Genomic DNA, 72089 nt, shown 5'->3' with positions numbered 1-72089 from the left:
CTTAGGAATTCTATGGTTTATACCAGACTCTTCCATCCTAGTAGCAGAACTTGCTCTGTGAGTTATATGTGCACAATTTTATCATTCTAGAAGAAACTCAATGGAATCCTTAACTCTATTTAGGGGATATATATATATATGAGGGATTTGATGTATTAGATTCATAATGAAGCTAATTATGATAGACAATTGAATAATTATAGAGATGAGGAAAGAACAGAGCCCCTGTCATTAAGAGCTGAGAGCAGTAAACTAGAGGAATTATTTTAGGGATTAGTTTAGATTGACTTATGGGGATAACAACAAGGGAGTAAGGGACATAATATTTGTTGCTAGAACCAAGGTCTATGCAAACTATGAGAACCTACCTTACTTTTCTTTTTAGAAAGCCACTGTTGGTGTTAAAAGTAGGTGGGCTAGATTACCTAAGACACTTAAAAGTTTAGAGCCATACAATCCTATCAATTTAGAGGCCGCCCTTCATTGAGTTCCAAAGTATATAGAGTTGGGGAAATAGGCTAGGCTAGAACTATGGTGCTTGCCCCTAGTTTACATTTTTTTTTTATTACCAAACTCTTTTAGGCCAATTTTATGCTTGATGACTAATAGCATTAGTTTTGAGATTATCAGACATTGTTTCACATTTAGTTGATTATATGATGAGATTACTTGGTACTTTATACTTCATGTATGCATGATGATTATTACAATATTTTTAGTTATTGATGATGATTAGCTAGATGGATTGTCATATTTGTTTTCTTATTGATACTTACCCCATAATGCATGTGTATGGTGTGTGTGTGTATATGTTTTCTTTATGTATGGCATTTCTAATTTGGTTAAGGAAGGGAGTCCTAGTCACCTACTAGTTAGGATTTACACAATGCACCACTTCCTGCCATTGCCTATTTAGCTTAGTATATATGTGTTTGTACATGTGTGGATTTATGCAAATTGCAAGTACCAGGTACCGACTTCCCTAAATTTCCAAGATGAGCATACCCTATCACATTATCTCAATGGTAAGAGAGAGGATATAAATTTTTAGGTCCAAATCCTAAACCTTTGAACCCATTTGTCCTAGAAAATTAGGACAAGTATCTTAGTTGATTACCTTCTGAATGTGTCGAATGACATTAATTTGTGATTATAACCATTTAGTTGATCTTGTATGTGTTTTTCTATGATGGGTTTTTCATATGTTATTTTATAAGTCTTTAGTGATTTTTGATGAGGCTAATTATTGCCTCTATTTTATGATAATTTAAAACACTTTATTTTACTTCCACCAAGACATTTGCGAACTTATGTTTATTTGAATTTATAATTAACCTATGGGTAGATAGTATGTCATATTTTGCCAATATTAAATATAACTATCAAAATGTGTGTTTTAATATTTGAATTTAATTTGATAATGCTTATTTGCTAATATCTTTGCATAATAACTAACTTGTTAGCAAAGGAAGCTGAAGATGGTCTGAAGTATTCAAAGGGAAACATTGAAGATAGCCAACAACATTCAAGGAGAAAATATGTTAAGGTTTAGTCGCGGTGGAAAGAGTCATAATGGTGCTAAGGGACATGGCTACTAATATGGAGGAGTTATGAAGAATTATTATATTTTCTTTGCATTCATTATTGTGTCAAAGTGGTTGTCCAGACTTTATTATTCATTCAGTGAGTTGTTATCATTCCTTCCTTTTTCCTGATGGATTTGTAGTTAGTTATTTTTGCTTTTCTATTTTAGAATAATTGTTGATCTTCTATTTATAAGGATTAGACCAATAGTGTTAGAAGTTAGAAGAAATTTTATGACAATAAATTGTTGACTCTTGCAATGAGTTATTTTTATAGTTTGATGTATCGTTCTCATGTAAGGAATTTTTGGAACATAATAAAATAGCTCTTAGTTTACATTTTTTGTTAGTCGATTAGCACAAGCCAACCAAGGGGGCCCACTTGGGAGGTGGATTAGATTAGAGTAGTGTAGATTTATTTTCAAGCATCTTTAGTATTGTAGATAGAAGTTGTAAGTTCCTTCATGTAGCATCATACTTTGTGAGTGTTCCAGCAGCATCTGTAAGAACAGTTATAGTAGATGAATTGAGTTGGAATATATATTTGTATTTAATTGTATTTCTAGTATTCATTTCAGCAAAGAGTTAAGTGTGTTAGTTTCTTATAGCACTAGTGTAGGTTCTTTTCTTACATTTTACTTTCCTACAAAATAAGCATAATGACTCATTAAGAAACCTAGTGCACATACTATACCGACCATTTCAAGTATACATCCCTAGGTTGAAAAAATTAAATGCACCTCATGGTGGGGAAATATAGTCCTTAGAATGAATACACTATTCCTAAATATCTTTGTATAATAACTAACCGGTTAGCAAAGGAAGCTGAAGATGGTTAGAAGTATTCAAAGGAAAACGTTGAAGATAGCCAACAACATTCAAGGAGAAGAGATGTTAAGGTTTAGCTGCATGTAAAGATTCATAACGGTACCAAGGGACATGGCCGCTAATATGGAGGAGCTATGAAGAATTGCTATATTTTCTCTGCATTCATTATTGTGTCAAAGTGATTGTCTAGACTTTATTATTCATTTCGTGAGTTGTTATCTTTCCTTCTTTTTCTTTGGTAGATTTATAGTTAATTTGTTTTGCTTTTCTATTTCAGAATAAGTGTTGATCTTCTATTTATAGGGATTAGACCAATAGTGTTAGAAGATAGAAGAAAGTTTATGACAAGAAATTGTTGACTCTTGCAGTGAGTTGTTTTTACAATTTTATGTATTGTTCTCATGTAAAGAATGTTTGGAACATAATGAAATAGCTCCTAGTTTATATTCTATGTTAGTAGATTAGCAGAAGCCAACCAAGGGGGCCCACTTGGGAGGTGGATTAGATTAGATTAGTGTAGATTTGTTTACAAGCATCTTTAGTATTTTAGGTAGAAGTTGTAAGTTTTTTCTTGTAGCATCATACTTTGTGATTGTTCCTATAGCATCTATAAGAACAATTATAGTAGATGAATTGAGTTGGAATATATATTAGTATTTAATTACATTTCTAGTATTCGTTTCATTAAAGAGTTAAGTGTGTTAGTTTTCTCTAGCACTAGTGTAGGTTCTTTTCTTGCATGTTACTTTCCTGTAGCATAAGCATAATGACTCATTAAGAAACCTAGTGCACATACTATGCCGACCATTTCAAGTATTTGAATTGCTAGGATGAGCATACCCTATCACATTATCTCAATGGTAAGAGAGGAGATAAATTCTTAAGTCCAAATCCTAAACCTTTAAACCCATTTGTCCTAAAAAATTAGGATAAGTATCTGAGTTGATTACCTTCTGAATGCGTTTAATGTTGTTAATTCGTGATTATAATCCTTTAGTTGATCTTGTATGTGTTTTTCTATGATGGGTTTTTCATAGGTTATTTTATAAGTCTTTAGTGATTTTTTCTATTAATTAAGTCAAATTAAATGATTAAGTTAATGATTTAATTTAATGGAAAATTATTATGACATTTTAATATTTAATTATATTTAATTAATTTGAAGAATCAATTAAATAAAAAGAATTAAATTTAAAGATAAAAGTTATAAGGTTAATTTTAGAATGTGATAATATTTATTTGATTTAATAATAATATATTTAGAGCTCATTTTTAAATAAATGCTAAATATTATTATTGTTTAAGTTAATAAATATTTTATCAATTAACATTTCAAAACTACTATAAAGCATGGATAAAATATTAATTTATTAAAAAGTTTTAAGATTGCATAATGTGTGCATAAGATTAAAATTTAATAAATTAATTTAAAAGAAGTCAAGTGATAATTAAATAAAGTTATTTTATAATTCATTTAATGTGCATGAAAAAGATAAAGAAAAGTTAATAAAGAGTTAAAGTCTATTAAGCAAGGAGTCCTCTCTGGCGATTGCACAATTAGTGCCCCAAATTTAGGAGAGAACTCCTAATCACCAATTGGGGGTTCATTTTTGAGGGACCGTGAATTTTGGAGGAAGAAAATTTTACAAGAGAGAAGGTTTTGAGAAGAGAAGTTTCTCTCACAATCATTTTGGGTGTAGTGATTAGCATCATAATCCAAGTAGATTTTTGTGATTAATTCGCATAGTTAATTACGTTATTTCTTTTCCTGTCTTCTTTGTGTTTGTGAGATGGTTAATTGAAAAATTCTTTGTGATGGGTGTTTTAATTTTGGAATTGTTGGTATGCATGTAGATTTCTTCTACATACGTAGAGATTAAATATCTTAAATTCCCTAATCAATAATTCACAAATTAGATTGAAATTGGAAAGGGTTTTGAAATTAAAAGAAAAATTTAAAGAGAAAATTTGACTGGTTGGTCATATTTTCCCTATCAGATTAATGTTGAAATGGTTATTAAAAAAATATATTTTATTGAAGAAAAAAGAATTTGTTTTATATAAATTTTATATTTATAAAATTTAATAAAATAAAATTAATTAAAAAGATGATATCCTTTTAATACAATTTTAAAATATTAAAAAAATATATATTGAGGGAGGGGGTTTTACACCACCTCCCCCTCCTCTTATTCCAAGCAGTCACAGTTGTTGATGCAGGTACTACGACAGCAATAATACTACGTACTATTGTGGTTGTAGGCCCTGCGGCAACAGTAGTGAGGTCATGATCCTCTTTAAAGGCTGTCGGGCCTTTTTAAAAGAATACGCTTTATTTTATTTTATTTTTAATTTATATATTATTAAAAATTATTTTTATTAAAGGTTATAATATTAATTTTAAAATTATTATTTATTATTAATGTTATTAATAAGATTTACTCATATTTATTAAATCAATAATTAACAAAATAATATTAATATAGATTTGTTTATATATAATTAGTAATTAATTTAGTTAAAGTTAATTATTTAAGATTAATTAATAATGGAGGTTTTTAAATTAAGTTATACATTTATTTAACTATTATAATATTGATTTTAATAAAATCATAGATTATCTTTATTGGAAAATCAATAAGTATTATTTTAATAGTTTAAATAAATGATTATCGTTAGAATATTTTAGTAAATTGACTTTAAATATATGGGGGCAATTCTATATTTTATTCAAACAAATGAATGGGTTAACTTGTAGGGTAAACTAAGAATCTCTTACTTGAAACGTACATTGAAACACAAAATGAAACCTTACATTTAACTCATCATTATGTTTTTAAAATCAAACCAAACTATGAAACCTACACTTTGTTATTTGTATGTTGTCTATGTTTTGGGTTTGGGTTTACTAGAGTGTTGACTAGTTTTAGGATGTCTACTAGAGGCTTGGGGGTTCTATGATTGTGATGTTATGATGATTGATCTCAATCTTTCTAAACTCAATCATGGTAATGTGTTGGTATGCTTTATGATGAGTTTGTATTTATTGTTCGTTATTGCTTTCTAATGTTCATGTGTGAAGTTGAGGTGAATGTATGACATACTTGACTTAACCAATTTGGAGTCTTTGATCAGTATTTTGGGATGCTTTCTAGTTGCTCATAGAGAACTGATGTGTTATATCTTTATGATGGATAGTTATATCTTTATGATGGATGGTTAAATTTATTGTATTGTACTTTATATCATGGATTCAAGGAGGATGATGTAATTTATTTTTATAAATGTATATTCTTTTAGCCTTTCATACCCTGTGACATGTACAATGGATGATTGAGCATTCTAAATTTTATTGCCAAGTGGCATTTAGAACAAATGCATATTATTTAAATGGAATTTGAACTTTTAATTATTCTTTCATGTGGATGTGGTATTTATTAGACTTAGTATTAATTAAATTTAAATGTGACTCAATGTCTTGGGATCCTTAAGGAATGCAATCTGTTTTCTTATGTATGAGTATATGTTATTGCTTCCGCTACTTTATGTTTGATGTGTATATTATTCTTTCTTTTAAAATTTTTTTTGGAAAACTTAGTAAAACTTTAGGTTAATTCTTTTGGATCCCTTGGTAGGGCGTTACACCTCAATTCTACAACATACCAATTACTAATATGTTCTTCGAAGTCTTTAGCTAGCTCGAGTGTCCAAAGACACTATTCAAAACCAAATACCAAGAGTCCTCAATAAATCTTCTTTTCATAGATACTAACCCATATGTGAAGTATCAATATTCATGCTAACAATAGCTGAAGGATCTGGGTGTTGATTAAAATTTTGAACAAAAGATAAATATAGGTTAAAGGTGAATAAAAGTTTATTTATGTTGTATATATATGTGTGTGAGGTGCAATAATCAGGGTTCTTTGACACCTAAATCTATGCCCTCTCTGCAATCAACATGAAAAATCAACCAACAATCAGTGGACCAATGCCTTAACCAATGAAATATTTATCATTCTTCTATCAATTACTTAAAATGTTAAAGTAACCCTTAGAGACAATCAGTGATCCCTTTAAGACAACTGTTATCACTTTAATGCTTCAAATTGACAAATGGATCAAAATAACTTTAATTCTAGTAAGTCCTATTGAATTTAATTCCCCTTAAGAACCCAATAAGACAAAGATACAGATTCAACAATCAACACAGTAACTTTGTAATAATAAGTATTGAATAACTTTCAAATATTCATGCAAATCTAAAATCAATTAAAGAAAATTAAAAATTTAATTTAGGGAACAAATCAAACAATAGATAAATGATATCACCAAAAGATCAAACGACCATGTCAAATCTCTGTATTTCTTTCGATATTATTCACCACAAAATTTTGTGTTGTTGGTGCATACATATGACAAAATCTAGAGTGAACAAAATGAATCCCATCTCAATTGATAAAATGTAGGTTATAAAATGGGGATAGTGAATGATTGTGATATTTGATGATCTTGGTATCCTTTGTAAAAATTCAAAGGATGCATACAAGCTTCAGATCATCATGACACTTCCTAAAAAACCCTAAATATAACTAAAAACTTTATTTACAATGTATAGGCTTTAATCAAATATTTAATCTGTAGTGCCTCTTTCATCTCCCTTTTGATTCTCTTGACATGTGCTTTAATAATTTAAATGAATAAACCTTGCACACATAAAATAACTTAATGAGAGATTTTAATAAAGTAACTAAATTAGGATATTATATTTAATTTAGTTTTTCTAAAAGGTCTTTCCGGTACATAAGCACTTTAAAAATATTTAACCTTCAAATATTACTATGGAGAATATTCTTATAATATTAATTTTCTAATTTTAGGGTACAAGTACACAATTTTGAAAATGAAAACTTTACCCTAAAATTGAATTTGATGGTACTTTATTAAATATCAAGAGAGACATCATTTATACAGCATATGCATTTTATTCTTTGCAAACTTGGGGTAGAAGTAAATAAAATACCTATCCTTTTACAAAGAGATGCAAACATATTATATTAATAAAACAATTCTTTATTCAACATATGCTTTTAAAGACTTATCTTTACAAAGTAATAATAATAATTTTTTATATAATTTTTAATTTAAAATTTAAAAAATTAAATTCAAAGTTGCTTCTATGAGTTTCATCCAAAATTCCAAATCATATTTATATTACAATATAATGTTGATAACTTCATTATTGGATAAATCAAATACTAAGTTTTACCATATTTAGGAAAAGAATCTAATTATATAATTTCATAAATTATTATTATAGTACTTATATACAACTATACTTAATAAATTAAATATTTGTTAAAATTATATATATTATTATTTTTATTCTATTTATGAATTTATATTAATAATATGTAATGCATTTTATAACATGGCATATTGTATTTGATAATTATTAAATAATCTTTAATAAATCTTAAATACTATTAAATTATAATATATTAAATAATACATATTATGTGTCATGCCCAAAAAATGGGGCAAAACACATGTAATTTTTTTTTTAAAAAATCAATAGTAATTAAGTTCGCTAAGTTTGATAAGTTTAAATCAGTTAAGATAATAACATGATTCCCCTAATAGTGTCCTGACATTTCCACTTAAGTTTATAACTAATGAGTATGAATAGATCATCAAATTAAAACTTTCATTGTTTAATCGATTAATAATTTAAGCAAATCCAAATTCAATTTATTAAAGATTTAACACATTGGCACTTGTATTTACTTTAAAAAATAATAAGGGTTAATAATCTAAAATCATTCAGATGACAATCTAATAATTATAGAGCCAATTATTTTGGAGCATTAGAAATAAATAGAATTTACTAATTAATATATCATCACATCAATAATTTAACTTTATCTAAACTCAAGTCTAGTAACAGTTTTATTTAAAACTATACTCTAATAAAATATTTCTAATAATAACAATATAAATTAAACTAAATATGACTAAACAATAAAATAAAACAATATAACATTTTCTATTAATCTAACATTTACTGTGCTACTATTATAACACTAAATACATCTATATTAACACTAGCTAAAAATTTAAAAATAATTATAATTTAAAAATATACTATTACTTTAACAAATTAATTAAATTACTAAAAAAAAATTAAACTAACTAATATCCTAAGACTAGATACTACCCTATACTAGCACCAATTTAAAACATTAAGTTTAAAGCTTTTATATATATATATATATATATATATATATATATAAACTTAAACAAAAACATAAAACATTTCTTAAATTAAAAACAAGGTACACTATCTAATCTCCCTAACATTTAACTAATCAAATCCTAAACTAAAAAATCCCCTAGCTACCCTTAACTAACCTTACACTTGGCAAAGGGACAAGTGGACTATCCCATCCACTTTCCCCATTCTCCCATGCCTGAACATGCTACCCTAGAATGCTTGGAATGCTACTCATGGAGTTGGAGTGCTGCCCAAGACAGTCAACCTCAAAAGAAAGATGGAGATCCCAAACAAGGAAGGTGGTGGTAGGAAAAGGTAAGTTAAACTTTTGTTTGGTATGAAAGCTGACATGCCCACTTGCCTTGGACGTCCACCAAGGATGTTCCACGCTGCCCTAAGGCTAAAATTTGTAGCCCAAGTACTATTTCCGAGGGAAAGTATGCTTGGGATGGTAGAGAGGTGAAAGAATAAGAGTTTTGAAATTTATAACAACCTGCACACCATTAATGCCTTCTTCAAATCCAAATTGTCATATCTAATGGGTCAAGGCATGATGTTGACAAGAATTCTCTGGCTAAGAGGAAAGTTTGAATTAATTACTTTTGTCGGACTGAGAAATATGACTTGCCTTCCCTTACAAATTTATGTTTGTTTTGACATTGAAGCCTAAGGTCACAAGGGTTAATAGCAATCAAGTCTAGTGGTTAGGTTAGGATAGCTATACAAGGTAGTTACAAATTTATGTAAAGTAGATGAGTTAAGGATATTGTTAGGATATAAGAACATGTAATAGTGAAAAGGCTTATATTTATTATTATAATTCTTTTTTTAATTTATAAAAGAAGATAATAAAAATATCAAAGGGAGGAATATTAGGAAGAATCTTTCTTTGGTGCTCTATTGCAAGAAAGCATTTAATCTTAATCCCTATACAAAATGTAGTGAGCATTTTTGCTCAAGAAATGGTATTATTTTTTTAAGACAAATTTAGCTAAGTGTCTTTTTAAAGTAATTTATTTATCACAAGTGGTTTTAAAAAAAATTATTATTATTATTATTTGTTTAGATAGGTTTATAACTTAGAGTTCAATAGTTTGTTTCCACAACAATGCAACATCAATTTTTATCTCCTATAAAGCACGAAATCGAATTGATGATTCAACCATATCAATCTTTTTCCTAAACATAATTGAACTCAAAATTTCATAAAATTGCATGTTACCATTTTATCTATTTTTCAAAACACATACATATAACTAAAATTATGAAAAAATCTCATGAGCAAGGATTACCCAATCATTATTTTATTGACAACCTAATTCAAAGGCTCCGTTGGGAAACAACCAAGAAGAAAACCCGGCGTCATTGTAATTACAACAAAGGTTTTAAAATATAATTTACACATGATTTCAATCCCAAAATTTCAACCATCAAAATTAAATTTCCTTCATGGTCCTTAACAAGGGACCCATTTCATTTTCTGTAATACATTGTTGAGGTCGTGGAGGGAACGATAACTGACCAGGTGACAAACAAACATAACAAGGAGACAAAATTAGACATTCATATCCATACTAGGTTTTCATAACAAGATTCAACATTGAATCAAAACTAGGGAAAGGTGGATTTTTCCAATAGGAGATGTTAGACACAATACCAAAATAGGTGTCCAATCAGGGCTATAACTCAAGAACTTTCATTCTTCCATTTTTACATGCCAAAACTCATACGTAGGGGCCCATAACATCCTACCCTCTCTCCTTCTTCTCGTCCTGAGAAGAGACTCTACACTATTGGAGTCCAACTGAATACCTTTCCCAAAATTGGCCACTTCTGCCCTATCCAAGGGTGAGTGATGCCAAAACACCCATACAAGAAAACTTTGAGATTCAAGCAAAACATGAGAGAAAAGCATTCAAGAAAACATGGTTTCAATCCTTCCCAAGCATACCAATAAACAACACAATAACACAAGCATGAACCGAGCATGAAACAACATAAGCAACATGAACAAAGGATATGAAGAACTCCTACCTTGAAAAAGAAGTTATGGTAAAATGAACAATTTGAGAAGAGTTTTTCCTTTCTTGCCTTCAATCTTTCAAGACTTCTCTCTAAAAGTAGAGATTGGGTAACAACCAAAACTACTCAAAAATGCATCCAAACAAGATCCAAACTCAACCACCTAAAAAGGCAATAACTTCCCCCACTTGCCTAAAGATATAGAGGTTTCTAACTCAAATAAACCTAAGGCTAACCTCTAAGTGGAGTTGAGGTTATTCAACCCATGATAACAACTTTCAATTTTCGCACTAAGGCAAAAATAGACTTTTTGAGTGACCATAAAAGTCAAGAAAAGGGGCTAGGGGGGTGGAAAATGCCCCCAACCCATACCCATACCCGTTCGGTATTAAGATTTCATGTTTTTAGGCCTTAAGGATTAATTTGGGACCAAAAAAATGCTAGGAATTTTTGGGACTATCTAACAACTCAAAAAAGCAGACTAAGCACCAATCTGGATTAGGGGTAACTAAACTCGATTAAAAATAGATTAGCAAAGAAAGTCACTAACTTAGTCTGACTTAGGTCCATAGGTTACTTAGCTCACCCTAACTAGCATGCTAGAATGCATATACAATCCACGAGTGTCAAGCGACACTATAAAAATACTATTTACAAAACATTAACATTTACTGAATATAGAACAATACATTCATACATCTCATGATATGAATAAAATATGAACAACAATTTTCCACAAATGGCACATAGGGTTCAGTTTCGTTTCTCCATTAGGTTTTCTCAGCTAAAATACCCTGCACACTCATTGCACACATCAATAGCTCTAGAAAATCACATGCATATATGTATATAGCATATCAGGGAAAAATCATAAATTAAAACATTCATCTTTCAAGTAGTTCAACTATTTTATCAGGCTCTACTCATATTCTCAATCATTAAAATTTCATAATCAAAGTGTTAATTTTGTATTTACTTACTTTAGTACACATGCTCATAAAGCATTAAATAACTAAACCAAATATCTGAAAGCATAAAACCTTGAACATCGAGGTACCATAATCAACGTCATCATCATTGGGTGAAAACACCTCATATCATCATTAGTGAAATTTTAAAGTTTTCAATAGTCGAGATAATGTAGTAGCTCTCGAATCACTAGGTATTAAAACATAGATATATCAACTACTCTAAATTTCATTTAGCACATTCACAACAAAAAACATTACTTCGTATATGTTCTAATTTTCTACAACAGATTCAACTGATGAATTCATATTTAACAAGTACATACGAGGAGGGATCTTACAATATGTTATATAGCATAACATATTATCTATTGTTTATTTATGTCACACACTTCACCAAATTGAGACTTGTCAAGCAAGCACATGTTTTTACTCATTTTTCAATTTAATTTCATTCATATTATAATACAAGATAAATGAATTTGTTTTAAATATTGAGGGTATGTGCAAGTAGACTTCCCATAAATTTATATTTTAGCTATTGGTATAAAATTTATTTTGTTCTACTATTTAGGTGTAGTATGCATGACTTTGTGTGGATTAAAATATTTTGTGACAAATATGTGTGTGTGTGTGTGTGTGTGTGTGTGTGTGTGTGTGTATAAGACCCTCAGAGAAAGGGACTTAACTTCTTAATAATTGAACAAATGCACTATTTAACTGCCTTTGTGAGTTGTTATATTGACTTATTAATCAGAAGACCCACCCCAACCCCTTATTATACTTTAGTCACCAAGGGTGGGTGGAGAAGGATGATTGGACCTAGGAGCGGATACCTTTCAACCTCAAGAATGGACTAGGATGAGCTACAGTCAACTTGGCAGGGCAGAACTAGTGGAGAGGAGGGCTACCCCAGTAGAGATCGGGACACACACACATGTGTGTGTGTTTTATTTTTATAATAAGAATTTTAATCATAACCTTTCCATCACCATAATCATAACCCTAAAAATAATCATAATCATAACAAAGAATACTGGTCATGACCATAAATCCAACCCTAACATTGAATTCTAACTATACCCCAACCTTATTTAAAATTATTGTGGGTGGAAAATGAGTCTTCATAAAATCAATTCAATAGAGTTTCTTTACTCAAATTACACATAAGAAATGAGAGGCAAGAGGCCTCATTTTCTTAGGAGTTTAATTTTATTCAGTGCACAATGTGAAATGTTCCTTTATATGGGGATGTGGCACATGAACTTTATATTCTTTATGTATTCATGAGAAACTAGAATATACCAAACATGCCCATTGATTTAGGGGCATTGTTTACCGTTAGGAGGCATCACTCGTAGTTGAGAAAGAAAAACAAGATGTAGAAAAAAAAAGAAATATGGGTTTCTATAGTTCAAGAGGCCTTTAAATCAAAGCAATATCAAAATTATTACACCAGAAAAAAGGGGCAAGGAGAGTAAAGGCTTAAAATCTATTTTTGTGGTTATAAGAGATTTATGTAATTGAGCTCATTAATATGAAAAGCATGATTCAACATATAGAAGCAAAGGGGAAGAAGGAACATACCAAACTAAATGAGAGTATAGAAAATAAATTCTAGAGAACATTAAGAGCTAAATCATTTAAAACAAGAATTTGAACAAGTGAAAGCATTGGGAGGGAGCAAGGAGTGGAGAAGGAAGAGTCCCAATTAGAAATTTCAACCATGAAAATAAGAGAAAATAAATTAAAAGAATATATTGAAGTCAAGTCTTGAGCACAAGCTAAAAATGGATTCCAAGTCAAACAAAGAAATTATAGAAAAATAAATAAAGAGGCAAATAAAAGGAGAAAAATGAAAACAAGGCCATAAACATCATCATCAAATATTAATAGGAATTTGGTAAGAACAAGCTTACATGGAAAGGCTATATTCTTCAAGAAAATAGAATTGGAAAGAAAATATGAGGAAAGAATAGGCATGTAAGATTTGTACTAAGAAACATGTAAAACAAGATTGCAATCCCAAATATTAGGGGGTCCATCAAATGTACTCATATATAGTTAGATGAAGACTTGATATTTTCCCAACAAGAAGAGAAAAGGGAGTAAGAGAGATTGAAATCATCAAGTGATGCAAGAAAGTGGGTGTGGTTGAACACGGGAAATTTCAATTCGGTTACATGAGAAATAGGATTTTAGGGGCCTATAGAAGTATTTGCACATGATAAGTTGGAATTGTAGAGGTTATCAATGGGGTACTTAGTAGAGGGTGAAGGCATTTATAACTATTGTTATCAAACATGAGTGTGATAGATGCAAAGTACAAAACTTTAAAGGACATGATAGTCTCAATATAGAATTAAGATATTGAAAAAGTAAAGAATGTGGAGGGATCATAATCCTAATGAGAAAAGCATGGAGTGGAATAGTAAAAATAGAAAAAGAAAATCCAAACAAGCAATTTATATGGCCAAAAATAACATTAAAGGAGACAAAATTAGGGTAGATGCTTGTTATTTTTCTCTAAAAAGCTCAAAGTTGTACAAGAAAATAAATCTAGAAAGAAAAGATCCTTAAACTACTTTAAACAAAGTCAATATTTTTTTTATAAACACAAGAGAAAAAGTTGTGATTGGTGATTTTAATGCTAGAACAAAAAACAACCAATCTATTTAAATGGGCAGCAAAGGAGGGATAACAATCCTATATGGCTAGAGAAAAGTGAAGACTTTGAGAACTGAGTTCACATTATGTGAATCAAATGTGTCAAACTATGCGGGGTAACTACTAGGTTTATATAGTTTGTGTGGCATGGTTATTTGTACTGGCATGCCAACTTGAACAAAATCCCCAAAGGTATTTCTTGTAAAACCTACAATGGGAAAAGTACTCACATGACAACTATATGATCTATTCTTGAAGTACTATTTCCAATTTGTCATAGTTCAATATTGGAAGCACACTAGATATAGAATACATAAATGGATAGAAAAAGGAGGGAAAAGAAGAAAAAGAGAAGAATGACCTTAGACCAAGACACACTAACACTAACCATTGACTTAGACACTTCATTGAGAAGGTTTGGTACACACAAGGTGGAGAAACCTTTTGTTCCATTGTTGATTTTAAAACTTCCTTTGATATCATTCCAAGAGTCAAGTAGAATGGACAAGTTTTGTATATCCAACGAGTATAGAGCAACAATTCATTAACTTTATGAGAGGGTTATGACTAAATTCAAAATCAAAGAAAGAGGCCATGTTTGAATGCTTTAATAGCAATGTTGGAATGAAACAAGGGTGGTCCTCTTAAACACGGAGATTGGTTAAACAAAGCTATTGGGGAAGGCCTTCGACTAATATATTACGTGGTAAAGTTTATTTTATATGCAAATGATTTGAAGGCTTTAGAGCTCTTTTACCAAAAGGTCAAAATCCAAGTGAATATCAACAAGCCAAAAGTCATGATGTTTTCATAGTTTAATTTTATTTTTGAGAAAATATCATTGGAGATAGTAGTGGAATACAAATACCTATGAATTTTGTTCCACAACCAACGCAATTGGAATACTAATAGAGCTAAAAGACTACAAATTGGCTAAAGAGTTTGTTCTTACTTCATAATAGGCACAAGAAAGTGGAATCATGGGATGGGATTTAAGTAAACTCTTTTTGATATGTTGGTTGTTTCGACTGTCCTATATAATTGTGAGGTTATGAAGAGTAGAATGTCAAACTGCAAGTAGAGGCAAGAAGAAGGTATCTAAAAGCATTTAATCACTAGTTGGCTTAAACTCAAATCAATGATACCATATGGGATCTTTTGGCTACGGTGGGAATGTTCCTGATGAAAGCATTACCAATAACTTTTTTGCTAGGTTACTCAAAAGAAAGTTAATAGCATAGATGAACATCGCTGGTCCAAACTGGTTGGTGAAGAGGAATTAAACCATAGGAAAAAGACTTGCAAGAAACAAAACTACTAAGAGGGAAAAAATAAGTTGGAAGTTTCAAAACTTTAGGATTACCATATGTACTAAATAAATTAGCCAAAAATGAAGATAACCACCAAAGAAGAGTGGGAACAAAGAACCTACTTTTACTGCAGGAAAGGGGAACTTGAAATAGAATGCTACTTCATCTGAATACTCAGCATATGCAGATATTTGATACAATGGATTCAATGGAGAAAACATTGTAAAGGTGAACAATTTAAATGAGTTACTTGAGGCAGATCAAGATTCAAAACACAAGAGTTGACATCAAAAGGAAATTGAAAATATCTCAATTTCTGTATTACTTGGTGATTCACAATATAAGAGTTGACATCAAATGGAAATTGAAAATGTCAATTTCTATTTTACTTAGTTGTTCTTCAGTCATTGAAATTCTTCAGTTCAATTCTTTGTTGTTCACTGGATGTTTGATTATTTTATTGTTTATGGCAGCTGGAATGGCTGTGTTCTTAAATGTTGTTAATTCTTCTCCTTTGTTGAGATGTTGTCTACCAACAAAGCTGCCAAATGCATTGGCCAAATCCATTATCAAAGCAAGGAAACAACTCTGTTTACTATGAATGTCAAGTAATCAGCTCTGGCTTGATGTAGTGAAGTTGAGCATTGAATCACTCCTAGAACTTGAAAATAAACTCCAAGTTGAGAGATTGTTATAGCAAGTCCACCTCAATTTGAGAGATTGTTATAGAAAGTCCACTCTTTTTTTTAATCAACAGTAAGATGAAATGCACAACGCATTGAAAACCAAAACATGCAAGATGCACTTTCAAAAGAGTTAGTTCTCTATCACAAAATGTAGTGTTGAATATAGCTTGGAAAATAGATCTAAATTTGTCTTTCAAATCAAACTGCAATTCTTAAAATATTGAAAAGTTAAAAAAATTAAAAATTCCATCAAATGTACTTTTATAGAATTTTGATTGCTGTATGTCCAAAATCCAAATGCATGGTCTTTTACGCTCTTCTTTGAATTCTTCAGAGGAAACTCGTGAAATGACTTCTTTGATACCTGCTCAAATCTTGGAAATAACTCTTGCTGAGCTTGAATTCCGAAACAACTCTTCAAAGGGAGGCACTTTTTCTTGGTCCCATTTGTACAGAAACTATAGTTATGACAAAAAGAGGTTCTTTCAGCTTCACATCACAATTGGAAGGATATTGTTGTTGTATATTGCTTCTTTGTGATGTGGATAAAAGAGTGATCTTCCTCTTATAATGTATAGATGGATAGGTTGTAGCCCAAACTACAGAAGAATGAGTTATAGTTCTATTTTGATGAATGTGTAACTGTGTCTCACATTATTACTATTGCAAAAAAACAAAAAACAATCACATATAATAGGACCTATGTATTATCTTCTAAAGTGCAACAATCTTGTCCATAGTACTAAGTAGTATTAGCATTTACAAAGAAGTCAATATTCTTAAAATATTGAAAAGTTAAATAGATCTAAATTTGTTGAATATAGCTTGGAAAATAGATCTAAATTTGTCTTTCAAATCAAACTGCAATTCTTAAAATATTGAAAAGTTAAAAAAATTAAAAATTCCATCAAATGTACTTTTATAGAATTTTGATTGCTGTATGTCCAAAATCCAAATGCATGGTCTTTTACGCTCTTCTTTGAATTCTTCAGAGGAAACTCGTGAAATGACTTCTTTGATACCTGCTCAAATCTTGGAAATAACTCTGGCTGAGCTTGAATTCCGAAACAACTCTTCAAAGGGAGGCACTTTTTCTTGGTCCCATTTGTACAGAAACTATAGTTATGACAAAAAGAGGTTCTTTCAGCTTCACATCACAATTGGAAGGATATTGTTGTTGTATATTGCTTCTTTGTGATGTGGATAAAAGAGTGATCTTCCTCTTATAATGTATAGATGGATAGGTTGTAGCCCAAACTACAGAAGAATGAGTTATAGTTCTATTTTGATGAATGTGTAACTGTGTCTCATATTATTACTATTGCAAAAAAACAAAAAACAATCACATATAATAGGACCTATGTATTATCTTCTAAAGTGGAACAATCTTGTCCATAGTACTAAGTAGTATTAGCATTTACAAAGAAGTCAATATTCTCTCCCATATCTAGACTCTTATGATAGTTTTTTTTCTTTTTGTGATGGATAAGGGGTCATGAGTAGATTGAAATCCAAGAAATCTTCAATAAGAAGTGTGTTGTAGGCTCTTGCGTAAGATAGATGTTTCAACATTGGTACTGTCCAGGCTTGAACTGGAGACCTAAAACTCTTATGATAGTTACAACCTGTAACAGTTTCTAAATTTTCCCACAAATACATAACCATGAGCTGTGGATTTTCCTGATATTGTCAGGTCCTATTTATGGTGGTAGGTTCATGCTTTTTCTTTGGCACTTTGGCTTTTCCCTTGGCCTTTGCACAAAATGAGCATACAAATTGCTGCATATAATGCTTAGCAAAACCCTTTTGATTTTAGTTTATCGTTAGATTCCTAAACATATAAATGGGTACATAAAATAATATTTTTACTAGTAGTGAATAAGAGTGCTTTCAGATTTAGGCAAGAGCCTACAATACAAGGGTAAATTGTGAGTTTCTTATATGGAAAGTCTTGAATTAGAATCTACTTAAGATTAATAAAAAAAAAATGAAAATAATTTACACATAATAAAAATTAATCTTGACTTTACCCTTTTACCAATAAAAAAATTTGTCAATAACTGTTAGAAACAGTGAAAAAGCCATGCCAGTCAAATCCACATCAGCTTCTATTATAATCGCTACAGATTTTCTTACTAAACAGATATGGATGCTGTCCTCCAGAATAGGTCATACAACTCTATAAAATCCACATCTCCTTGTGGACTAAGTCTTATAGCTCATGCAGCCATCCACTTGTCAAAAGCCTAGAATTTTCCTCTACTGGTTTTGTAGCTGCAATCCTCTATTTATAGAGGCTATGTAATTGGATTTTTGTGTGTACCCAGATCAATATGAATATTGCAAGTTATATTTTATTGAGATCTGCTGTCACCATTTTTTGTTAATTCTTTGTTTTCAATTTTCAATAATAACACTGTTCATTAGAAAATCATTGTATGACAAATCTCCCACAGAAGCATCAAAGACCACTTCCAATCTCCTTCACCTGCAGATGATCTCGAAGGAAAGATGATTCTCGAGAAGAAATATAATATGATCATATTCCTCTTCAAGATTATCTGCAAGTGAGGGAGATCTGTTCATATTTGTTCAGTTCATTCTCATAGATTTTTCAAAAAGAAACTGTATCATGACACAGTAAATAAACTATGAGATATTGAATCCACGATACAACAATTTAAATAACCATTGAAAAACTTTTTCGTATTCCATTCCAGTCCACATTCCGTTGGAATAAAAAACCATTCGCATTCCCCACCATTCCAAAACCCAAATTACGTTCCAATGATAGCGTGAATGCACTCGCAAGAAATGAGAACCAAGAAACAATTAATCGTTAATGTGGAATGGTTAGATTGTTGTAATCCAAATTAATAGTTGGATATTATATTAATACTCTTTGTTGGTTGGTTAGTAGATAAACTATAACATGTTAATTCACAATTTGATTTAAAGATAGATTCCTCTAATTTTAAGATAGAAACTATTTACAATAGTATTTACAATAGAAGAAAAAATGAAAATGTGTATTAAGGTTAGATTTTAAAGACTACAATATATTATATATAATTAATAGATATATACATTATATAGTATATAATATATGTAGAAAAAGTTCAACTTTAATTTTAAAATATGAACGATTTTATAAGAAATTAAAATTTTGATATATTAGAATATATATATATCGAATGTAGTATATAATGTATATATAACTAGTAGCTAAGGATAGGGATAGGATTATTTTATAAGGCTTATTAATCGAGTTGAAATGGTTTGTTCAAGTATGCTCCAGTGCCTAATTAGAAAGGTAATATTTTATGATTAGCATTTAATTTGATATGATGTTTAATTAGCCTTAAGTTTAAAGTTTACTTGAATGTTGTTTGGGACAAGGTTCATTTTAGTTTAGTGTTCCTATTAGGGTTCCATTTGGTGTAGATTAAGAGTAAATTAAATTTGTTATTAGGGTTTGGTTTTTTCTTTTTTTCTTTTATTGATTAAGTTAGACTCCATGAATTTACATTTAGCATTCAATTTTGTTTAGTCTTAAATTCCAATATTGTTTAAGATGACATTTATTTTTATTTAATGTTGATGTAGGTTTAGTAACAAGGTTAAAATATGTTTAGGATTACCTTTTAATATGGTTTAGGGTTTACTATTTATTATGTAAAAGTCCAAGGGTTCAATTTGATATAGATATATAATCAAGACTTAATTTTATACAAGTTTATATATAAACTCTCCTCTTCCCTCTCTCCCTTTCGTGTCCTCCATTTCAAGATCCCATATCTTTATTTCCCTCTCTAGCCCCCTATCAATTTCTCTACATTAACCTCATCATCTCATTATCTTCCCATAAATTTATATCTCTCTTGAGTGCACTCATGTCATGTATCTTTGTCTCTCCCTTATTTAGGACCACTATCTCCATCTTCCCCCCTATATGTATTAATATACTTATCTTTTTTTTGTTTCACTATATATTTCACCCTCTCCCTCTCTATACATGTACTTATATGTCCCTACCACTTATTTTATTATCTAAATGGATATGTCTCTTTTCCATCTATTTGAATATTTATATCTCTCTATCTCTCTCTTTCCATATTTATCATTTATCATTTTCTCCATCTCTCTATTTATTCCTTTCTATCGTATATATACACATTTTATGCTTCTCTCTCCCTATACATATCCTATTTTATGCACATCTACTTATCTCTCTCCCTTTTTCATCCTTCATTTGCATATCCCATATCATTTTATGAGCCTCACTATTCCCCTACCCATCTCTACATATTAAACTCATTATCTCATTCTCTTCACATATATTTTTGTCTCTGTCAAGTTATCTTTCTTCATATATTTGTCTCTTCCTCATTTAACCTCACTCTCTCTATCTAACCTTCTATATATATCTAATATACTTATCTTCATTTATTTCACTATCCTTTTATCCATCTCCATCTATCTTTGTTCCTATGTATACTTATATGTCTCTATCACTCTATCTCTATATCTCTTCCTCTTTGATTTGAATATTTACATCTCTCTATCTCTATGGATCTCTGTATATTTTTTTCTTTTGATCTTCTTCATCCCTATATTTATTTATCTCTATCATACAAAAATATACACATTCCATGTTTCTCTCCCCCTATATATCCTCCTCTCCTAGATCTACCTATTAGTTATTTCCATCAATTTCTTTATGAGTTTTTTTTCTATTGAAATTATATAAAGTCTCTAGAGCTCTTTTTCCCAAGTGGTAATAATGCAAAAAAACACTAACAACACAGAAGTTATGATTTTCTCTTTAAAAAAGGAAGAAACAATAGTTCAAGAATTCATCTTTATGGAAGCTCATTTTTGCTTTGGTCAAAATTTTTGCTTTGGTCAAAATTTTGACCAAATTGACAATGATTGTTGTATTTTATAGTGATATATCCTCCTTTTCGATCACCAAAAACACTAATTGCCATTACTTATAGTGATATGTCCTCCTTTTTGATAGAAGAGATCACTATATGTTATAGCGATATCTCCTCCTTTTTTATCACTGCAAACACTCATCATGATGACTTAGAGCAATATCTCCTCCTTTTTAGTAGAAGAGATCATTATATCTTATAGTGATATCTCCTCCTTTCCAATCACCAAAAACACTCATTTTCATTACTTATAGTGATATCTCCTCCTTTTGGATAGAAAAGATGACTATATGTTATAGTGATATCTCCTCCTTTTTGATCATCAAAAATACTCATCGCCATGACTTATAGCAATATGTCCTCCTTTTCAATAAAAGAGATCAGTATATGTTATAGCGATATCTCCTCCTTTTCAATCACTAAAAACACTCATCATATGACTTATAGCATTACAACATCTCTATCACTCATTATTATAATGATTATATTTTTTTTCTATTTTTCGATGATTGCTATATGTTATAGCAATAAGCTTCCTTTATCACTCATCCTATATTATTTTTGTAGTTTCTTCGCACATCAATAAAGGGGATCACTATATGTCATAGTGATATGCTTTCCTCATCGATAAAATTTCCTTATTGCTATAATCCATAGCGATCCATCTTATAACCATACTTCTTTATCATTATAACACATAGTGATATACGTCTATTCATTTCTTATCACTATGTCATGTTTACACTAAATGTGATGCACGATCCTTTTGACCTATCACTATAATATATAGTGACCTATACTACTTTTTCATCAAACCACATAGCAATACACATCACTTCATCGCTTATCACTATGTCATGTTTACTCAAAATGTGACGCACGATCATGTATTTTCTATCGTTGATTGCCACAATACAATCTTCCCCTTTTAGATCACCAAAAAAAACTTATCACTGAGACATATAATGATATAATATCTCTATTTTTCATTGCCAAGATGACTATATTTCATTTCTGCTAGTGGATATTTGCTAGGTGTTATAGCAATATATCTTCCTTATTGCTCATTGCTATGTCAATTTTATGCTTTCCCTGTATAATGATAGAAGAGATCACTACATGTCATACCAATATACCATCCAAGTTTTCTTATGACCATGACATCATTGCTATAGTGTATATCAATTCATTAAGCTTTATCACTATAGCTATAGCAATATATGAGAAAAGTATAAGGCAATGGTTACGATGACAAAAATTTTTGAGGCTTGACATGAGATGTATAAAATAGATTAACATATGAGTTTTAGAGAATGCTTATAAAATGACTATTACCTTGAAACCAACTAAGAAAATGTTGCAACAAACATCAAAAGACTTGGTTGTAGCCAATATTGGTAGGAAGGCAATGATCATGAAGTTCTATGTATGTCTGAGTGTGTTTTTATGTGGCTTTCCATATTTTATAGTTCCCCTTTGCAATTGCACTATCCTGTGATGGGGAGAGATAATAAGTGGAACTTGCTTATAAAATTTGAAGTGAAATATGGAGGTGATGGAATGAAGTATTTTTCAATGGATGAAATTCAGTGGATTCCATTTCAACCTAACAAACATGCGGTAACAGAGTTGCATGCAACCATTCCACTACACAGACTTGACACATTTATCGTAAGGGAATCAAAGTAGGATGATACACAATGTGGTTTCATCCATGTGACTCATAGGGAAAACAACCATGAAAACTACAAGGAAGGAAATGTAAAATTGCATTCTAGCTGATTAGAGATGCAATTCCTGACAATGATTGCATTATTGATGAAACTAGATCAAGATACTACTTTGTGAAGAGCCAAACTAGGATTCCTTATCATAATTGCCTCAAACATCTACTAGACACTATATTTGTTGTGCACCTAAAAACTATGTTCTACTTATCCTTTTCTTGAAACCTTCATACTTATCCTACAAAATATTATTTAAAATATTAAGGAGGCATGATGATTTACTAACATAGGAACTATTGATTTCTATATTTTAATCGCATCATCATCTCCTTCGTATCTTGTCATTCTCAGACAAAATCAAGATCAAATGACTTATTTTCTTTGGAGAAATAGATAAAGGGTGCTCTCTTCTTTATTTTGAACTTTCTACAGAATGATACCCATTTTTTGGCAAAGCTTAAAGTTTCTACAAGAGAGTAGAAAGTGATGGGAGATGCACCATCATCTAAGATATAACAAGAAAATCTTTCTACTGGGTAATCAAGTGCAAGAACAGAAAGAGTTGTATTGGTAGTTATCAATGTGGGCTTCTTGAATGAATCTATTGTAGTGATGAAAACATCCACAATAGGAAGCTTGGAAATAGATTCTCCACTATATCTACAAGATAAAAATGAAAATCTAGGTACATTATATTGTAGAATTCATTGGTTTTTCCAGATTTAGCAAATTTTCATTAAAAAATTTGCAAGAGGTAAATATGGGGTTGCTACAATAGGTTTTATTTTGAGTTCTAGTTTTCTTTTGGAAACTACTTAGACTATCTTACAAAAGGAAAGCTAGGAAGTTATAGATAGAATTCTAATCCACTTAAGCATTTGGAAAGAGAGTAGTATACCTATAGTCAAGGAAATTTTTTGGATGTTGTAGATATAAAATTAAATGTGGAGTTTGAGAAGGATGAAATGGAATAATTGGTAGGGATAGGGTTGTGGCGCTCCCATCCAGATCTAGTTGTAAGACCCAAAATGAGGTAAGTGGTAAAGTTGTTGAAACTTCACTTGGTTTTGAGAATACTTTGATATTCTCTACTTAACAAGGCTAACCACGCAAAGGTGGAAGATCATATAGCCTCACCCCCTCCCACTAAAATCAATCTAAATTCCCCATTAACATGTAATTACTTACTTCATTTATTCATTCATTCATTTATGAGCTATAACATTCAATCAATACAATCACATAACATTCATTAATATGATATAAAATATAGTAATACATAATAATAATCTAAAATTCATTAACAAATAACAACATTCATTAACATGACATAAAAATCAATATTAATATGCAACATTCATAGATAATTACTTAAAACAACGTTCTTTCATTATCAAACAAAGTTTATCAAACAAGCTTTATCAAAGAGTATTTTTTAAAGATCATTTCTTCTTTTTGTTTTTCTTAGCTTTCTTAAGGTAAAGGATGATAGGAGCATCAATATCTTCCTCATTCTCCTCCTCTCATGGCATATGTAATGTTAAATTTTGATGCCTCCTCCTATTTTGAAGAGCACGAGGCTACTGCACTAAAGGGGGCTCTATTGAAATAACAAGTAAATGGGTTAAATTGGCATACTCTTTTTCTTTTTTTCGTTGTTGCAAATATTTCATTACCTAGTAGAACATAACATGAATTTTTCTTACAATGCCACATCATATAAAATAACATTTTTGATCTGCAACCACCTCAACATGCTGAGCACTTTGTACATGCTTCACTCATTCAAAAAAAGGTTACATGTCAAATTGCAATTGAAGATGTTAAATTCTATTCATAATTGCATAATTGATTTCCAATTGCAAATTAATATCTTGACCACTATGATGCACATCATGACCTTCATCATGCACTAGTTCTATGATAGGATTTAAAGACTATAGTGTTATGTCCATTGTTATATGCAACCAATTTATGTTGGAAACTAACACCAAAAAAGAAATTTCTCAACTATTCAATTTGATTTACTTTTAATTTGACCAATTTAATTGTGTCTCATTTGGTGCACTAGATTCTTTATGGCTTTCAGATTCTTGGCGTAGGTGTACAACCATGACTTTATAGCCTTCTTTCAAGAGAATTTTTTTATCTTCATCCATGGGCTCTACATTGAATTTTGTGCCCTATATTTTTTGCTTAATATCGTCAGTTTTGCCTGTATAATTTGATTAAAAAAATTGTTTGCAACATTATGTAAAAAAAAAATATATGAAATTCCATTGTTGCTACTTACAAGTTGAGAGTGAAGATTCATATAGCCACCAAAGCTAAGTTTGTGTTGGCCAACCTTTTGTAGTCTCTCTTTTTTAGCTTTTGATGTGTCCTACAATCTATGAAAAGTTTGAAATATGTTAGATTATATATTTACAAAGATGACTAATTAGTGCATTATTAGATTCTACTTAATACTATTATGACATACATTCTTTTTCCCTTTTTTGATTCAATTCCTTTACCGTGTAGCCTTTTCTCTTTTGCATCTTCTATTATTTCATTCCACTCCATTGTTGGAACCATAGGAGGATGCTCATACTTTGGGTTGTCCTTCAGATCCCTTCTATATTGGTCCCTCATAGTCTTTATATGTTTGGATGCTCTTTTGAGAAGTAGGGCACTATCAAAAATGCTTTTTCCAAAGAGGTTCTCAAAAGATGTAATGGGAGAATTTTTTAATTTAGGACTTTGTTCATTCCACTTTTTTTTAAAAAAATTGTTAGATCAATAAATTTAATATAGTACAATAAATGGAAGAAAAAAACATATTATAGCAATGATATGAAACTACGTACCTTGACATATGGTGGGTCCAAATAACTTCAATGTCATTTCAAAAAGAAAATCATAGAAAACATCATTTCCTACAAAAAAACCATTGGATTATAATTCCAAAATGAGTTATGTATAAGTAAACTACTATTATATTGTAAATAATAACAATTTTAAAGCACCTAGAAGGTTTGGTAATTTTAATGGAAACATATTTTTTTTGTTTAGCAACAATGTCCCTACAAATGAACTAGTACTAGTCATATAGGCTGCTCCAAGAAATGGTCCAACTTCACTAGTAGTGGTCTCTATTGTTCTATCGACTATAGGTGAGTCAATTAGTGCACAAATAGGTCCATGAGTATAAAATCAACCCAAAAATAATAATAATGCATGATTAGCACATAACAAAATATAGCAAAACAAGGTTTTACCAGTTGTACTTGGTATACTCAAAGATGCATGCAAGCTCCTTGTTGCCAAAAATGTCATCGACAATATTGGAGTGGCGACTAAAGGAGGTGTCTGTACTTCATCATGAGCTAAAGAATACATTATTAGCAAAGACATTTGCAATGGATAAAGATCAAATGGGATACTAGCTAGAAGCATCTAAAAATCAAAGTTAAGTGTTATAATTTTGATGAAATCAAACAATGTTGCAATAGTAGGGTCACAATCTTCTGTTATTGTTCATATTGTTTCACATGTAGCTAGTGAACTTCATGTACCAATTATTCCATTTGCAGCAATATATCCAACTCTCTCATCATATCAATATGGAATGATTGGTTTCTATGAGAGAAATGGATAGCTTCTTTTTATGGTTGCATATACAGATGATATGTATGGAATGATGGCAGTTGCAGCTGTGACTGGTTTCTATGGCTAGAAAGATATTGGGGTTGCATATAAAGATGATGATTAGGGGAGAAATTGAGTAGCTTCTTTGAATTATGCACTAGAAGATGTTAATGCAATATACAAATGTAGTGCATCCCACACATGACCAACTATAAAGAACATAATTAAACTAGTTAGAAACAACTTATATTAACGATGGATAAGAATTAATTAACTACAATACCATCTTATCATTACCTCTCACTTTCTTCAATTTACCTTTCCCCATCAAGTACTTCCCTTCAAATCTATTAATGGAGTTGGGATCCCAAATGTGATCTACATGAATCTTTGATGCAAACTTGAGAATATATTCACTAATGTACACTATGTTATGGTATACCATATATGATCCCTCTACCATAGAACCCTCAGGATGTTCTCTTTTCCAAACCAAGCCCTTCATAAATTTTAAGTACCTCTCAACCATCCACATTGACCTAGTTTGTATAGGTCCACACAATCCAGTCTCCTCAACTTGATGTATGAGGTAGTGTTCTTGAGCATTGAAAAAAGTTGAAGATGGACCATTTTTCATTTCAAACATAAGCTATCAAATTTTTTTCTTCCAATATTTTATTTCATTTTTTATCAATTTCTTTAGATGATAACCACCTAAAAGAGATTCAATATACAAAAACATATATGAGATTTTAGATAAAAATATACAATAAATAACATAAAAAGTAAAGTGAGTCATAAATATAATATATGTACAAAAAATCTAAGAAATAACACTTCTAACCTCATGTATTTTCGAAGATCATATATAACTTGTTTAATACTATTGTCAAACTAGTATAGGAGAGATAGAGGTAAAACGTACTGCAATCATTAAAAAATGATCTTTTTAATAAATTATGAAATAAGACAATAGGTAGTACATGAAATTTACAAATATATTATAAATAGATAACACGGCTTACCTTGATGAAAGTATGCCAATCATTTGTTTTCAATCTTGGTCCAAAATCACCTTTCTTTGATAGAAGACCACTTATATTTGTAGCAAACCCAATGGGAAATCTTGTTTTTTTAATGACTTATTTTAATGCATCACTTTGCTGCTTCATTAATAACCAAGAAAGGGCACTCATATTTATGTGGTCTCCATTGCTATTTGATTGAATGAAATTTTTTAATGCATGATTAGATTCATGAATGTCATTACAAATTTTGACAATTTTTTCTCTGTCATACCTTCCATCTAATATTTTCCATAGTGTCTCTATTACATTCTTTCCAATATGCATAGCATCGAATAAATACATGATTGGGAGATCCTTGTAGTCTAGTAACCTACTAAATTGAGTAGGACAAATTTTTGTTGCTCTAGGAAGTTGGTCATTAATTCCTTGATGACCTTCATAAGCACCAATTACATCATTAATAAATAAAAGATAATATAAAAATATAAATTTCAAACTTTGGACGACAAACTAGACATTACCTTGGCGATTTAGTCGATCATATTCCAACCTTGATAGATGAGGTGTCATTCTTTGTGGCTTTGATGTTGTTTCTTCTTTTCTATTAAAAAGATGTTTTTCAGTAATTCAATATGTATGATTATTATGGATAAAGTACCTAAACTCATTGAACACTTGGTTTCCAAAACTTCTTGAATGACAAGATTTTATCTTTGGATTACAAACTGGACATGCAAATTTTCCCTTTGTTTGAAGACCTAAAAGATCATGTATAGTTGGATTTTGTGCAATTATCATGCACAACTTAAAATATAACAATAATGTGTAAGCACTATAATAGACCAAAAATATGTGACCTTAACAAAATAGTATATCACAAAAATAAGTTAGCCTAGGGGTATCATGTGTTGTCCATACAAGCATTGCGTGGAATTGAAATTGTCTTTGTCCTATTGGTCTAGAGATGTCATACATAGTGACCCCATTCCATAACTTCAACAACTTGTTAATAAGGGGCTTAATATACATGTTCATATTTTTAACTTGGTACTTACTTAGTAATTGAATGAATATAAACATTACATAATTATTATGACCATTTTGATGTATTAATATAAATTAATTTAGATAACTATTAAATTAAAAAAACCTAGTATAATCATTCACAACATTATGTGACCCCTCTTTATGGACATCTAAGGAGGAATGTTATTGTTAATAACAAAAACAAGCCACACTGAATAAACATATCACATATCTCCAAATGGATTGACATTGTCCACTACTAATAAAAGCTTGAGATTATGAGGTTATTCTTTAAAGTGTGGCCATATTTTTTCTGTCTTTAAATGCAAAACCATCTACAAGCATTGGCATAATGTCATCTCAACTTCTATTGTGTGTATGGTAATCCATAAATTGTGCCAAGCTAGTAGACCTGAATAATCATTCAAGATGTGAAATAATGAGAATGTATCAAAGAACCTTGTGAGACACCTCTTTTTATTTTTTGATCTGACTGATATCTACTAATATGACAATTATGACATTCTATTGCAAATTCATGTTGTTTATGATATAGAATGTGATGATTGGGACATGCACGTATTATTGTTCGATACTTCATTCCAATTTGATTCATAATGGTAGATAATTTTCAATACGAATGAGGCAAAATGTTGATGGTGTTAACAAAAACTCACCTATCAACCTACAAAAAAAAATATGGATTGTTAATATAATAAATAGTAATGGTATGGTAAAATTGAAGATGACAAAAATGACATTACCTTAGCATACGTGACATTGCTACATTAGATAAACTATTCATAACCTTCAAGTTCAACAACACTATAGTAGAGAGAAGATTTGTTTGGGAGCCTTGGTATAGGGGCTCCTATGACTTCTCAAGTATAGGTATATCAAGACCATCTTCATCATCATTATCAAATGCGCTAGTACCATCATCATGATCATCTTCATTAGTTGTGCCGATACCATCTTCTTTAATTATGTCATCTAGCACTTTATCATCTTCTTCCATGGGAGCATTATCCTCAATTAGATATTCACACCTTCATGTTCCTCCAGTTGGAAATCCACATTCACCAATTGAATAAAATCGTGGCCCCCTTCAATGTGATCATGCTGCCTACAATGGCTTTGGGATGTTGTGATTAGAATTCTTCAATTCTTTAAGCCCTTACACTTTTTGCAAGGACAATTATATTTATCATCTTTTCTTTAGAACTGATACCACAATCTAACAATTGTCTCATTAGTTTTTTTTGGGTTCATATTGCCAGAGGTGGTCTTTCTTCATAGGAGAATATATTTGCAAAATTATTAGACATGGTGTAGTAAATATTTATATGTTCACATATGGTTTTGAATTTTTTTTTTTGAGTGTAACTAATGTGTATATCTGAAAAAGTATTGGACATTTTGTACTTAATGTTTATATCTACACATATGGTTTTGAAAGAAAAATTTGGTCTAATTAATGTGTATATCTAGAAAAATATTGGACATATTGTACTTAATATTTATATCTGCACATATGGTTTTGAAAAAAAAATGTGGTCACCTCGCTCAAATTCACCTATATTATAATCAATGAAAATTTGTCTTCTTACAATTCTCTTTGTGCTAAGTTGTCACCTTACTCAAATTCACTCAAATCGAAGAAATTATATGACCTTGAATTTTCTTGTGTTCTAAGTGAAAGTAGTGGGCATACCTAGCTACAAGAAAACTCTTAAGAAGTCTTGATCTTTGCTCACTTTCTTACAAAGAGTGAGCATATCATTTAATTGGGCAGTCAAATAAAGTGGGTTATACATAATCATCTTATGAAGTATGTATAATGATTGTAGAGCTTAACAATATATAAAATGAACTCCATATGTCTTTTGAACTTTATGATTTCAGAGGTTCTCAATTGAAAACACTACATCACATGAAAGAGAAACCAAGGTTTGTTGAATGTTGGAGTTTTTTGTCAAAAGATGAGATATTTAGGCTTTATTTGCAAGCATGTAATACCTAAATTATAATTAGTCTCTAGACAAATTATTTCAAAGTCCAGATTTTGATGCAGAACTTGAGACGATGATTACATTAAATAAGGGTTTTAAGAATCAATTTGACATATTGATAAGCATTTTAAAAGATCTTACCTTCATAACTATTTCAATCCATCATGTTAATGATATGGGTAAATGTCCAATTTGCACTAATGATTTGAATTGGGAGAGAAGGTGGTTGAGATGCATTTTCATCCAACCCATATATTCCATTCTCACTAAATTAAACTATGGTTGCTCCAACAATTCACTTGTTCGAACAAGTGTAAACGAAACATTGTAAATTGTATCCCCATATAATTTCTTTTTTATCTAGGTCCCACTAAAACCATGTGGCCTTCCACATCTATTTTTTCTTATCCCATCTTTATTCCACACATATTCATAATAGTGTATCTCCAAGTAGGATCTTTGTTCCAAATTCAGATCCATCTTGGGAAGAGAAGGATGATTAGGGAGGACAAGGGAAACTTAGTGTTGCTCTTTCCTTAAAATCTACCCCTATCCTCAATGTTTGGCATCAAATCTAAATGGGAAATATTTATTTGGTTTCAGTAGGGATTATAGGCCTATTTCACTCTTATTTGAGATTTCCATCCCAAAATGGTTGGGAGAGGTATATAAACAAGGCTGCCTCCATTATTTTGGTAAGTGTCCAATTCACTTCAAGGTGATGAATTCTAATCTTAGATCTCTCAACTATATTTTTACATCAATACTTGTGATTAAATGAAAAGAGCATCAAATCATCAAGGTATAAGGCATTATTTCTCAAATACAACCTCTATTACATATCAATGTAACCTTTTACCTATTTTTCTATGCACAAGAATAGGCAGTAGATGTGCAAGAAGAGATATAAATACATGTAGAAAAGAACTGCATTTCACAACTAATTTCATTGATTGTAAACAAAAAGAGATTGACTACCATCAAATCAGAATCTAGAAAATTAATATATATAAATTATAAAGTTAAAAATTTATCATGTACTTATAAAGAAACATAACAATTATAGAAAGTCATTAGAAAAAATGAATTTTAATTGGTAGAGACTACAATGAGAGGGAGGGGGGCATGGACACGAAGGGAGATAATGCTAATGGGGAGGAAGATAATCTTAGAGAGGAGGAATGTAAGGAGAGGATGGGTGGAAATAGAAACATCCCTATTAAGATGCCTGCAAATAGAGATGAGGATTTTGAGGGCAAGTCTAATAGGAGTTTGAAAAGAGGGAGAGATATTGACTCTAAGAAGGACAAGAAGGAGGAAGGGAAGGATAACATTGAGGAAGATGAGAAGTAGGGGAGTGGGTAAAAGAAAGAGCAGGAAGTTGAGGAATATGGGTCTAGCTAGTACACATGTATGATTTCAGGCAAAGATGGGAGAGTAGTTTGGAGAAATTTTGATAATATTTCTACGAGGATGGAGCTTAAGAGAGAGATGATCAAAACTCTAGTTAAGGAGAATAAGGAGGGCAAAATTCAAATGGAGGAGCTAACTGACCCTGCCCTTGTTATTTTGAGTAAAATCACAAAGGAAAACCCTCAGATGGATGTGCTTAATAATGCTAAAAATAATTCTGTTGAGAGTTATTGAACCACTACATGGACTTTCCATGAAATCCAAGAGCTCAAATATAGAGTGGGTAGAATAGAAAGGGATAATTGAAGCATGTAGAATAGGAAAATAGAGGAGGAAAAGGAAATGGATAATAGAGTGGAGGAACCGAAGAGTAGAGTTTAGACTATGGAGGGAACTCTGTAGAGAATTGCTAAGAAAAGCTATAACATTCTAAGAGAATCAAATGCCAACATAAAGGTTCTCACAAAAAAACTTGAAGAACATAGGGCTAGTAAGGAGGATGGCCAATATCCCAACAATGGAAAGGATAAGACTCTGGAGGACGGTTCGAGAAAGAGAACCATATCCAACACAAAGAAGAAGGACATCCAAGAAGTTGAGAAAGATCTTTTAGACTTGAAAGAGGTGGCTCAAAGAATGACTAAGCTAGAGATTCAAGCTACAAAAATCCTCAGAGAAATTGCCTGAGCCTTTCTCTTGGCTTTTTGTGCTTGTCCTAGTTTTTTTGCTTTGCTTCCCTATTTATTTATGTTTTTACTTGTTTTTCTATGGGAAGCTGTTACTTCTGTCAGTGGCTTTTACGCTGATAATACGTTAAGAACTTTATCTATGCTTTTATTTTACTATTGTAGGGTTTGAAGGTCCCATTAACACCTATTTTCCTTAATAAAAAATCAAGTTAATATGAATAATCTAAAAAATGTCACAATAATACTTAGCCTACCAAATGAATGTCTTCCATTAAAAAATGGACTTGTTGCCTTAACTTAACATAGTTTTACTGTAACTAAAAGTCCTCTTTCACCTTTTCAATCCAACTACATCTCTGAAGCTTTTTAATTTATCAATTTTCAAACTCTTTAGCATTGGATTGCATGATCTGCCCACTTCTACAAAGATGTTTGAAAGAAGAAGATTGTTCACATAATTCTTAAGATCCAAATTAAAAAATAATGTTGATGAAACACTCATGAGCCTATTTTCATATGTAATTTAAAAGTAGTAAGAAAGAAAATGCATAGACCCACCCTAGGTTTCAACTCACATCTTGGTAATAAAAATTTATGGATATCCTCAAGATAGCTAGCACGGGCAATGCGTTTAAGACCACAAATAAAGATCAACTATATATGTAATGCATTGATCAATATATATATATATATATGATTTTACAACGTAATCTTGTCTATCTACTATTGTCAATATCATAACTTTTGTTAGCAACTAGCTAAGCCTACTTGATTTTTTTATATGATACAATATCATCATGATGATAGCTTTTTTTTTGTGGTTTATGTTCTATCGACTTTGTCTATCATGCATATTCACTGATTGCTTTAGGATTGGGGATTGGGGGATGGAAAATTAAATTAAAGTAAAAAACAAACTCAAAGTGTTGTGTTTCATTCAGAAAAATCTTCTTGGTTAAGATCATGGAATGGGTTTTTTGGGTTGTAGTGCTAGCTTCAGCTAGTTTAGGATTACTTCTCTTAAAGGTTACAAGAGATATATGGTGGATGCCACTGCAGTTAAAAAAGTACTTTGAAGCCCAAGGGATTGGAGGTCCTTCCTATAAGCTACTCCATGGAAATACCCTTGATATTGTTAAAACGACTATAGAGGAGAGTTCTAAGCTATCAATGTCAGGGCACAATATAACTCCTTCAATTATTCTTGTGTATCATCAGTAGAGGAAAACTCATGGTTGATATATTGTATACTTAATTTTTTTTGAATTTTTGAGTTCTAAAGCTTCATAATCACCATTGATTTTAGTTTCTATGAATTTTATCACCAGACAATGTCTCTAGTTGCAATCATAGTAGAAGGGGAAAAAACACAAAAGCATCCTAAATTTAAAATAATATTTGAAGGAAGTTTTGCAAATTATTTTTTGGTAATATTTTTCTTGAACTTGTTCTAATTATGACTATTGTACTACTTGAACACATTTCAATTAGCTTTTTGAACAGCTTGTATTTCATTTTTAAAAATTACTATCATTGTGATTGGAGTAGTATATAAGAAGAGGAGGATGTGAATCACCAATTCATTAGGCATTCATTTAATTGTAATATAGTTCAGGATTACGTTTACTGGTTTGGGACCAAACCCAGACTTTTATATATAATGGCCTAGAATTTTATAGCATTCAGATGAAGTCCAACATAGACATGTATGACCAATATAATGATATGAAGATTTGTTTACAATGATTTAATTGGGGTAACGGGAGATTATAATTGTTTGAATAATTTGAAAGATGAGAATGATGACACCAAAAACTAATCAAACATAGAAACAAAACCAATGGATTGTGATTTATTTGTGGATGGATAGACATGACATTTAACATAGAAGAAAAATATCAAATTGATAACAGTAGACACGCATTTATAAGTTAAATCAATGATACCAATTCTTACAGAGTTTTTCTTTCGCTAAATAACTCTCTTGTTGGGCAATCAACCAGGTGCTCCTAGAATAATGAATGCCAATTGGAAGAACTCCCCTGTTGGGCCTATTGTTCAGTAGGAGATCCCTTCTTGTGGCTTGCCGTAAGCGGATTACCTATTGCTAATGGGGAGAAATCTTTTCTTCATTAGGGGTTTATGCTCTTGAATAGAGATCCCAATAAGAATAGCTTTATTTTGGAACCCTTTGTTTGGTACTTTCATGGGGGTATTCTTGTATGTACAACCTAGCCCTTTCCCTAGCACACTACCATTGAATTCACAATTGCTATAAAATCCGTGTTTGGAAGAAATATATAGTTTTGATGTCAATGGCACTGCATAGGAAAGTAAAAAAATAGTAAATCAAGACATCACATATATGGTATCCGCTGGAAGCATGGAGTAAAATTTTAAAACTGAATCCTATCCAATCAACCACATACCTCTCATTAGATATGCCCAAAATCCTTAGCTCCAATAGCTTTTGCAATCCTAAAATCCTCAGCTCTAATAACCCTAATTGTGCCGCGGAGATGAAATAACAAACAAAAAAACTTTTCTCTATTTTTTTATTTGAACCTAAGTTGGTCAAACTTTTGACCAAATTGTGAAACTCTAATTTGGTCAAAATTTTTACCAACTCGGGTATAAAAACAAAAAAAGGTATTGAACAAGCCAATTAAGAGCTTGGTTGAAAATTTAGGTGGAAATTTGACCTATAATGTACTAGTGCCTATCAACAAAATTCTAAAATATTAAATTATCTATATATTATATTTTTGTAAATTTATCAATTTAATTATTTCATTTTAAAAATACTTTATACAATATAGAATACTCTACTTATAAAGCTTACAATTGATTAAATTTGTATAGTTGCAACTATTTTATAATATACTTTTCAATATCTTTATGATAGGTTGTATATTCATCTAGTATATCAATTTTTCTTTCAAGATTCTACCCTTTTATAGCTTGTGATTGCATATATATACAACATGTTTGAGAATATTGGAGCATTGATCACTACATTTTTCTATAAAAATGATAATTAATTTTCCTCCAAAATAAATGTTGTGAAAGGTGTTATCTTCAATTGTTACTTATCATTTTTTTGTTTCATTTTTCTTTTTAATATATATTCTCTTTTTGTAATTTGTTTTCTTTTTAGTTCTAGTTTAAAGAATGCCCACTAGCAACAAAAAATTCCACTTGTTCATTTTATCCTATTTGAATAAATAATTTTCATATATCATTATATAAATATGAGAAGGTTCAATTTAACAAGACAAATGTCCTTATATGTATATATGTATACATATCCATATATGTAAATGCATTGAATGAATTTGAAGAGAACGTTTCAGAGAAATTTGAATAACAATATCTACATCTACATTTAAAATCACTTAATGGTTCATCATCAAGTTGGTTTAGGCAACTTAGGTTGTGAACATTATAAAACACTAATCTTCAAAATAAATCAAGGTAGGTGATAAAGAGATGTTGATGTAAACATTTCCATACAATTCTCTCCATAAATATTCCTACAAATTCCTTAATAACTTGGATTGTAAAAACTTATTGCTCCTTATTAACATCGAATATTTAAAACATGTTGAATTAGTTTCTCTTTATGTAGTTGGTCCTTTTGGATATGTTACTTTAAGATTCATACAAACCGGTTAATTAAACCTTTTTTTATGAAGGTCCTATGCCTACCGCTTATCTCATTTGCCAAAATAAAATTGACATTTCTTTGAATTAGGAATTAATGGACAATCTTGAAGAAGCAAACAATAAGCTTATATAGGCTTATGAGAAAATTGCAAGACCTTTTTTTGAGAATTTTTTAAATATATGCCAAAAAATGACATTGAGAAGAAGTTAAATTTTATCATAGATGAGACCACAAAAGGACTTGAAATTTTAGTGGAACAAAAGAAGTTAATTTTTGTCACAAATGAAAACTATAAAGAAAATTATATATGGAAAATTCTAGCTTTCCAATAATTTAACATCATAATAATAAATCTTTTGCAAAATATTGATGGAATAACATGTTTTCCTTTTAAGCTCTTTCAATGAGAACTATATTATATGGTTCCTAGGTTACCATCGTAATATGATTTTAGTATTCAGTAGATACACAAAAAAATGTTTCATAAGCATCATAAGAGACGTATAATTATTGATATGATAGATTTGTGTGATATATTTATAAAAAAATATTGATAAATAATAGATGTGTGAGATATATTTGTGAACGTAATGCAGTGAAGAATTGTTACTTATGTGTATTGTATTTGATACATTAGAATCCAAGATAATAATTCTATAGTTAAATCAATTCAAAAGTAATGTATAGGTATTCCAAAAGTTATTATCACTAATATTAAGACAACCTTATAAAAGTAAGGGGATCCCCCCCCCCCCCAGGCCCCCGCCATACACCCCTCCCCCCTCACCCGCCTCCCCACCTTAAAAGCCTCAACTTTCCTAATAATTTTTTCCAACAATGAGATGAGAAAGAAGGATAAACTCGTAAAGATTTTGTATTAAAGAAAATTAAGAAACACAAAATGATAATGATAGTAATAGTTAAAATTCCTATCTAAGGTGAAATATTTGATAAGGATCAAAGAAAATTGTCACATGGTTTAAAGTAGATGTCAAAAAAACCCAATTTGACACTCAACCAATTGTTCCCTTTGAATAAATTTAACAAGCTTTCAATGTTTGAGGTCTTTCTTTGTTAGTAGATATTCTTCCCACTTTAGCTCATCTCGGTGACTCTTTTAATGACCTTGTTAACTTTGAAGCTAATGACACTCACCTAGAGAGATCTTTAGTACAACTAGATGGACAAGTTTTCATTGTGTCCGTTAAGTAACTCTAGATACAAGGCAATGCTTCCCTCACCATAAAATAGAAAAATAATGACATCCTTCTCGAAATCCTTGCAAGAGTGTAGCTTAATGTGAACATGAAATGTTCCAAAACAAATATGTATATATGACTTTTTTCAAAGTATTAATTTTTTTAATTTAATAAATTTGATATTATATTATATATAGACCTAGTATTATATATTTAAAGGAATTCAATTAATGATCTTTTGAATCTAACCTTACCCATTCTCAATTGTACTAGTGAAGACAATTTTTATATTTATTATCTATACATCCATCTTTAAATCAAATTGTAAATTAATGTATCATAGTTTATCTATTAACAAACCAATAACAATAATTATTAATATAATATCAAATAAAAATTCTTATCATGCCACATTAACGACCAAATGTCATTTTGTTCTCATTATTTCTTTCGATTGCATTCGCGCTTGCATTGGACTGTAATTTGGGTTTTGGTAAGGGAGGGAAGGCGAATGGTTTTTGAGTCGAACGGATTGTGGACTGGAATGGAAAGTGAAAAGGTGTTTCATAGCTTATATAGCGTGTCATGGATACAATGTTTCATAGTTTATTTACTGTGTCATGGATACGATTTCTTTATTTCATGCAATGGAAAAATCTACAAGAATGGCTGAAAGGAATCTGAACAAATGTCCCTCAGCTGCAGATGATATCGAAGAAAAATTTGGTCCCATCAAAGAAGAGGAGGTTCCTCCAAATTACAAGCACTCCGGATTTGACAAATGGCTTTTTTTTGGAATGTGCAGCTTTATTGGCTCTTATAGCAGGATTGCTTTCGAGCCTCGTAGTCGGGTCTCTGAAGAAACGTTCCATTTGGGGGTTAGAGTCATGGAAGTGGTTTTTGATGGCTCTGCTTGTTTTCTCCGGGAGACTCGTTTCTGGCTGGATAATTCGTGTGGGGGTTTTCGTAATCGAGAGAAATTTCATTTTGAGAAAGAGGGTCCTCTACTTTGTCTATGGAGTGAGGAGTAGTGCGAAGAATTGCCTCTGGTTCGGCTTAGTTTTGCTCGCTTGGCATCTCATATTTGATAAAAAGGTAGTAACCGTTCCACACTCTCGTTTTTCATAATTGTTCTTCTCAATGAAAATGCATTTTCATAATTGTTATTGTTTGTTGGGGATAGGGCTTTTCTTCTTAGTCATCTGCAAAATTCCTCTTTATATTTGTGATCTCTTTTACATTCTAATATTTTGGTGAATTTTTGCTATCAGTTGGAGCGAGCTACCGAGAACAAAAACCTGTTGGATTACATAGGGACATTTCTACTTTGTCTTCTGTGCGCCTCATTTCTATGGCTATTCAAGACACTATTGGTGAAGATTTTGGCTTTGAATTTTCATGTGAAAACATATTTTGATAGAATTCAGGAGTCCATATTCCATCAATATGTGCTTGAAACTATATCTCCGCCCCCAATGATGGAAATCCATCAATCCTCTGCTCTAGCAGATACAAATAATACGAACAATGCAGGACACGTGGAAATTCAAATAGATCCTCCTGATAACAAGAATAATGATAGGGCAGGGCTCAAAGAGGAAGGGAGCACCAATGGGATAACTATTAAACAACTGAAGAAGCTGAATCAGAGGAATGTCTCTGCTTGGAAAATGAAGAGATGGATCCGAAATATCAGGCATTCGGGAATCGCTAACACAATTGACAGGTCTTTGAATTACCATAAACATGATCCGAAGATCGATAGTGAACGTCAAGCAGCAATTAAGGCAAAGAGGATATTTGAAAATGTTGCTAAGCGTGGAACAGAGTATGCATCCACTGACTTGTTCTTTGAAGTAATACCTTTACCTCACATAGGCTTTGTCCTACAATGAGGTGCCGTACTAAGCTTTGTTTTTGTTATTCAAGAATTAGAAAGCTAACATTTAATAGTCCATAGATAATGCCAATTCTAGTTTCTGGTGGATTGTTCCAATAAAAATTTGTAGCAGGCAATACTATTGGCAGTTTATTTATGTCTTAACAGAACGCCATTGCCATTTAAACTGGCATCCTCACACAATAAGATCCACAAGCACTCTTGATCACTACTATGGACTGGAAATTGGTATCCCAGTTCCTAACCATACTGCAGTCTGACCATGTACCCATTCATGTGTTTGGTAATTAAACCATGAACTAATACCAAAACGGCTCTGCTAAGCATCATGTGCAGCAGTTTGTATTGTATGATCACTTTGGTGCTAATGCCATTGTTCTCAAACACCTGACTTTTACAAAAGCACCAAGGAAAAAGCATGAACCCACTAGCATAAATAGGACCAGAGAATATCAGGAAAATCCATGGCTCATGGTTCATTTACTTCTGGGAAAATGAATATGTTTCAGAATTAGTTTTTCTTACTTAAATTAGAGTCCCATCTTTTGCAGTTATATTGAGGAAGATGACCTGCTGAAGTTAATGAGGAAAACAGAGGTGAGCAGAGTCTTTCCCCAATTTACAGGAGCCTCAAATACAGGAAGGATCACTGAATCGTCTCTTGCAAACTGGGTGGTATGCTATTTCAAATCAGTTCCATACTGCTTTTAAGTATCACTCCCAACATATAGCAAGATGTGGTTTTGTTCAGAACGTTGTGCTTATTTCATGTTCTTTTGACCTAATTCTACTGTTTTATTCCGACGAAAGCAGCACAAAATAAGTTAAACTAGGCAATACTGATTATCTAGTTCTATTAGCTCTTTCTTGGGACATACTGACTAATGTATCTTTTTTGTGGCAGATGAATGTTTTTGAAGAAAGGAAATTACTTTCCCGGTCTCTTAATGACTCCAAAACTGCAGTTAAACAGCTACACAGACTCATCAATGCAGTTGTGGTTATAATCATAGTAATGTTCTCTTTGGTACTTCTGGGCATTGCCAGCACCCATGCTATTGTTATAATATTAACTTCCCTTCTGCCTGTGGCTTTCATGTTCGGAAATACCTGCAAAACAATCTTTGAAGCCGTTGTGTTTGTATTTATCATGCATCCATTTGACGTGGGTGATCGGTGTATTGTTGATGGAGTTCAGGTAAAAGTCATCCTTCTTACCTTTCACAAATGACTGAAATGAGTGAAGATTCACCTATGAACAAAAAAAGAAAAAGTAGAAAATGTTACAGATTGGTTTTTGAATACAACCGTACAACTAATTGATATTTGAATGGTACAGATGGTAGTGGAAGAAATGAACATCTTCACTACAGTGTTTCTGTTGAGTCATAACGAGAATGTATACTACCCCAACTCAATATTATCCACGAAACCAATCATTAACTATCATAGGAGTCGAGATATGGGAGAGAGTTTTGACTTCTTCGTGGATGCTACTACTACTGTGGAAAAAATTGCTGCGCTTAAGGAGAGAATAAGCAGGTCCTTTTATTTGTGATTTTTTTTAGCAATGGTATAATATGAGGCACAGTTACACATAAATCTGCAAACACCCTTACATACGAAATACTTGATTGGGTTAATCACATAAAGTTTCTAGAAATTTATTCTTAAATCTCAGCAACAAGAGAATCATAAACAAACTCATCTAGGTCCATTGGTCCACTTTGGCCTAAAGGCCAGTAAGTTTAGGTTAGTTAATCTTATTTATGAAATAGGTATTTCCTTGATTTGTATGAATATTTAGGCACTGTGTTTGTTTATGCAGCTATATTTGTTTATCTTATCTATGTCTTGTGTTTTTTGTGTTGCAGCTTTACTGAAGGCAGCAATATATCCTCATTGAAGTCCTTGAGCCATAAGTCAGTAGTAATGACTGCGTACACATACAATCTTTTACAAAATAAAGAAATCATGTTCATCCTTTAATAAATATAATGCCAACAGTAAAGGCATGGAGAAGTTCATGAAAGTCATGCAAGTGCAAATTAGTTTTCTTGTCAACTTGTTATTACCACTTTGCATCTAATTTTTAGATTGGACTACAGTAGGGAGATAATTAAGTACTTGAAAAAAATAGGAGGTCCATTTGACATTATTGCAGGTCATATTGATCCAAATATGGATCAAGTATTGAACCAGTTTTTGATACATCAAAATAGAACTATAACTCATTCTTCTGCAGTTTTGGCTACAACCTACCCATCTATACATTTAAAGGGAAGAGCATTCTTTTATCCACATGACAGAATCAATATACAACTTCAATGTCCTTCCATTTATGATCTCAAGCTGAAAGAACCTCTCTTTTTAAGAACTATAATTAATGTACGACAGATACCGACAACTTTTTGAAGAAAAACTGACTCGCTTTGAAGAGTTATAGCTCATCTAATTAAATTTTCAAACTTTTAAATTTCCAATATTTTAAGAACTACAATTTAATATGAAAGTCAAATTTAAATATGTTTTTGTAGCTTCTTTCAACACTACACTTATTCGACGACAATGAGAGCATTTAAAAAAAACCAATTTGGCATGTTTGCACTCTCAGTATGTTATGCTTTTAACCTCATTGTTGGAAAAATAAAATAAAATGAACAAACTTGTCATAACAATCTCTATAAGTTCTAGAAGAGGTTTCACAGTTAGGCTCCACCACAACAACGCAAATCTGATTACTTCACATCCATGGTAAATATAGTTTTTTCCTTGCTTTGATATTGGATTTCAGAAACATTTTCTCCTCCTTATTTGTATGGCTCATTTATTTTTATTTGCCATGGATTTAGGGCGGCTTTGTTAGTATACAATATTTCAACAAAAGAGAAGAGTAAGAATATTTACACAAATATCCAGTACAATTGTCATATGTATTGAAATAACTAAAATTTTATTGAAGAGCAAATGAAAGAGTCTTAATCACCTTGAGGAGACCACGGCCTAAGGAGCTATGGAACATAACATTTAACACATTTTCAAGTTTTTTCCTTATGCAAGTTTTCTATTGCGATTCTTTGATATCACCTCTCCATAAAAGTAGGATAACAATAACAACACTAGTAGTCCACTCATTTGGATTATTTCTTTATGTGGCACCATTAAAAATTCTCTTGATGTGTGGAGCAAGAATTTAGCAAGTGGTCCTTCATTGTCCTGAGTAAGTTGTCTTTAGCAGCCTTGCATCCCTCATTAGACCAAGGGTAGGTTAGGAAAGTATTTGAACTTGTCTTCATAGGATGAGATCTCCTACACATTGTCAAAGTCTTGTGCATTAAAGTGATCAGTATATTTCTGCAATATACTCACTTCTATAATCGTTTTCCTTGAGGGTGTTGCTCAAGTGCAGCCACAAAAAGCTTTCAGTTTTCTTGCTTCACAAGGAATATAACTTTTGTCTGATTTTTTCTATTAATGTGTTTGGTTTCCCCTCATTAAAGTTCATTTGCATGGATTCCAAACTTAACAAAGAGATGTAATGTTCAGGTTTCATTTTTGGTAAGCCGACCCCCAATATTGAACTCCAACAACTTCTAAATATAACTTCAAGAATAAATCACATAGTAAACCATACTTTCGCCCATTGTAGTTTTGCAGTGACAATGGAGTTATATGCTTCATATGTGGGTTTAAATGTGATAATATGCCAATTTTGTGACAGCATAGAATTAGAATAGGTTTCTAGGTTTAGTATGTATGTTCCTTGAAAAATAAATATGTGGCTTTTAAGAGCCTTTTTTTCTTATTTTGTTATTGATTATTTATAATTAATATATTACTAGGCTCATAGTCTATTTGTTTAAAAATAAATTACTTTCTCTAAAGTAGCATAAGGAGCTTTGCTATGTAGATTTCTTTTCTTGTAGATCTTGAAGCTTTTAATGGAAAGGTAACAAGAATCCATCCTAATTGTTGCCCCCTTTATATTATTTCAAGCCAATACTTATGTAGGTCTTCTTTATCTACTTTTATTATTCAAACCCATGATTCTCTCATTGGGATTGTGATACCTCTATTCCCCTTACTTGTTTCAATACATTTATTCCTCATTGATACTTCATTGTATCCTTCAAAATTTAGAACATTAAATATATCATGCTCATGTTCTTTCATAGGAAAAATAATGTGTTCTTTCTTTGTGAAGGGCGCTGACCTTAGTTTTTGCTTTTATAGGTAGCCTCTACAATTCCTACTTGTGATGCAATGTTGGTAGATGTAAAAGAATGTGATTTATATCATTTTATGGCTGTAGTATGATGTTAAGGAATGTAAAAGTATTTTAGATCTTAGGTTTGGTGTTCCCATTTGGTCTGCAAAAAAATTTGTGTTTTTTTGAGTATCAACCTATATGCAAAGATAGTGTATCAATTTATATAAATGTTTTGCATTCCTACACATTCAATGAATTTGGTGATATGACTCTATTTATTGCTTTTTCAATGTTAGTGATGTTATGTTGAGCATTTGTAAGTGTCCTGGAGGTTTGCATCATTTTTGGAGTATTAATTTTAATGTGCATTAACAATTCTAGTTTTGTGAGTTGAATTGAGTTGTTTAAATTTGTGTGGTAAAATCCTAGGTAGCTCCTAAAATTGGCAACCACATGCAAACTTCAAATTCTTGTATATATATTTTCCTTCATTTTTTTATTTGGATAAAAACCAATGATTATCTTAATTAATTCAAACCCCTTGATCATGATAGTGACCTCATAAATGCATCGCTATGGACTAATTCTGACATGAAATATAAATCCACATAGAGGAACCAAACATAATCTACCAAAAATAAATTCAAAATGTCTCAAAACATTATCTAAAGACACTTATCAATCTTTCATACCATGTACAATTTGGCTATGGAGGTAGCTACCCAAGATATAGAGGTATGATCAAAAGAGTTATAACAAGAGATAACCAATATGAGAAGAATAAATTGTATTCTCATCAAGAATGCATTTGGATGGAACCAATAGAATTAAGGTCACATGAGACGCCTTGGTCAAATAGGCCAAGGTGAGATATAGGAAAGTATAAGATTATGTAAACATCTTAGTATTATGCCTTTATACATAAAGTGATAACTTATTACCCACCTAATGTAGAAAAGTGCTAATATGATAAGTCCACCAAAGGTGAAAGTGACACTTAAGGTGGAAAAGTGAAAATGTAATAATACCACTAAAAGGGGAATATTCATATGTAGACCTAAGTAAGCTTAAGTACATGTGTATTTATGGCCTAGAAGAAGTACTAGGTAAAACACTTAAAACATACCAATGAAATGTGTTGCTTTCTCATCTAATCCTTAGTAAGATGAAGAATGCAAGGCTAATTAAATACATTTCAAATAATATAAGAAAACAAAAAAACAAACATAAGGAAACATGAATGATTGATAAAAATTTAAAAGCTAAGATATGTGATTTTAAAAGGAAAGAATTAATAAGTTTCAAAAATTACAACCCTAGAGTCTTTTTAAGGGAGCTACAAAATAATGAAACAAAGAGAAAATAATATCATTAATGCTCACTTGTTGGATTGTGTGAAGTTCCTCTTTTAATGCCCAAAGAGAAAAGTAGATACAACTTGTTTTATGGTAGAGACACATTATACATGTACGGAGGCAGTTGAACCTAGATTTCAATGGACAACTCTTATGGGTTATGAAGTAGATCCATTTGTTGTAACATAACATGTGTATGCCATACTTGCTTCTGAGAAGGATCCCAATTCAAAAAGATGGGGAACTTATCAAGAGAAATCTCAGAAGGTATGGGAGGAGTTGAGAAGAAGTTCAAGAATGATGAAGGTGCATAAAATAGTTGATAGCATTGTAGAGAAAGATGGAATTTCTAAAGAGAAGATGGAAGAACATAGAAACAAAGTGAATCTATGCAATCTAAAGCAAAGGTTTCTACCCCTATGATGGTACAAGGTGAAGCTATTATTGAGCCTGAGCCTTTAGACATACTAGACTCACTTACTCTAGTGGCCTCATCTACAAATATTTCTCCTACATTGTAGAGAGTAACAAGAAGATTATCAAAGAGAACACCACCTACAAAGGTTGTAAAGGGTGAGGTCTCGAAGGTATATTTAATTGGTGAACAAATTGTGAGGCCTACAAGAACACCTAGACCTAAGGCTATGTTGGCAATTTGGCTAAGGATAGTTGATAGGGTTGTCCTTAATGGAAACATAACACAAATTTTGACGTAACTAAGTCAAAAGACAAGTTTAGCTATAGGATACTTAGAAAGTTGTCTAAGTATAATAGTGGTAAAAAAGAAACAGTCATACAATTTTTTTTAGTGAGCTTCACATAAGGCATATGAAATTAGACAATCTTAGAAGAAGGTAGTATGGACATCATAGATGATGTGTGTAAGGCTGCTAAAGTTTAAGATAAGTTTTGAATAAGTTTGTGAATCTCATATTGGTTTTGACAAGGTGCTAACAAAACACTTAGTCATTATTCAATAGAATTACACTACAAGCCAAGTGATCAGAGCAAGCCAAGAAATCAGTGTGAACTAAGTGATCAAGGCATACCGAGTATTAGTTTCCAAACAATACATGCTGAGTAATATACATAGTCAGTGCTGAGAAGATAGTGTCGAGTCACTCATAAGATGAGTAAATAGAGTATGCTAAGTCATTTAGAAGATGAATTACAACATTGAAGATATAGTGAATGTTGAGCATTAGTGACTTCAATTGCCGAGTGAACAGTTTTGGACATAATTGTTTGTAATGACACAAACTTCTATGTAAACCATTTTTGGGTTGACTTAACGATTGTTTTATAAATTCTTATGTAGTTCATGCAACCAATAAAATTGAGGGATGTTCTAAGAGGAAAAATGGATCAACCTAAGCCATTGATTCTAACCTAACCCTAGCCAAAGTTTGTGTTTACTTAAGGAGACAAATCATAAATAGTTAGTATTGCATGAAAGAAGAGAAGGAGATACAAGAGACAAATGCTAAGTATAGAGAGCATTCATGATGGCTATGGAGGTTGTGACAATGTTATGAATTGCAGAATCAATTAGAGAGAATAGAGAAAATTAGAGAGAGGACAGAGGAGACATATTTAATTAGAAGGATCAAGTACACACCAAGAAAGAGAAGATCTGACATCTAGCAATAGAGTGCTAACCAAAGGATTATGGTGCTAAATAATTCTAACAAGCAATGTAGAGAAAATCTCCTAACAAAGTAGTCTTAACAAGCTTGTGTAAAATTCTTAATCGAGTACCTATTTTATTGCAAGTTTAAGTCCTCTAACAAGGCACACTTTTAGTAAGGTGTTTAAATCCTTTAACAAGGTGAGACTTAATAGTCTTTGTAAGCCTTTAACAGGGTAGACCTTTCATAGGGTAGATCATAGTTTATGGTCAAACTTCTTGTAACTTTAATTGGCTACACTTTATAGTTGTAGCTATGAAGATTTGTGGGTGTCATCCTTGCCCCAGTTTTACCTTCTTATTGGAGGGTTTTTGGGTAACAAATTTATTGTGTCATGTGTTATTTGTTTCATGCTATGGATGAACATGTATAGTTAGCTATTTCAACTTACATGCTAAATTATGAGATGTATGTATGGTGAACGTTTTATAGTTAAAGTTTTGAAGTACTAATTCATCCCCTCGCTAGAGTTTTCTTTCCCATTGTTATTTCCAACAATTGGTATCAGAGCCTTGTTCTTTGAAAAGGAAAGCTTTATAACTTTGAGAAAAGATGTTGAAGATGGAAGTATATAAGTTGGGAAAGACTATTGAGAACTAGAAGATTGAAATCCATCTTGCCCTACACCAACTCATGGAAGCAAGAGATGAACTACAACATTCATTGAGAAGAAGGAAAGAGCTATCTATTGAGAAGAATGAAACTCATTATCAAGAAAAAGACACTACTAAATTTTTTGTAAATTGAAACTCAAGTGAGTTTGATGTAGCTATTGTAGATCCGATGGAAAAGAATGGCTCCCTAACTGAAGAGGTCAAAAATCTTAAGATAGAACAAGAAGTCCAATTTGTATTTCTACATGAGGTAACCATGTAGAAGAAGAAATCCGAGGAGGAAAAAGTCATTATTGAAGATGACAAAAGTACACTAACCAATAGATTGTATGAGAAGACATCAACTGTGTAAAAGATTCCTAACATGCAATTGGATACAATGAATCAATTGATGATTTCCAATCATGAATTGAATGGAAAAGATATTGAGATCACAAACCCTGAAGTTACAGCATAAACAACCGAGGAATGAATTGAGAAATGAAAAGGAATTTGCTAAAAGTTTCAACAAACCTAGTGAAGCCATCAAATATTTTGAGAAACTGATGAGATTTCATAGATCTAATAATGATACTGTTGGATTGGGATACACCAAAAATGAGGAAGGAGAATCATCTAAAAGTGGTGAACAATGAAACAACAAAGGTAAGAACTATGAACCCACTTATCACAATTGTGGAAAGTTAGGTCATACAATAAATGTTTGTAGGAGCAATAATGCAAATTAGAACCCTAAGTAGAAATTCAAGGGTTATTTTCATAAGTTTAATAAGCAAGGACATTAGACACATGAATGAAGAACCAAGACCTTAAGCACACAAATATTTGAAGGATATTGTCATAATTGTCAGAAGTATGGACATAAAACATATGAATGTAGATCTAATGCCAAGTGGGCATCTAACAAGTAGACAAAGGTACAACAAAATGAAATATCCTACAATTAGGTTTACAATACAAGGTAAACTTGTCACTATTGTCAATAATATGGACATGTTCCTAAGAAATGCATTAGAACACATTTCTAAGGCAACTACAATAGATGGTTGAGTGAGACTACATGCTTTAGTTGTTTTAAGACTGGTCATATCAGTAGAAACTGTCCAACTAGATCACAAACACCAAGTAATGGAAACAATAAAGGCAATGAAAAGGTCAATGTTGAGAAGGTCAAAGTGCAAATGAACAAGACATGGAAGAAGGAAGATTTCAGCACATCAATTTTAGATGAGGTCACTTCATCCAATGGATTAGGTGATCTCATCACCTCCAACTAGGCAATCAAAAGTATGTGTGGGACTGATATTTCAATAATATATTTTAAATCAATTCTAAGAATCTAAGTTCTGAAAAGATTATATATGCATGAATTAAGATGCAATGTATTGGTTAGAACCTAGAAGAAATCTATAGCTTTGTTAGTTTTCATGTTGTTGCCAAGCATGAAATGTTTCACAGTTACTACTAAGCGTAAATGTAATTTCAGTTGTTGTCGAGTAATGAAGGTATGGTAGTATTGGCCGAGTTTTCTATGTAAACTGAGAAAAGTGGAAATAATGCATATACCGAGTGAGTTGGAAACCCTATGTTGACTGAGATTACAGCTGTGTAAGTATTAAGAATTTATTATAGAATTTTAAGGGTTATATAATTTTTTCTCAACTCATTTGCATTCACCAGTGATCAAAGAGAGCATGAAGGTGAATTGCAATACGAGATTCTTGCGTTTGTGAATTGAATTCAACTAAAACTTGACATATTCATAACATTGGAAAAGTATTTTACTAGTGTCGAGTTTTGTTGTTTAAATATTCGTGAACTCTAAGTATCAAATATGGCAACTAGCTCTTCTGCAAGTGTTAGGAAGTAAGGAAGGAAAGGAAGTGTTTAATGTGAAATCAATTAGTAATGATGTAAGACAACCACCTTTTCGAGAAATACATAAAATTGCTTATAAAGGAGACCTGTCTAGTGGATTGTTGATGATACCACCAAAGGTTCTTATGATTTAGGATGTCAGGTGTTGTTATACATGCAAAGTTGGAAGTATAGGAGACATGGAGATAAGGGATTTGTACAGTCAACTTTGTGTAGATGAAGTCTTAAGGGAAGAGAATAAAATTGTAGAAAAGAAAGGGTTGACCTATTGCCTAGATTTCCCTAATGTATTCAAAATTGAATGGACAAAGATTGTGCTCGGTAGATACATGATGACTTTGTATGGTTGGAAAATGGACCAATTAAGATCACTAAAAGGATCATCAACTGAGTGACATGGTATCCTACCCTAGATAGACCCAAGAGTATGTGAAATGATTCAAAGGAGATAATTTAGAAGAACATAGGTGTAATATGGAACAAGAGGGGAATTTCTATAGTTTTTATCTTAGACCCCTTAATTGACTTTTTTGTGAGAGTGATAGCTCACAAGTTCTTTCAATCTAGCAAACCAAATAGTGCATCTTGCATGGATGTAGGTTTGGGATACAAAATAGTGAAGAGAGACCACACCTATGACCTTTTTGAGTTGGAGCTTCAAAAACTATTTGAAAACTTGGAGGCAATAAGGAAAGCAAAGAGTGTATCTTGCAAATTTGGTTCTTTACTAGTTTGTATATTCTTTTATGTGTAGAACACATTTCCTACATTTGGAAAAGTTTCTTGGAATACAATAGGTCTATTACAGTACATATTGTAGAATTCATAGAGTAACTTGGAGATAACTTTGAGTTAGTGATGACTAGTTATTTTGAGGATTTTAAAAAATCCATGAAACAGAGACTAAGGATTCCTATGTCACTAGTGGAGAAACATTATAATGATGTTTGCTTCTTAGTGGATGTAGATTATACATATGTGCAAGCAACTATTCCTAGGGTTAGATGACTTAATCCCTTGCCATATGTGATCAATGGTGATGAGGCATCTGCAACTATCAAAGCTCTACTGGCAAAAGAAATAGATAAACATGCCACATCATTTGGAAACTCTGAGGAAGGCAAGTCCATAATTACAATTGACTTGAAGATAAATTCTATGTTAAGGAAGAAGAATAAACTTGTGAAGAAGCTGGCGAAGGGGGAGAAGAAGATGAAGATGAAGAAGAGGATGAATAAGTCCAAGCACCTTTGGCACTCACTCAAGGACAAGGAGAAGATGATGAAGTAAATGAAGAAAGTGTCAAGGGAGAAGAAGTTGATGAAACACCCAAACCTACTAAGAAGAAGAAGAGAAAGGATAAGGAATCTGAAGTGGAGAAACCTAAGAAGAAGCTTGTGAAAATTACACGATAGAAGCCATCAATACCTACTACTAGGCCTAACACACGGGCAACCACCAAGAAAGTTAAGGTTGTTAAGAAACCTAAAGGAAAGAGGACTATTGCCTTAGCAGAGCTTAGTCAACTAGCCAAGAAGACATATGTGAGGAGAAAATACACTCTAGTGGCTGAGTAGATGAGGAAAAGACATAATCTAATGACATGAGTCAATTCAAGGTGGTAAGCCATAGTCCCTCCTCTAACTTAGATAATTTGTGTGACAATATTAATCTGGTTTTGTACACATAGATTTTGATAAGTTAGGAAAGTTTGAACAAAATAATGCTAAAGAAGCCATATATGTGATGATGGCTACATTCAAATCAACTCCTATTGAGATTGCCAACTCCCTACCTAAGAGTCCATATGGCCGACTTGAGCAGAAATGACAATATTGTTTACAAATTGAGAGACAGATGAGGGAATCCACTCTAGCCCAAGTAATGCTAAAATTGGATAAGAGGAAGATTACCAAAGCTATGGAAAAGCACAAGTCAAAATTTTCCCAAAAATATAGAGCTTTCCATATATTGAACAATCACAAATCTAGAAAAAAATCTATGGGTCATCCACTCTTACAATAAAAGACAAAGGTGAGCAAGAAATGAAAGATCTTAAGAAATATGAAAAAGCTACAATAGAAACAACACAAGAAGAATAAATAAAGGATGGTAGTATGGGAGGAACTGAGGAAGCAACAACAACAAAAGAAGCCACAACTAAAGAAGATCAACAAGAGGAACAAAATGTACAAGATGTACAAGTGCCAAATGAAAATCCTCCACATGTAGACCAAGTGAGTCAACATGACTAAATACAAATCAACGATGTTCCTAATAATTTTTCTCAGAACATCAATCTTTGGATTGATGATTACTTGAAGAAGATATTGAAGGATTCCACCATGGAAAAAAAATTATGCTCAAACTATATTGGTGAGAACTGATGAAATTGAAATGGTAGAAGTGGAAGCAACAGGGGAGAAACAAATTGATGCATTTAGTGTGTCCCCTACAACTATAGAGACAAAAGATCAAAGTGTAAGAACTAAACAACTAAGTGTTATTATTGAAACACTAGTAGCATTGTCTCTAGTGCACTCATTTCAACTAAGCAAGCCTTAGTTACAGTTGAGAAAGATGGAGCATAAGTCAAATTAGGTCAAGAATCCAATCCTATACTTACTCCACAAATTCAAGGAGAAGCTCAATAGGAAGTGAGACAAGTTGAAAAATTTGAAGAAGTGAAGGTGACTACTGCTCTAGAGGAACAAATTTTCATCTAGACTCTGGTTACCTTACTAGTTTTTGTGACTCCTACCAGTACTCAAGTTCTTCAAAGCCTGAGACCCAACAAAAATTTCTCATCTTTTATACTATTTTAATGCTCGAGAATTTAAAATGCGAAAAAATAAAAAATAAAATGATAAAATAGACCTTCTTCTTTTGTGCAGCTTTTCGCGCCATCAAATCTCTGGCAATCTACGGTGGGCGCATTCCCACATTCTCCAAATGTACGACCTTTATGTAATGCGGGGAAGCCCCTTTATGGCATGTGGATCAGTGGGTCCATGTTCTTTCTATGGGCTGCAAAGGGAGGAAGTCTCAGTCTAGTTGGTGATTCTATTGGTGCCTACTTACCCGCATTTTGAGTTCTGTCAGATTTCTTGACAATGCAGGGAAGCACATTTTGGCCACGTGGTAGGTGGGTCCACCTTCTTTAGGTTTCCAAAAATAGGGTGGAAGGGTAGTGACGCAGGTTTAGAAGTGTGTGTTATGAGCACCATCAAATCTCTCAAGATCAGCGGATGGCGCATGCCCACAAGATGAAGTTGCAAGGAAGTTAAACAATGCAGGCATGCCCCTTTGTGACACATGGCTGGTGTGACATCATGGGCCCACCCTTCTCAAGGAGGTATTGACAGCTCGTCCTCAATGGAAATTGTTAGGAAAGTTAGAGTACAAAAAAAGTATCTCATTGGCCCTTCCAGCTGACCAAATATGCAGTTCTGTAGAGTTTTGATCACCGTAGATTCAAATGAAATCAGTGGTTGGTGCATGTTTGCAATATAAAGATGCAGGGATGTTAAGGAATGCAGACATGCACCTTGCTACCATGTGTCCTTTTGGGGTCAATTTTATTTAAGGTGGCGCCAATTGTATGCCAGGGTAATGCTGAGTCAGGCTAGGTTAGATGCTGAGTGTTTTCGTGAGCCCAGGTTTTCATGGACAAGCACAGTGAATGGAGAGTCTTTCTCGATCATTGATCTTGTGCAGATTGACGATCAGTGCTTGCTCGCAATATAGAAGTACGAGGGAGTTAAAAATTATGGGGAAGCACCTAAATTCCATGTGTCCTCGCAGGCCTGAGGAGATACGTTGTGGCTAGGTAGTGTGGTCAAGGCTGGAAATTGGTAGTTGCATCATAGTTAGGATTTGAGGAGGTGGAGCAGTTAGTAAAGAAGGTATTGGTCAATCGCATGGAGAATTGTAGAGTGGGAAAATAAAATGAAGTTATTGGCCCACATGGCCTAAGTTGGGTGCAATATTCAGTCGACCTACTGATCATGTTGATTCACGAGCTAGAAACAGGGGAATTTGAGTTTTATTGCACGATTTGATCCTTGTGATCAATGCCAACCACCCTCAAATGAGCGCTGAACTCAATGAACGCGAGAAAACCCCACCATCTCTGATCCGATCCATATACCTGGTCAGAACTATTTAATGGCATCGTTTCTATCTTCTTAGGGCCCTATTCCAACAAGATCAGATATCATTACGTTTGGATCTGTACTCAGATTAAATTTTCTTCAGATCTCTATGATTATTCTCTGAAGGGCTTAATGGTAGTGGTTGTGGAGTAAATTCAGTAAGAGGACATCTTAGTTATGCTTGAACTATAAAGGCAATTTTTGTAAAATATTGTAAAGGTTGACCCTTCTCTAACTTCTCTGATATTGCTTTGCAATTTCATGGTAAATTCCCTTTACCTCTGAGCTGTATGACATTCTGCCTCATCTCCTTTAGCCATTGATGTAAAGTACAAAAACTATTTTCCTCTCATTGGTGTATTGTGGATATCTACAATCTTGCATGACTATATTTCTTTTGGCCTGTGAATGATATATAAGTGAATCTTCTCTTTCCTTGTGTCATTCATTCAGGTTTTCTAATCTGAATGTGATTGTTAGATTAAAACAAGCCTGAATGTGTATATATTTTGGTGTCATGATGGTTCAATAGTGCATGTATGGGTAGAGATCAGTTTGAACGCTCTATTTTGGTGCATCACCCTCTTAGGTTAGAGTAGGTAGATTTGTTTTCATGCATTCCTTCTCCCCTTTCCTCTCCAAGAATATTTAGGTGCACCCTAATAGTAAAGGAAGCTGGCCTTCTCTAGTGACTCAACCTCATAGTTTAAGTCCCATAGCTTGGAGGTTGTTTCCATGTTTCAAAAGGTTGTCCTTAGGTAAAAACTTTGGACAAGGGTGCAAACCTTTGTGACAACAAACGTCAAGGAGCTCAGAAGAAATATCTTATGGAGATGTAAGCCTAGATGAGCTGATTGAACTACCCAAGTTTGATCTTAACAAAATCACCATTGAGCATATGAGCATTCTACTGGAAGCTCTATAGAGGAAAAAACAACAAGAGTTGCTAAGAAGGGAGCATATTTCTCGATGCTTTCAATCTTCTAGATACAAATGAAGACAAACCAATTATTAAACAACTGGTACACATTGTTGATAAGATCAATGATGAAGACCTAGATGCAAATACTAAACTATTAGAATGGTCTAAAAGAAAATTTGATACTAAGGTACTTGAAAAGATATCTAGTCCCCTTGCACTATTTTAGGTTGATTTAGCAACCAAGATGGAGAGTGCGAAGGAGGTGTTGGAGAACATTTTTTCTCTTTACACCAAGTTAAGTGATGTGAATCTTTTTACACATGAGATTCAAAGGCATGTTGACTAGCTGGAAGGAGATCTAAAGACTACAAGTGATACATTAAAACTATCTCTTGGTCAAATTCAGTCACATTTTCAGAGACTACTATCCACTCAAGGTAGTCTTGCTGAGTTGAAAGCACAAGATACTAACATTCCAACTACTTTGAGCAGCATTCAATCTATGTTGACCCCACACATGGAAGTCTTGTACAAGGAACTAAACTATGCTAAAACATTGATGAAGAAAGATTCTCATCTTTCCACTCATGATGGCCTAGTTAACCTTGTTACTGAGCTAGATATCCAATATCAATATCTAGAGGTAGCGTGCAAAAATTGGGATGCAACATTGAAAATAATAATGGAGATCCATAAATCATTTTTGGATAAACATACTATCAGTGTACCATCCATGAAAATAAGTGTCAAAAAGGAGACAACGAATATAAGGGGGATACAATACAAAAAGGGATATAGTGAAGTGAAGGTGAGCAATGCAAAAATAGGGTACAACTAATATACTCAATAGGAGTATCAGATTCAAATACAAAAAAGAAAAATTTACTCAGGGTAAGCAATGGAGTAATTGAGGAATGAGGTATGATAGTTTGACATCCATTTTGCAAAATTTTGAAGTTTTGAAATTTTGTATAACAACTAAGTCATAGATATATATTGTCTGATTTGTGCTCATAATAAGGATTGTATATGCATGAAAACATGCTTTTGCCACTCTATCAAAGTGGGGCATTGTTAATCTCAGATTGGTTTTGATAAGGCAGTGAAAAAAAACTTAGTCATTATTCAATAGAATTATAGTGCAAGCTGAGTGATCAGAGCAAGTCAAGCAATCAGTGTGAGCCGAGTGATCAAGGCATATTGAGCATCAATTGCTATACAATACATGTTAAGTAATATACATAGTTAGTGCTGACCACCAGTATGTACCAAGTAGATAGTTAATACTGAGTCACTCATAAGTTGAGTAAACAGAGTATGTCGAGTCATTCAAAAGATGAGTTACAACATTGAAGATACAATTAATGTCCAGCATCAGAAACTTTAATTGCTGAGTGAACAATTTTGAGCATAGTTGTTTGTACTAGCGCAAACTTCTATGTAAACCATTTTTGGGCCAACTTAATGATTGTTTTGTGATTCTAGAAGATTTATACAGATGTATATTATGAATCCCTATGTAGTGCATGCAACTGGTCAAATTGAGGGATGTTCTAAGTGAAAAAATGGATCAACCTAAGCTATTGATTCTAACCTAACCATAGCCAACTTGTGTTTACTTAAGGAAACAAACCCTAAACATTTTGTATTGCATGAAGGAAGAGAAGGAGACACAAGAGAGATGAATGCTAAGTACAAAGAGAACTCATGATGGCTATGGAGGTTGTGACTATTGTAGAATCAATTAGAGAGATAAGAGAAAAGAAAAGAGAGGATAGAGGAGATGTATCTAATCAGAAGGATTAAGTACACACCAGTAAAGAGAAGATTTGACATCTAGCAATAGAGTGCTAACCAAAGTATCATGGTGCTGAATTATTCTAACAAGTGATGTAGAGAAAATATCTTAATAGAGTGGTCTTAACAGGCTTGTGTAATCTCTTAACTGAGTGCTTGTTTTATTGCAAGTTTAATTCATCTAACAAGGCACACTTTTAGCAAGGTGTTTAAATCCTTTAATAGGGTGAGATCTAACTATCTGTGTAGAAGACCTTTCACAGGGTAGATCATAATTTATGGTTAAACTTCTATTAACCTTAATTGGCTATACTTTAGAGTTGCAACAGTGAAGATTTGTGGGTGTCATCCCCACCCTAGTTTTACCTTCTCATTGGAGGGTTTCTAGGTAACAAATTTATTGTGTAGTTAGCTATTTCATTTTACATGCTAAATTATAAGATGGATGTGTGGAAAATATTTTATGATTAAAGTTTTGAAGTACCGACTCATGCCCCCCCTCAAAGCTTACTTTCCCATTGTTATTTCCAACAAAGTTTTGGAAGTTTTCCAATAATAGGTATAACATCACAAAATAGAGTACTAGAATACTAAGTTTTTGGTTAAGGAATTATTTTGACTTGTCAAAATAATTGCTTGGCAATTTTGGGCTGACATGCTAAAAGTTAACTCTCACATAGAAGAACTTAATATGAGATTTTGGTAGCATGTGAAGAAGGATAAGGATGATAGTTTAAAGTTTCTAGTATAAAAGAATATCTTTTTGTTTAGTCAACTCACAAGTTGTATTGTAATGATATGATTTCTATAAGTACACTTTGTATGTACTATATAGATACAAATTTGATGAGCAAAGAAGGGAAGATATTTCTATGAAGTTTTGTATATGTGGGACTACAAGGACATATTATACATTCAAGATATAAACATAGTTAAGGTTTTGTATCTATTCATATAACTTGTAAAGTTGTATATACAAATTTGGGAAGTGGGATTGACTTGCATTTTGTATTGTAATTACAAATCCTAATAGTGTTGAGGCGTCTAACAAGGCCTAGTCCTATCATAAGGACATGTACACTATATAAATCTAATAGACTCATAATAGGGTCAATATCTTTCACAAGATACTTTTGATTAGTTGATCATTTTGTGGGTACTATCCCCACCGAGGATTTTTACTTGGCTATAGGGTTTCCCTAGATAACAAAATATGGTGTTATGAGTTTTTTTATGTTGCACATGGTTTCAATTTTTAGTTTACTGATGTACATGCAAGCTTATAATTTGTAAATCATATCCATAGTTGGGCAGAAAATTGTTAAAAATACATAACTAATTTACACCCCACCCCCACCTTTTAGTTATATTAGTATACTTTAATTTGTAACAATTGGTATAAGAGCATAGTTACTTATAAGAAGTTTAGTAACTTGAGGGAGATCACTTTAAATTTAATACATTTGTTGAAGAATCTTGAAGAAACACTTGAGGAATTAGATTTGGTTAATGATGAAAGAAACATGTTAAAAATCAAGCTTAAGGATGCACAAGACTTTATTCAAAAGATGAAAGATCAGATTGAGAGTATAATATCAAAAAAAAAAGACTCACCAAAAAAAAAAAGGATTATAAGTCAGAATTAATAATGTCAGAGGTGAATTACTTGTTTTGTAGAAAAATGAATAATAATGGTCTTGGCTAATCTTTAGTGGTAAACTGAAAAATTGTTTAATCTGAAAGCGAAATTTGCACATGTATTGGTTACTGACTGTATTGATTGTTGAGTAGTGAAATGTCCCTTTTCTAATTTTATATGATATTTCAAGCCTCTAATCAGATCTTTAAGATCAAACAACCAATATTTCAAAGATCCACCAATTTCTCAATAAACCCCAAATCGAGTATGCCGAAAATAGTGCCAAAAACTTCACAGCTTCACATATTATTAATAAATCTGAAAATGGACATCTTTTATAGAAATTTCAGTAGCATAACAGCCTACAAAATGACATTTCCAGATTTGTAGCTCCCAAACGGAGGACCAAAACAATGCTCATCGAGCTCCCGAAAACAACACAAAATAGCTGGAAACACCACAAAAGCACTGATAATCTATCATAGAAGTATAATCTAATAAAGTACATATATTCAGCTCTATTTTAACATCTAAAAGAATGAAATACAACAACAACCCAAACTGATATGAAATACTCAACTGAAAACACCAAACTCTTACAAAAAAACACCCGAAAATAATTAAGTTCTGGAATGAGCCCAAAATGCCTCCAAACCCCTTAAAAGAGGGCATAACCCTAACTCACGTCCAAGAAGGGTTAATAAAACATATTTTAATAATAATTTTCATTTATTAGTCCATTAGCTTCCAAAGATTATCCCCTTTTTTCGAAACTTCACCTTTTTGGGCCTGCCTGCCTTAGCAAAGATTATTATTTTTAATTATTTGAAAAGGGGACATGACAAGTAGTCACTTTCAAGTTTCAACTTGTGTCCTATATTAGGTGTGTTATTAATAATGTCGTAACATCGTTACGTCAGTGCTACAATTACCAAGTCGACTATCATCACTTTTGGTACGTTAATAGTAAATACAATAGTTTTATTGACCGTTGATTAGTTAAAGATCAACAATAGTAGATGCATCTCAGGGCCACTCACTTGAAAAGACTTGGAGTTGCATGTAATTTTATGGAATGGAGACACATGGAAAAGTTTACATGGAAATCATTAATCATGTCAGGCACCATTGACTATCCGACATTAATGTCAGCACATTTTGGCATTTCACATACTTGAAAATTAATAGGAATATGAAAAGATAAGATATGGAAGATCGTGAGCGCCAAAGAATTAGATGCAACTGCAGTCTGCCAATAAATAGGCTCTTCAATTCCTCTTTCAATATCATTTCTTATATTCTAATTTCTTTAATTTGAATTTGGTTTGTAGTTGCACTTTGCAGAGTTTTCAGTTTCTTGAATCGTAGTCATGGATACGTCAATTCGCCTGAAATGCATTGATATGGCTCTGCAAAAGCCCTTTCTGGGAAAAATGCTTCATGATGTCCTTGCCATGGTTTGCAAGGTAGATGGCTGAAGTCCTTTTATCCGACATGCTATATGCATGGTACTCGGCCATGAATTCTTGAGAAATGATAAGAGGTACCCTGTGTCCACGGATATTACCTCTCGCTTCTTTGTGTCTCTTCTCGACCTTGGAGGTAGGCAAATAGACATGTTGATGCTTCTGCGTAACATTTTTTAAGGAAACATTTTTGGAAGATGATTTTAAAATTATTATATTGGCCAAGCAGGTACTGGGGCCAGGTATTGGCATCCCTTTTGCAGATGTAGCAGACAAGTCCTGGGAGGAAGGCATAGGGTGCATTATACATAAGCATCCTTTCTTGCTCGGCATGAACAAATGGCAACTGACTCACCGTCGAAAGTGGGCGCAGATTAGAAGGGACTTTCTACAAAAATGGTTGTTGTTGGACGATGATCTTAGCGAGGCGAACTTCACATGGCTAGACGAGTTCAGTGACATCATCTTCTCCAATAGATTCCTCGCAGACGGAACTGAAGACCTTTTTGATGAAAGGCTTCAATCCTTCGGCCCCTTAGCCCACTCATGCTTCTAGCCTCCCTAGTTCCTTGGTTCCCTGTTCAATGTTCCCTATTCCCTTGGCCCTTTGGGGCAAAAAAACATTTTGATAAGGGCAAAAGTTTGCCAAATTTTTTTTTCAAGATTTCTATATTTTCCTTTGGATTGGGCCCTGCCCTTTTTTGTAAATTACGAAATAGTAAAATCAGGCTGATTAGTGATTTAATTAGCTATTTTGAATATGTATGCTATGAATCAGTATTATGTACATTGTACAGTCTAAAATATTATCAATGAAAACAATAGGTTTTAGCTTCTCGAATCTCAAATCGTTGTTCTTCTTAGTCTACGACTTTGTAAGTTTGTTTCAAATTTATGTGTCAAATTTTTATAATTTGTGTCAAATTTTTAAAACATACCTATCTTGTCACCTATTCCTAACTTTTTTTCCATTATGAAATCTTTTAAATGATGAAGAATAGTTTATAAACAATTATCAAAATTTTTGATATATGTTAAATTTTAATAATTTATGGATATTATAACTATATTATATTTTAATTTTGAAACTAAATAATAAATATGAATAAAAATAGAGCATTTGCAATTATATTTTTAAATTGTAATTATAACCATATCATATACATATAATATAATTAATTATACTATACTGTAATATAATATAATATAATTATAATTTATAACCATATAATATTTATATAATATAATAATAATAATAACAATGAGTATGACCATTTTCGATAATCATGGATTCTGTGACATGTGTCCCGATTTCGAATGAATCTGGGCAAATGGGAAAAGATTCCCCAAATCGGCCCGAAATTCATCTTGGGCCGTCGATCTATCGGATTGAGTCTACTATCTAAGATGGTCATTATATATTTTATTAAATTTATTATTATTATTATATTATATTTACATGGTTATATTTATATTTTATTATATGGTTAAGATTATATCATATGACTATAATTATATTATATTATATTATAGTAAATGTTCTATTATATAATAAATAACTATAACATATAATATTTATATAATATAATAATAATAATAATGACTCGAGTCATCGACAACCTGGGAGGAATTTTAGGCCGATTTGGGTAATCTTTTCCCATCTGCCCAGATTCATCCGGAATCGTGACATGTGTCACGATTCCAGATGAATCTGGGCAGATGGGAAAAGATTCCCCAAATTAGCCCAAAATTCCTCCCAAGCCGTGGATGACTCGATGATTCTTATTATTATTATTATTTATATAATATTATGTGATTATTAATATTTATATAATATAAATATTATTATTATTATTAATAGTTATATAATATAAATATTATATTATTATATAAATAATAATAATAATAATAATTTCGTTGATGACTTGAGTCATTAATATTATTATTATTACATTATATAAATATTATATGGTATATTATTATTATTATAATTATAATTATAATAATAAATATTATAATAATAATAATAATAATAATAAATGTTATTATTATAATTATAATAATAAATATAATAATAATAATAATAATAATAATAATAATAATAAATATTATTATTATATTATATAAATAATAATAATAATAATAATAATAAGTTAGAACCATCGAGTCATCGACGGCGCGAGAGGAATTTCAGGCCGATTTGGGGAATCATTTCCCATCTGCCTAGATTCATCTAGAATCGTGACACGTGTCATGATTTCAGATGAATCTGGGCAGATGGGAAAAGATTCCCCAAATCGGCCTGAAATTCCTCCTAGGCTGTCGATAACTCGAGTCAATAATTATTATATAAATAATAATAATAATAATAATTTTGTCGATGGCTCAAGTCATTATTATTATTATTATATTATATAATAATAATAATATTATAATATTATATTATATAAATATTATATGGTATAATATAATAATAATAAAAATTCTAGAGTCATCGACGGCTCGGGATGAATCTCGATCAATCAGATTGAGATGGTCATTATTATTATCATTATATTATATTATTTAATATAATATTATATATTAATATAGTAACAATAATAAATTTAATAATAACCATTTGATAGTCTATAGATTGACGGCCCGAGATGAATTTCGGGCCGATTTGGAGAATGCTTTCCCATCTGCCAAGATGCATCTGGAATCGTGACACGTGTAACTTATGTACATCACTACATTATTTAATATTGATTTTGAGTCTTGACAATTTATTACAGACCACGGTTAGATGTATATTGTACATAAAAGTTAAAACCATTAATTTCTTATTACTTTCATTTCAACTATTAAAATTCAAGTATTACCTTTTTAGAGTATGAAGTTGAGAGTTCTGCAATGTAAGAAGACTTAGACGAGAGTCCGATAGAATAGTCATAGGGTTTTCAAATTTTAAATTTTCAAAGACTGGCAGTTGTGTTCTGTTTTCTGAAGATTGAAAGTGTGAAACTTGGGTATCAGACGACAACACCAATTATCCAATCTCAATTCTAGGTATTTAATTTTTTTCAAAAAAATTCCATTGTGATTTGTAGCAATAGAAATCTTGATTTTAATTGTCTTAAGTTTAAACTTTACAATTATTTTGAATAGGGTCTGAAGTCTAATAACCAGTAGCCGCCAGGCATGGGCAAAACAAAGTCAAAAACCTCCCAAATGAGTGCACCCATAAAGGAAAAGAACACCATTATACAACTCAGACAAGTGTTACAAACCCCAGGTTTCATCGATGAATTTCATGATATTTTTGATCCTGTTATCCATGGATACTCTGGAATCATGGCAATTAAACATTCATTGTTTAGTAAGTGGAAAGATCTCCAGAAGGGGAGAATTTATTACAAATATAACAACAACATTGTTGCATATACAAATAAACTAGCTACTCTGGTTACTGGATTAGCAAACCTCGTTGCACCTGAAGTATTCCCTTGCCCTAAAATTGTAATGCTATGCGCTTAGAATTATGATGAAAATAGAAAGGCAATTGTAAACCAAAACACTCAGGAGGAAATTTTATCAATAACTAAAACTAAATTTTTTACTTTGTTAGACCTAGGGTTAGGGTTTAGAATAGAAAGCTCTAATGAGTGCATTGACTTGGATAAACTAGCTCAAGCTTATGAAAAGCTGAAAATAAGTTTTCAAGATTCATATATTAAGGGTTTAATACCCTCAGCGTCCACTAGTAGTGTTACTGTTACACTGGACAAAGACCATAAGCCTCCTTATCAATATGATATTTGTGTGCCATGGGTTCAAAATACTATTTCTTTGTTATCATTTTGCCTGGGATTGAACAGTAACAAGGAAGTGGGGGCCAGTGTTCTTGAAATGATTTATAATATCCATTGTCGAGGTCAATCAGTTGACAATGTAGCAGTAAGATATGATTTTGTTCGGTACATTGTTGAATTTATGCAACAACAATTACTAATGATTAAACAAAGTACAACTACAAGCAAGACGAAGACATTTAGGTTCACAAGTTACTTGTGCTACCTTCTTTTAGCAAAGCATCGCCCAATATTTGAGACAGAGAACAACAAGCTTGATATTGAGGTCTATAAGTTTGATGAGAAAACCCAGAAGAAATCAAAGACACCAAGTCTAGTACATGAGTGGACACATAAGATGAGGATGATTGCTAACAATAAAAACTACAACCATTTTGAAGACTTCTTTTTGGTACCTATTTACCAAAAAATCACAGGCACTACAATGCCTAGATTGCATTCAATTGGTTGACTGGTTCTTCATGGAAGAGTACACTATCTTAAGGTTTTACGGTTCAACAGTTGAACCCTGCAAACTTCCAATGCATGTTACAAAAAGGGTTTTTGCATTGGAATATGTAAGGCAGATAGAGAGCGCAGATGAACTTTTTAGTGGACAACAAAAGAAAATGATATTTTCTTCCTTGCCTTTCGCAATTGGAGGCCTCACATTTGAGAGAAAGGCTTTCAAAGTGGCAAATGATTTGGTAACTTTTTTTGGCTTTCATTTTTCTAGTCACTGGAATTATGATCCACTGAACATAATAAAAACAAGACTTATTGCCAATGGGAACTCTGGGAGAAAATATCAACACCAGGAGATGCCATTGATAGAAAAGTTAAAAAATAAGGATTCGTGGGATGAGGTTAAGAAAGAGATGGAGAAACATGCAGCAGAGAATAATATTTCAATGCAATAGCTGTCATCCCAAATTATGACATTGCACATATCAGAGTCACACAAATTAGGGCCTCTGACATACTTAAATTTCTATGAGAAAGCACTTGAACCTTCTAAGAAATCTATGCCGAAAGAAATTAAAGAGGCATGCGCATCTGAAATGTGGTGTCAAACCAAGACAACTGAGTTTTGGAAAATGAGGCAAAATTTGAGTGAACCAAAGAAATCATCAAATTTTGAGAAAACTGACGAGGATGACCTTTTCAACACTTATTGGGATAAAGAGCATCCAACTATACTATACCAACTTGAGACTTGCAGTGACAGTGATATTCAAAGACAAGAGGATCTCCAGTCTAATGCTGACATTCAAGGTATTGAGGATTTTGGGTCAACCAGGGGCAGAGATATTATTAAACTTCAAATGAGTGATTCTATTAAACAAACGTATGGTAAAGGAGCAACTATGATACAAAAAATGGGTTATGCGGGTATAGGGCCGATTGGTGCAAGTGGTGATGGGATTTGGAATCCACTTGCAGTACGAGACCCACCCAAAAAAAGAATTAAACCAATCATTGGAAGCTTCAAGATTGAAGATGATTCATCTAAAAAGGAAAAAAAACATTATACTTCTACTTCTAAAGGTCATCCCAACACATTATTTATGAAATCTTCAAATCCAGTTGTAGTTGATCCCACTGGCACTGGCATTGACACTGGCACTAGCATGGATGAACCTTGTGCAAAAAAGCAAAAGCTTATGAAAATTACACCGCAAGAAATGTCAGTGGTTACTTCAACAATGTATGGACTAGTGGCTTCTGTACAAAACCCTGAAAATAGTCCTAAAACACCAAGATTTGGAATGGGCCATCTTCAGTATGTTGGCAATCCTCAAAATACAGTTGTAGGTGGAGAAAGTTTAGCTAGAGATGGAGGAGCATCAACATTCAATGATATAGTTGATAATTCACCTTTCAAACACTCAATTGTGTCAGAAAACACAAATTTTAGTTTGAACAAGTTTGCATCAAAGTTTGAATAGACAAGCGAAAGAAACAGGCAAATTATGAAGACTTTGAAAAGTGATGCAGTTGCCGAATGTCAGGGATCTACTAATAGAATATTTCCAACATATGATCCAAACAATGAAATGATGAACTTCATGGCTATTATGCCCCTGGGCAGAGATAATAATCCACCACAAAATGTAATAAATCGTAATGATATACAAGTTACCAGTCTTCAAATGGATTTGTCAAAAGTGAAAAATATTGACCAAATCAATATATCAAAAGAGAGCAAAAAAATGGTCTACTCTACACTTCTGAAAGCAGAGAGGGGGAAAAAAGGCTTACAAAGGAAATATAAAAGTTATAGGTAGACCTTGATAATGTGAAGGCGAAGGAGAAAGCAACAGACAATAGGTTCAAAGAATTGAAAAACACGATAAAAAAATCTTCTCCTATAGAGCCAATTGTCCAGCAAGAAAAGATGAATGAACAATTGCAACATTTGACTAAAGAATTGGATGAGTGCCAAAAAAGACTTAAGAATGAACAAGTGTCTACTGCATAGTTGTTCAAGTCTATAGAGAGTAGTGCACAGGTCATGAATCAATTGAAAACTGAGCTGGAATCTACTGCCAAGGAAAATAAAATTTTGAACGATGAATGGGAGAAGGAAAAGAACAAAGTGGAGTCTAGGGAAAGTATGATTTTTAATTTGCAAAAGGAATTGGGGAATGAGAAGAAAAAAGAGGAGTCTACTACAGACACAATCCACAATTTGAATAACCAATTGGAGAATATGAAACAAAAAGAGTTGTCAACTGCAAAAAATATCAGTGATTTGAATGAGGAATTGGAGAATGCAAAGAAAACGGAGTCTAGTGTTACTGCAAGCACTAACACAATCCACAAATTGAGGAGAGAATTGGAGAAAGCAAAGAAAAAAGAGGAGTTAGCTGCAAAGAAAAACCTCGATTTGAGAAAGGAATTGGAGAACACGAAGAAAGAGGAGTCTACTCAAAGTCTCTATGATTTGAAGAAGGAATTGGATAGTGTGATGAAAAAGGAGGAGTCCACTTCAAAGACAATCCATGATTTGAAAAGGGAACTTGAGGTAAATAAGAAAAAAGAGGTAACTAATGCAAATAAAATCCAAGATTTGAAGAATAAATTGGAGGAGGAGAGGAAGAGAGCAACTGATTGCCAAAGGCAACTAGAGGAAATTGAGAAAAAGAGTGAAAAAGAGATGTCTGAAATGAAGAAAAAGGTGGAGAATGTAATGGCAAAAAATAGAACGGCCTCTTCCAAAGACCATCATGTGAAGGATACTATAATAAACATAGTTAAGCTTATGAAACAAGAAATTTGGGACAAAATAATGATGATTAGGAATGGTTTAGTTGAATGGCTTGATTTAAATAGAAATCTCAAAGTTGTCTTTGAAAATGTAAAAATTGATTTTCAGGGTAAAAGACAAATCTTCACCAGTTCCTTAAAAGATCTTTCTGACCAAGTTCTCAATAAAGTAAAGAGATATAGGGACAAGGATTTGGCAAACCATGGAATAAATACCCACTTGGATGCCTATGTAATGGCCATTAATGTCTCTCAACATTGTGAAGAAGTAACACAAATTGGTGAATCACTCAATTCTGCTTCCAAAGAGTTGATGAAGATGAATAACACCATAGTGAACTTGGTAAATGTTGGATTACCAAATCCTGCTAACTCAGAAAGCACATTCATTGGAAACAAAAATAACATGAAAAAGTTGCAGGGCAAGATGAATTCTCATTGAGGGGAATTGCTTGAGGAATTCACTCTGGAGGGAATTGCAGGTTGCATCAAACCATTGTCAACAATGAGTGATGCTATAGATAGATTCCTCCTATCATTTGATTCTATCTCTCAGAATTATTTTTTGTTGACAAGACTACAACTAATTAGCTACAACCTCAAAAAAATGGGGCATCCAAATGATGTATAATGGAGTGCGCTAAAGAAATTCAGTGAAGCTGGGTCATCTTCTCAAACTGTTATTGTTGCTATTAGTGGCAGTCATAGCTGATAGCACTAAGTAGTAACATTGTAACAACTTAGTAAGTGATAGAACTATAATTATTTTGTTACTTGTTGCTCTTTAATTTCAAATTTTGGATTTAATTTCAACTTTGTTTAATGTTAATTATTACAAGAATCAAGAGCCAGCATATCAGGATAGTTGGGCAGCCAGGCACTAGCATAGTAGCATACTATGGCATATTAGGAATTAAGAGCCAACATAATAATATTTGATCATATATACAATTAAAAACTAACGCACAGCTATTGTTGCTCCCTTGTATCTGCAAAAGGGAATTCACGGTCATTACAATTTGACATTGAGCCATTTGCAAAGGGTTTTAATTGTTTGTAATTGACAATCGTAACTTAAATGTATTATGTTATAGGCTGATTTGTAATTATAAATTATAATACAATTTTTTTTAAATGGAGGTTTTTCTTTTAAATGCATTATGTTACAATTTCTTAAAGAAAAAACTAGAATCAATGAAAATCTCAACATTTTAAAAAAATACAATCAATGAAAATCTCCACATGTAAGTTCTAAGTTTGTAACATCAACATGTTAAAAAATAAATAAATAAAATTAAGCATCTACAAAGGGACAGTGAATGAAGGCTATAAATTAACTTCTACAAACATGTTACATAATTAATTAGTAGGTAGAGTCTTAGATCAGAGCTACTAGTCTACTACTTGACTCACACACAAGGTTGAGAAGCTGCTATAGTTGCCATTCTGCCTGGACCAGCTCAGCATCACTATCATCAGAATCCTCCTCATTTATTGCATATAAAATTTCATTATTTGTTGTGTTTTCTTCAGATTCACTATCAACGTCAGACTCACTATGCATGCCAAATTCAACATCATCTTCATTGCTTTAATTTTCAATATCATGATATGAAGCACTGCCACCACCACTACCACTACCACTTGTGCTTGAGATGTTGGCAATCCCTCTTCTTTGACATCACTTTCTCCAAATGATGACAGCCCTGTCATAAGGGAAACTTTCTACCTCATACCTAGAATTATAGAGCCTTAGACAATTATCCAAATTTTTGTCTAATTTGTTTCTAATCTTTGACTTAAGGAAGCCCAAAGTATTAAAAACTCTCTCATCCTCCACTGAGCCCAATATCATTGTCAAACATAAATTGGTAATCTTGAAATATCTGGTATTACCTCTCTCAACTAATTGCTCTCACCAAGGTTTTTCCAAAGCTTTGTTACTACTCCCTCTTCATTTGGGTTCTCCATAACAACATATTGTTCCCTCATAATGTTTGCAAAAAGAGTATGATTAATCTCTCAGTCGAGTTTCATCTAAAATTTCATTTATGCTGACTCCATTGACTACTTTAGGTGTGCAAAAATGCTGAATCAAAGTCATCATCCTTCTTCAAAAATTAGTTGGAGTATTTAGAGACCAATATTGTGGAAAAACAATTGACATTGCTTCCAGCAGTTTCTCTGGAGGGAATCTGAATTTGATTTCTGACAATAGATTGTAGCAAACTCACTTCACAAAGTCAAGCACAGAGTCTTTGATCTTCTTGAAGGCTTCACTTGTAACACGTGAAAGTACCTTCTCTAGTTCTGATTCAACTTCACTTCTTGCTTTGTTGGGGTTGACGTGGGCATAGTACTGCATTGGTATGTCAACTCCATGTACCCTGGCATATACCTCATCATTTGCACCAATATGTAAAAAGTTCCCAGGATTGTTCAAATCTGAGATTTCTAATCACTCTGCAAACTTTGTTTCATCTAATGGTAATAATTGGTACAGAGTATCCAAGCTACTACATGTCATTTTATGCAGCTTATTATATTCTGTAATGTACATAGCTCTTTGTTGAACCTTTTTTATAATATTTCTCATGCCTTGTAGCATGGGGAGAATAGCTGCTAAAGTTAAGAGTACCTTAACATTAGTTAGGCTTGAATATAGCTGAGGGAATTTGTCTCGCACAGAGTGGATTAGTCCAAACAATGATGGGTATTCAGACATTACTCGATGCACTGGTCCATCCAAAGAGATCCATCTAGTATCATTGTCTTTAAGAAGTTTCCTCCCATCAGTAAGTCCTGTAGCAAAGTGTTGAAATTCTCGGACTCATTTTGGACTTCGACCGAAGTATTGGTAAATCTCTTTGATCAGAGATTCCACTTTACTTACACAACCAAAATTGCTGACAATTCCAAAAGCTAGATTCATTTGAAAGGCCATGCAATGAATGGGAATAGCGTAGGGTGCCAAATCATTCTTGATCTTTTTGCAAAGACCACCTTTATGACCTTGCATAACCGAAGCACCATCCGCTCCAACACACACCAATTTTTTGGAAATCTCCATGCTATCCAAACCTCTAGATTTAATTAGAGTAGTCTTTAATAATTCATATAAGTTTTTAGCTATCGCACTACGATTCAATTTAGCAATAGATAGTAGAAATGGTTGATGACAAAGATTGTTTACCCATCAAACGGGATCGCCAAAAGGCAAAGATTCATCGCTAAAGTAATTGCTGCAGCCATGTTGGAAAAAGTACAAGGAATAAAACTTATGAGGAACATCTGGTCAAATAGAAAAGGAGGCCAATAGAGGATTCATCATGGCTAGAAAGGGAGGAGGTTAAGCATCTTGGTTTTCCTTTCAACACCCGAGACATGATGGAGTCACTTCTCAAATTACCTCAGGTGTCTGATGTAGGAGCATCATGGGTGTAAGAGCAATCTTGTATCACCCAAAAATATTTTTATTTTAGTCTTTTATATTTTAATAAGGACTAGTAGATATGGTTGTTACTATTAATGGGAACTTGCTATTTTTAGCAAGTTTTTCATACAAGCTTGGAATGTTCTCATTTTCTACAAGAAGGTTAATTTTATAGTTGTAAGCCTACCATAAAAATTGCATTGCTCAAACATAAGTATCAAAGAAGTTATTATAGAATTTCAATGGAAAAAATTGTAGAAAAATCTTGAGGCTTACTATTGGAGGCCTTAGAGTGCCCAAATGAGGTCTAAAAACTTGATAGAAGGGCACTTGTGTGGTTTTCAACCTGTAGATCAGGAGCTCACATTTGTGAAATGTGGTTATAATAGCCAATTTAAGCAACGGTTTGAGAGTTATGGCCTTCCAAAGTTGGGCTACCTCAAATATCTAAAATAATTTTCAAAGATGTATTTGGCCAACTCTATATGTATTGTCAGGGTCTGTCACCCTAGGTATTAAGTTTCATTGTCTAGAACCTTCCTGGGTGGCATAAAATTGCTTATTCTAGAAAGGCCTGAACATTATCTAAGATAGCTCTGGGTGATAATTGGTAGCTTGTCTTGTAGATTACTATAATGAAGGTGCCCATGTGGGTTAGCATATTGTACTTATGAATTTTGTAATTCCCCATTTGTGGTGCAAATAAGAAGTCCATATTTTGTTCTCGCATTTTCTATTGTTTCTTTGTTTTTGTTATGTGTTTATGGTATTAAGGGGAGTAGCCTTCATCATTAATATTATTATTTTAACTATTATTTTTAAAGTTTAATTGGGTTAGGGTTATCATTATGATTGGGTGTTAGGATTATGGTTAGTATTTAGATTATTATTCATTTGGGTTCATATTATGGATAAAGTTTATAATTAGAGTTTAAGGATGAGATTATCAGTAGGGTTAGAGTTAGACTTAACACTTAGGTTATGGTTAGAATTATGGTCAATTTTATAGTCTCCCTCTCTCTCTCCCTCCTTCCCTCCCTTAACTATTCTCCCTCTCTATAGTCACCCCCTCTCTCTCTCTCTCTCTCTCTCTCTCTCTCTCTCTCTCCCCCCCCCCCATCTTATCCCTCTCTCTACCCCAATCTCTAAGCTCTCTCTATTAAAAAAAGGATCCCTTGCCTCTCTCTCTCTCTCTAGATATTCCTCCTTCAAATTCTCTCTAACTCACAATCCTCCTTTATCTATGTCTCTAGATATGTCCCCCCCCCACTCTCTCTCTCTCTCTCTCTCTCTCTCTCTCACTCACTCTCTCTCTCTCCATATCTGTATATATATTTATATGCCCCAATCTCTCTCTCCCTCTCCCTCCTTGTCTCTTTATCCCTTCCCCCATATCTCTCTCCCAATATCTCCCTCCCTCTACAATCCATTACCTCTCTATGTATACCACCTAATCAGCCTCTCTCTCTCTCTCTCTATACACACACACACACGCACGCACCCACCCACCCATGTTTCCCTCACATAATCTCTCTCTCTCTCTCTCTCTCTCTCTCTCTCTCTCTCTCTTTGAGCTCACTATTGTGTACCTTCTCTTTCTGTCTCTCAAAGTTAAGTAAACATGAATTCTAATATCTAATATATTAGATAAATAATGATTAACATTTCATTAAGATTAGAGGTGGAGTTATGGTTAAATTTAGATTTCAACTTAATTTAGTATTAGAGCCAAGTCTCAATTTTGTTGGGTAAGTTTAAATTTATTTAGGGTAATATTGTGATTTGAGACATGACCATTTTTTGTTAGAGTTTAGGTCTCAATTAAGGGTGAAGTTGTGATTTAAAATATTACTTCAAAAATTAAAATAAAATTATATTTGAAAAATAATTATAAATACATATTTAATAGATTATAAATTAATATTTTCAAAAATTTGATGATCCGTTTTCCATATTTTTTTTCTCTAGAATTTATTGTTCATGGTATTCCTATTACTTTAAAATAACTCATTGAATATGATTAATAATAAAAAGAAAGAAATTGTTATCATTGAAAAGAAAGTTGTTTCTATATTATTATATTTTCTTTTCTAAATAAGCATAGTGATATTTCTAATTGAAAAATATAAAGAGAATATAGAAATATCTTATTATAATTTAGAAAAATGAGAGTTATCTATTTTCTTATTTTATTTTTCTACCAAATCTACCTGTAGACACCTAAATTTGATTACACCGCTTTAGTAATCCTATTTAGTTAT

The 72089-nt window shown here is 32.2% G+C and overlaps 1 protein-coding gene across 1 annotated transcript; it reads left to right on the top strand.

Moving 5' to 3' along the window:
- Positions 1 to 38093: 38093 nt before the first annotated feature.
- On the top strand, positions 38094 to 52406 carry LOC149528059 (mechanosensitive ion channel protein 6-like). The gene is made up of 8 exons (XM_089807988.1): positions 38094 to 38220; positions 38475 to 38764; positions 38941 to 39497; positions 40121 to 40244; positions 40474 to 40767; positions 40909 to 41111; positions 41444 to 41495; positions 52209 to 52406. The coding sequence occupies exons 1-8, from the start codon at positions 38094 to 38096 to the stop codon at positions 52404 to 52406; spliced, it is 1845 nt and encodes a 614-aa protein (XP_089664114.1).
- Positions 52407 to 72089: the final 19683 nt, after the last annotated feature.

The sequence above is a fragment of the Cupressus sempervirens genome, chromosome 11 (genome assembly GCF_028749045.1).
Source record: "Cupressus sempervirens isolate cs-2001-9-10 chromosome 11, ASM2874904v1, whole genome shotgun sequence".
NCBI lineage: Eukaryota > Viridiplantae > Streptophyta > Pinopsida > Cupressales > Cupressaceae > Cupressus > Cupressus sempervirens.
This window is presented reverse-complemented; position numbering and strand designations above follow the sequence as displayed.

Bases quoted from the DNA above. Each gene is read 5' to 3' on its own strand.
- LOC149528059 (XM_089807988.1), top strand. From the start codon at position 38,094: ATGTCATTTTGTTCTCATTATTTCTTTCGATTGCATTCGCGCTTGCAT. The intron at 38,221-38,474 runs GTGAAAAGGTGT...TGGAATGTGCAG, and splicing joins ATTGTGGACTGGAATGGAAA to CTTTATTGGCTCTTATAGCA. The intron at 41,496-52,208 runs GTAGTAATGACT...TCTTTTGTGCAG, and splicing joins AGTCCTTGAGCCATAAGTCA to CTTTTCGCGCCATCAAATCT.